Source organism: Fringilla coelebs (assembly GCF_963513975.1).
Source record: "Fringilla coelebs genome assembly, chromosome: 3".
Classification (NCBI taxonomy): Eukaryota; Metazoa; Chordata; class Aves; order Passeriformes; family Fringillidae; genus Fringilla; species Fringilla coelebs.
In genome coordinates, this window is record NC_140030.1 from 87,508,860 (window position 1) to 87,580,510 (window position 71,651).

Here is a 71,651-nt window from a genome sequence, read left to right on the forward strand (position 1 = left end):
TCTTTCACAGACAATAGGAACAGTGCCAGTGATAGACTGTGATTTCTTTAGACCAGTAACAAAGATCATCTCAGAATTTTTTTTTGTAGGAAATTACAGTTTACATAATAAGATTTTATTATAATTTATATGGTTAATTGCAGTTTTTTACTGGCAGGGCTGTTTCATGCCACAGAAATGCTATCTTTTGTGACAGCATTTCTCAATCAGACTTCTTGAAAGCTTGCACACAAAACACTTGTCATCATCTACAAGCAGAAAGATTGGCAGGAGGGTGTTCTGTGTGAGAGGTACTTAATTGAGGAGTTAGCACCTCACCCTGAACTGAAATAGCTTCAAGAGCATGCTGCAAATATTTTCCTATTGCCCAGACCTCTCAGTGGGCAGAGACTTGGCAGGAAGCTGAGGCCTGTATGAAGGGTAGGTTCTGTAGTCTGCTTAGTTAAGATCTAACCACCATATGTACCTAGTTTACTGGCAGCTGCTGATGGCCCTGCTGGGCCTCTGCTGGGTTTGCCAGATGATTTTTGCAAACAAACCAAGGATACCTTACCTGTAACCTGCAGACTGGTGCCTTTCTGGGTAGAAAAAAAGATTTCTCATAATAGAGGAGCTCTCCTTTCTGTTGAAGGGGCTGATGCTGTCAAATAACGAGCACACTCCCTGCACTTGAAAAAATGGTCCATGTACCCCAGACCCAAAACCAGCACTTGCCAGAGACCCTGCTGTATTCCTACTGTAACTGCAATGAATGGACTGTGATATTGGAGATTGCTTTATGACTGGGATAGCAAGGCTGATGATGTACTGGAAATAGATTACACTGGTAAAATAAGATCTCTTTGTCGTGGCTGACAGATACAGAAAAAAGTAAGGTTTTCATATGTTGACATTAGAAGATTGTAAAATTTATAAATTATTAAAATATGTATTAAAATAAGTGGATGCTGGTTTAACTCTGGCCTCATAGGCTTGACCAGAGAGGAGTAGCAAATGGTTTCAATTGTAGCTGAGCTGCAGAAAGTGAGCCATGTATTTCACTGGCTTATACAAATGGGACTGGGAGTCCCTAATGCCTTCTTTGAATGCATCCCAGAACTGCCACAGCAGTCACATAATCCAAACTGTAACAGCAGCTGAGTATTTTTTAAACAAAAATATTTTGAGAGATAATTCCACAAAAGATATAGCAATGGTAACTAGTACATAGGACATTATGAATAGGCCCAAATGCCTTTTTTGTCAGATTAGATATGGTGGTGTGCAATCATTTGTATTCCCAGCCCAGTACTCCTCATTAGTGCTACACTTCCTGGCCTTTCAAAGCATTAAACAAGTGCTTTTAGCACAACAGCTCACTTCATTACTTGGTGTTCAATGTGATGGCATGTGCCTGGAGCACAGCAGGACCATCTCCATGCTACTTCACAAATACAAACTGCCAAAGCTGATTTTGGCAGATTCCATGACCTTGGTTTGGTGAAGTCCCTTGCAGCTAGCTCCACCGAGGAGACAGAGGTGCTCCAGTGCTTCATTTTAGGCTAATTCACATGCAATGGGATATTCAGCCTTGAGATGGGCACTGCTGCTTATCTGCACAAAAGTGCATTTCGGAGCTGCTCTCAAAAGTTAAGAATGATACTGCTGTGAACGTTCATCTGGACATAATATTCTAAAATATTAAACTCAGATTGAAGATTTAACAAATCACTGTATGGATGCAGATGCACTGTATTGCTCAGTGCTGACAAACAGCAGGACAGTCACCAGCATCATCAAGGGCAAATGGCCTGAAGTTGTGCCAAGGGAGGTTCAGGCTGGATATTAAGAAAACTGTCTTCACTGAAAGCATTTTTAAGCATTGGAACAGCCTGTCCAGGGAAGTTGTGGAGTCACACTCTCTGGAAGTATTCAAAAAACAAGCAGACCTAGTGCTTTTTTATATGGTTTAGTGGTGATATTTGGTCAAAGTTTGGACTTGAAGACCTTGAGGATTTTTCCATCCCTAATTGTCCTATGATTATTTTGCATTCTTGCAAGAAGATTCCAAATGCAAGGAAGAAATTTGTCATGCTGATCAAGAATTAAGGGAAACAGACTCCAACAGTTTGACAGCACCAACAGCAAAAACAATTGCCAGACCCTAGAGCTACCATATGTGGTGTTTGTGTTATGTTTGGAGAAACTCTATCAGACAAACAGCTATTTCACAGCTTTGTTCTCACGTTCTGTTAGCACCTTGCAGTCTCCTAAAATTCTTGCTAGAGAATAAAAGTATTTAATTCATAGCTACCCAACAAAAAACAGATGAGGTATTCTCTAAATGTTCACAGCATAATGCCACTGTAACATTTTACTGTCAGAATCTAAAACCATCTACTCATTCCCACACAAGAAATCAAAAACAAACCAATTCATCCCACATACTAACAAAGCCTACAGAAGAAAAACCTAACTGCATATTCCCAAAGACACAGAGGCATTAACCAGATGTCATGGAGAACTGGATGACCAAACATCCTTGAGGACTCAGAACACTAAGCCCTGCTCTTGAGGATTCAGCCCCACTTCAAAGGGCTCTATGGGTTGTCTTCTAAAAGATGTCTTCATTAAAAAAGGTGTTTATGCCGTCCCCAGACGGCACCCTGCCTAGGAACAGCCAGAAAATACAGAATTGATGTAATCTACTTCTCCACTGTCTTCTATCCTATCTGGCAGAGAGGGTGCAAGCCTGACAGAATTAGGGTGCAAGCTAAAATTCCCAGCTGACATGGTTAGACAAACATGCCACAAGCTTCAGAAACAGCTGCCTGTTAAGCTGCCCTTTGGAATTCATGGCCCACCAGAAAAATAGCAAGGCAATTATGCGCCCATACCTAAAAGTCACGAGCTGGAATTTGGTTAAGTGGACTACAATGAAATATGGATATGTGGTTGTGGAGAGCCATTCTCCTCCAGAACTGCCCCTTTCCTCCACAGAAATAATTCTAAATCCTGAAATTAAGACTCTCTAATATATAGAAATGTTATGGGGCCTTCTGCAGAATCCAAAGAGGACAACCATATATTTGTTTAGCCCTCAAAAAACATTTTTGATCCTTTTCCTTAACATAAAGCAATTTTCTAGAACAACTTGGAGAAGGGTTGAATGATACACTGTATCATGCAATGAACTACCATGCAATGTATATAATTACTGCAAGTTCAGCCTTTTTGATGTATCAAAAAAGTTCAGTCAAGAGTTAACAGGTTCTTCCAGCAAGGACAATTTATTTACCACTAGCTAGAAATTGCAGCTCAGAAGCAGTTTCCCGCTTTTTGAAGGGAATACAGAACCAACAAGGTTATACAAAAAATCAGCTTCTATTGTATCACTATATACCCGAATTTTTATTAAAATTTTTCTGGAAAGAAACCTGCAGCAACAGAAAATCAGATGGTGACAGTATATAAAAAAATACCACTTGTTCTGATATGCCACATTTTGTACCTTACACTGTGCAGTACCTTATTACACAGCTTGATGCAAGCAATGAAATAAATTTAATGGGAATTAAGTCCCTAACTACCCTTAGATATTTTCACCTCTAAACCAAATGAGGAGCAATACTTGGGAGAAAGAGATACTACACTGCATCAAGAAGTGTGTAAAAATCTGACTGTTAATTTGAATTTAAATCAAAATTTTATCCTCTGTAGATTTGGGGTTTTTTTTTCATATCAGATTATTGATTTATTCAGTATTCCTAGTTTTACCAGTTTTATGAATATAGCATTTTTCAAATGCAAATGTACTTTCAGATATAGCTGTTCTTCAAAGCACTATAATCCTATTGACCCATCTTCTTGACAAACACCCTACAACAAGCTGGATATGCCTTTATCTTTGGCAGAACTGGGATAATATACCATAGCCCATACGTGTTCAAGTAAGAACAAATTGAACAGATAGTTTTATGTATGAAATGTTCAATAAACGTCAAAATTCCTATCTAACTTTAATCAATGCTGAAAGCTGACCAATTATACAGAGAAAATGTTTACACAAACAAAAGAGCCGCATAGCCCAAAGTATTAAGTACTGGTAGAAACTTACACAAGTATTAAGTACTGGTATGAAACTTACACACACACATAATGTTATGGAAAATTGTTTGAATGGACCTTGAGGGGAAAAAAAACCCCATATGAGAATGCTGCTGTACTTGTTTCTCAAACTAATTAATTCCTTCACTAAAACACTTCTCCTCCTGTCATAGTGTGCCCTGGTTGTACAAGTACCAAAAGATTGCACATGGAAAGGGCATACAGAGACCAGGCACCTCCCAGCAATCTACATATGCCACTTTTCAGCTCTTTTCGGTGAATTCCAACCCCAACCTGACGCCAACTTCCTCATCAGCCTTGGACAAATCAGCTGAGTGGCTCTTATTTATCCACCTGGTGTGGGATTGTAAGGGAAAATGAATGCTTACTGAGTGCTCAGTGACAAAAGTGTGCACTTGTGTTCCACATACTTTTACTGGTCCTTGTCCTACCATTCTCTCCCTCAGTCCAAATGGTGACATTTTCATTATGAATATAAAGGCAGGAATGAAGCCAGAGCATATGGCACTTCATGGAACATTGTTTATAAAATTGCATTTCACAGCTAGCATGTGACAAGCACACTTGTCAAAACCTGACTAACCTATATATTCCCTCCTAATGAATCTTCATGACCTTGCCATACACAGTTTTATACTGGAAAGGATTTGAAACTTATAAATATTCGCTTAAGTTAGCCTAAACTTTAAAAATAATGTCCCTGGCCCCCAGCTGTTTCTGTAAAAAACTAAACCAAAACACAACACAATCTTCAGAAATATTTCCTAGAATAAAAAAGCATGGAGATTGCAAGCTGGTTTATAACCTTAATATACCATGACCATTTGTTTTTAATTCAGCTAAGATAAATAATTTTAAAAGTTTTCTCTTTTATAATGAATGTGACATTCTTTAAATTTTTTTTTTCTTTTTAATTCATGCGTCATGATACCTGGTCATCTATTTTAGCCTCAGTGCAACTAGCAGTACTGCACTTAAAGTTCACCAGCAATAAATGCTTGTCTGTTACCCTGCAAATCTGTATCAAAAAAAAAAGGGGGGGAGGGTTGTTAATATTAGCAGCAACTTGAGGAACCAATTGCATTTGCTGCTCTCTACAAAGTTTTCCTAGAAGATTCAAAGATTCACTCACACAATTCTTTGTTTGTAATGTTTTAGTATTTGCCACAGAAATGAATTTGAATACTTTGACTTCTAGAACCTGTATTCTGCTGCCCTCACTAGGAGACACTTTTTTCTTTAGCTACTGCCAGGAGTTTCTCTGCCCAGTGCCTCCACAACAGCACCGCAGGATGCCACATGACTGTGTACATGATACCCTCTTCTTCTTCTCCAGGACAGCCCTACCAAATTTATGTAAATCCATACTGATCTACTTACCTGGCCACTATTTCTAAGCTAGGCTGGGAAATGTGCCAGTTTGGTGAGTCTCTGAATTTATATTTCACATATTCTGATGATAAGGCAGCAATTACTGTTGCTAATACCTCACTATTCAAACAAAGATCTATTTTAAAGTAGAGCAACTCAGTCACAGCTTCAGGCTCACTTCAAACTCAGGCTGACACCACTGCATAAACAAAATATGCCTAATCTTTCAAAGATTTCTTTGGAACTCTAATAACAAACAAACCAAACCAATCTGAAAATCAGTAGAATAACTTTCCCTTATATCAGTTTTTTCTTTACTTCCCATCCTTTAGGAACCAATGCTTTTGAAAGCCATAAAATGAAGGCTATTCATCACTGAAATGTCATGTCATCACTTTTTCAAAAGCCTCCCACAGAAAGACAGACAATGTAAGATGTCAGAGTAAAGTCTTTGCTTAATCCAGTTAGCATTTAAATATTTTTATCAATAAAATATGACAATTAGACTGGGATAGAAGCCAACTCCCTGAGAGCCACACCTTTTGATACACATAGTCTTATTTGCACTGCTGTGCTACTGAACAGAAGTAAACATATCAGAACAGTAAATATCCATGACACAATGTGGGAGCTTTATCAACTTAAAATCTTTACCTTCTATGGCAACAAAAGGAGCAACCAAAAATCAACAGCAAGTAATGATTTCCTGGAGACTGGGCTGGTTATGATATATTTAAGATGCATATGACCCATTAGCCAGTAGAAAATGGCAAATGGGAGTTCTGTGTGTTTGCATGTGACCTGAAACAGTTAACAATACTGATATTGAATCATCAGCATTGTGATGACACAGAAAACAAACCCTCCTCAAGATTTGTTTTCCCAATGGCACTTGGCAGATGAGCACACAGCAAGTGCATTTGCTGGAAGTGCTGATGCCTAATGAGTCACTAACATTGCAAAGTTCAGTTTGCATCTTTTAGTGCAAAGAGGGAGACAGAAAGGGAGGAGTAGTTTTGAGAAGTTTTCTAGTAGAAAGCCAGTCTGAAAATGGCTGCCTAATTATTAGATAGTTATTTGGTCATTGAGTCACCAGTGCCTGAAAAATCTACTTGCTGTTTATCACAAATGGCATCAAGGCAAAAAAATCAAATGTCAGTAGTGCTTTCCTGAACCATGTAACAAAGTAACCTTTTACTAGCAATACCCACATGGAGAATACTTCACCCATCTCTTTCTTCAGTTGCTTGGCAAGATTTCAGATTCTTCCAGGTTCCTTGAACACAGCTTTTTCTGTTGCCCTTAAGTGCAAGAAGTAAGCACTCCCTGTCAACAGAGCACTTGCATTTTCTGCATTAGCCAGACACGATGAACACACATTTTACAAAGTCAACTATGGCCCCTCCCATAAAAGTTGATAAAAAAACAGTTCCTGATGAATTTCAGATGACAACTTTGTCCATAAAAGCACACATCTGAGAGGAAGACAAGCAGTACAAAACCAACTGGTCTTCATATGAGGCAGAGATATAAACCCCACAAGAAGAAAAAGAAACACTTGGATCTGTTATTTGTAAGGGCTGCCTGCCATCAGGCTTTCTCATACTGTCCAACCAGTTCTGCTGACTGGGAGAACAAAAATACTTCAGCTTAGCAAGAAACCTCAACTGTGATGCAGCAAGGTTTTCATTCTCTCATGATATTCAGGGAGAGTTTTCCTGTCACCAATACTCCCTTTTGCACCTGGCCACATTTATTTTCTAAACCAGTGGTCTAATGAGAAACTCATAAGCAAAGGAGGTATGGTTATGATCCCATGCTGAACCAGTGCCCATTGAATAGTCTGTTCTATAAAGCAACTGGTAGGTCAGTGCCAAAAACCCCTCTTGGATTCTTCAACAGCCAAAGCAAATGACAGAAAAAGGCACATCCTTAGGCCATATATACTTACATGAAATCAGGAAGCCCAGTTCCAATACAAAAAAAGCAATGATTTGTCAAGGGGAATTCTAAAGACTTTGGTAGCTCCAGAATTTTATTAACAGCATAGAGGCCCTATCATAAACTACATTTTGTCATCATAGACATAAAGAGCTTGTCTCTTGGCTATCATCTTTCAATGAATAATGAATCTCTCACGCTGGAGAACCTTGTGTATTTAGGAAACTTACAGCTTTGTATTAGGAAAATAAAGCAACATACTTCATTGCACCACTTTGAACAGCTGTATTTCAACTTTTTGCGTATAACTTTAATGACCACTGATAATACAAAGGCACCAGCCATTCTTGCCCAGGACTGTGGAGAGACTGGCAGAGGGTCACAGCCAAAGCATCTCTGGGTGGAGCAGAACTGGAAGATTTGTACAATCTGAGGCACTGCAGAGAGATGGGCTGATGATAGGAGTGATGCCAGAACAAGCAGGTGCCTGTGCAACAGACTTATCATGTGAAACCTGCACATCCCTTATCTTGCCAAAAAAAAAAAAATTAAAAAAAAATTTGGTGCAAGTCTGGGTCATTTTCAAGAAAAACTGAATGCAAACTGGACAGAACAACATGGGAATGAATGGGAGAATACCCTGACACAACAAGGACCCTACAACAGCTCCTGTTCAATTTTCAGCTGATTGGCTTCTCCAGTCACATCATGTAGCTAATCTGCTCTCTTCATACTCTGCACCAAAATGTTGCTTACATTTAGCTCAGTAATAGTTCTGGCCAATGAACACACAAAGGAAGAGCAAGGACAATATATACTAAGAGTTCAGCAGTACCGAGGAAAATTCTAATCCTACTAAATTTGGCAGCACAAATCTCTTATGTAACCTGTGATTTAGAGGACAGGCTGATCATCTGGGAATATTACTGTGTTCTTCTCACTACACTAAACAAAATTGGCAATTTTTCATTACAAATTTTATTTTTCACTGCATTATGTCTCAGGAAAGACATCCCATGCTTACAAAACATCTTTAGCATCAACAATATGCTTTTATATATGACAATTCAATTATACAGAGGGTGCATATAAGTTTAATAGCTACCCTTAAGTGCTTCTCTGCCGAGGCTGCCTTGAACTGTGGTACATCTCTGAGGTTCACAAGATGGATGACTTGTGATCTACGTTTAAAGCAGGGAGACTACAAAATAATGCTTGGAAAATGAGCTTTTCTGAAAGTTGAGTATTATATCAGCAACATTTACAGATCTCTGGAACTGATACTCTCATGAAACTGAGGAGCTTTGAGAGCTACAAATGAAAGATCCTGAGTGTGTAAAAATCACCAGAAAAACAGAAGAGTTTGTATCCACCATTAAAAAAACCCCACCAAATCAAAACCTGTCCTTTTACAACAAAAACAGATTCTAGCATGCAAAAGCAGCTGTCCAGTAATAAGACAAATGTAAAAAATAGGACAAATGTAGAAAAGCTCAATTCACAAAGAAATTATGAACTAAGCATCACATTATTTAAATTCCTGTTGTTCTTCAATCTTCAATACATCCTTCAAAAGGAGGAATTAATTCAATGCCAATATTTATAGAGTGCAATAAACATTCAATTCATGCCAATTCATTCAAGAATATGATGTCATGTGTTTGAAATACAGATACTGGACAGTTTTAGGAAGAGAAGTTTTATTCACAGAATAGCAAAAATCAATCAATCCTAGCACATATCCATAAAGGGTGAAGAGTTCAGGGATTATTGGAGAACCTGCCACCTGAAATTGTCACACACACTGCTGAAGAGATTTGCTGTGAAACTTGAAGCCAATTACAGACATTTTCTTCTCATCCATATAAAGAATGTGTCACAGAGATATACACTAATATGGGAATTCCTTGAAGTGCTTGGAAACAAGTGGCCAACACCAAGTTATCACCAGCTAGCTAATCCATGTACCTCCAAGTAGTTGTTACAGTAGGAGAAGCTTTTGCAATAAAAAGCAGCAGCATTCCTCTCTTTGGGGAGCCCAGCTCATTCCACTATCCTGACAAAGCTTCTCAGCAAACATAAAATGCCAAAAATAATTACCTCTTTAGCAACTACAGGAAGCCAACACATTTGAATGAGAAACTTTGGTGATAAATGGTCATAAATTGATAGATAAGGATGACAGGAAATGTCAGACAATCCCCTTTAGAGGGCTACTTGCAGCACAACTACTGCATGGCAGGAAGGCAACAGCAAAGAGGATAACTATAAGCCCAGTGTTCTTCATTTTGCCCTACAGAAAGAACAATGATTTTTTTCAGTTTCCATTAGTCATGTAGTTTCCTCTGTAATAATATGAGAACAAAAGGAAACCCAGAACAGAATCTGTTCATAGGGAAATTCCCATTGATGGTTTTTCTGTTACAGTTGAAAGACAGTTGCAGAAGCATGAAATTGCCAAGAGGAGGCTGCAGAGGAGTAAACACTTAAATAGGTCTAGTAAAAACTTCAGCATGCATTAAGAATTAATAATTCTTTGCCCTAAATTAAGAATTAATTAAAAAATAACCATGAATAAAGAATAATTCTTTTTCTTAAAATACATGCAAAGGAGAAATTATTATGCTCCATAAGAGAAATTGCTTTAATATATAGAAACTAAGCAAAAGACAAAAGAATTGCAGAGCCACAGTCAGCCTCTCATGTTCAGAGACTGACTCCTTGTATCAAACCAGAGCTGAAAAGCAGGCAGCTTGCTTTGATCTTTTAAATTTAACATGTATATAAGCAATTACCTCGTAGAACTCAAACCCAGTATTTAAGACAGACTACCTTAGAATATTATGTGACTGAGATATTTAGAAATTGGTGCTCATTATTTTATTGCCTTGGGCCACCTGATACCATATGTAAAGTCTCCTTGGAGGCTAACAAGGGAATAGCTGATCAGTCCTAAAGCCTGTGCTGGTTTTGGATGGGATGGAGTTCGTTTTCTTCACTGTTAGTGGGTTACTGGGGCTGTGTTCTGGATTTGGGCTGAAGACAGAGTTGATAATACAGAGATGTTTTTGTTATTGCTGAGCAGGCTTACACAGAGCCAAGGCCTTTTCTGCCTTTTGCACTGCCACAATAGGAAGGAAGCTGGGGCTGTCTGGGAGGTTCGGAGGAGACACAGGCAGGACAGGAGACCCCAACTGACCAAAGGAATATTCCAGACCATTTGACACCATGCTCAGTGTATAAAGTGGGAGGAAGAGGAGAAAGGAGGGACATTCTGAATGATCTGTTTGTCTTCCCAAGAAACCATAATGGGTGATGGGGCCCTGCTCTCCTGAAGATGGCTGAAATAGTGAACTAATGGGAAATAGTGAACTAATTCTCTGTTTTGTTTTCCCTATTCAACTGTCTTTATCCCACGTTTTCAGGCTTTTACCCTTCTAATTCTCTCCCCAGTCCTGATGGTGGGGGAGTGAGGGAGAAGCAGTGGGGCTTGGTTGCTGACTGGGGCTAAACCACAACAATGCCAAAAAAGAACTGGCAGGGCAACACATCAGATTTCACTAGCTTAAAAATTTGTGATTTAACCAACCATACTGTAGGCAGAAACAAAATACAACAGGACAATTGCATTAAAATCTGAAGAGCAAGGTCATAATAGTTTGGGATGAGAATAATTATAAATACTTACAGGCATACAACTAAATGAAGATACTTTAATGAGTTGATAAAGGTTCGTATTTTATACATCGACAAAACATTACCATGAGACAAGCAGACGACTTGTGATAGGGAAAAAAAAAAGTATTCATCTCAAAGATCTCTGTTCTGATGGTAATCTAGTTTCAACCCATCCAGTTGGATCTTCTCCTTCCCTTTGAATTTTAACAGTTGCTGAAAGCCATTACCTTTAAATACCAGTCAATATTAGTGCTAAAACAACAATCAAATATTATGTACATTTTAGGCAAGCAGGCTGTCTTTACTTCTCATTCCAAGTACTATCTTCCAGAAAGTAATATTCACAAATCATTTTAGAGAAAAGTTACTGTACAAAGACACAGAAGGTAAAGTTCATAAAAAGACTAGTCAGCACAATTAGACAGACGTTTGCTTGTAGTTCTTCGTATCCAAGACCTTCTTGCCACACATTGAGCAGATGCCTATAAGCACACAAAGCGTGTAAATTATTTAAAAATTATTAAAATATTCTCAAAAAACAGTTACTATGTTTTTGTAAGCATCTTTCTCAAGAAATTGTTCAAATGAGTTCTTATTAGCAATCTATCTGTTCTCAATAGATACTACAAACTTGGAAGTAATATTGTAACTTCTAATACAAATTAATATGCACAGCGTGTGTGTAATCCTTTCACTGAAGAAAATAAGCTATATTTTGAGAGCATTATCATTCACAATAGTGCTGGAAGCCTCTGTAATTTGCAGGAATGCTTGAAGAGAGCCAGGAAAGGCTCACTTCTGAGAAAAAGGTAAAAATGGTGTATTGTTAATTGTTTTAAGTCCTGTACACAAACAAGGCTGAGATGGACAGACAGTAGCAGGACTAAGAAAATACAGTCACCAACAAACTGACAGCTAAATGGGGCACTCACAGGTGGGGTGCTTCAGAGAACTGAGAAAGTTTAGAACATGTTTTCATGGAATTAAGGTATTTATAGAGCAGGAGTGAAAAACAATGAACACCAAGAATACTTGAGAGTTGAAGTGATGAACACTGATGTCCCAAAGGACTTTGTCCTAAACTGTAAGAGTGTCAAGTCAAAAGACCTCACTGCCCAACTTGTGTACCAAAATGTACACAAGTTGGGCAGTGAGGTGGGTTGTTTCAATCTTTCCTTTCAAAGCAGAAAGGTGCTAAGTCTTTTATCTGGTAGGACCACACCTCAATTTACAGAAACATTCACCTGCAGACAAAAAATGGCTCCTACTGCTGCTTTCCCAAATTGTGTGCTTTGATATACTGACATCATGACTGGACACATATCCAGCAGTCCATTAGGGAAGAGAACATCAGGGAACATAACAAATTATTTACTCTGGAGACCAAAATACAGCCCACTAAATATTGACTTCAGGATGAAACTGATGATTAATTAACTTGAGATTGCCTCTCAATTTCAGAGAAATGCAAAACCTGAAGCACTGAGCTGTATGACTGCATTTGCTTCAAAAATTATGCCCTAATGACATCTTTGATGGTCAGAGCTAGAACCTTAGAAAGTTCTTAATTTTATGAAGAAAACAGGTTCAACCTGGGAAGATACACAAACAGACAAAGATCAAATCCTGAAACCCACCTAAACCAGATATAAATTTAAGAAAGAGTACAAGGTTCTACTGAATGGGGTTCAGGCAGCCCTCTGGGGAGGACCCATCAGGCAACATTCCTACAGCAGGCTGCTAAACCACTGACTCAGCGACACAGCACATATGTATTGAACAATTAATTTCATAAACAAAGCTTACTACTGCTTAGCTGTAGCTCTACACCTAAAAATCAGTTCACCTCATGTGCTGTAAGAACTCTTTGGCACTAAATCATGTAACTGACTTCATGATGCTTTTTTCCATCCAGGAATTTTAGATTTAGCTATTATAAAAATGGGAGAGAAGGGACCAGCAAAGGGACTGCAACAAGCAACTGAGTTTTAGAACACCTGGGGTTTTCTGGGATTTTGAGGAGAATCAAACTTGTCAGATGACAGTTCTCTATGCAATTGTCAAGATTAAGTTTCCAAATGTACCGATTCAGACACCAGAAGCATTCTAAAAGAAGCAGAATTACAGAATGGCAACGGCTTAAAAGAATCTCCTTCAGTCTCTAGTCTTGCCCACTCAAAACAACCAACTTGGATACGAAAGAACAGTCCTGGCTCAGGACTGTTCAAGCCATTCCCTGAATAAGTGCTTTAAAGATTCCACAGCCCCTGATGGTACCTGCTACGAGAATATTAGATCACTCCCAGACTGAAAAATTGCTTTCCTTGTATGTAATTAAAACTTTCTACATTCTAACCTATGTACATTATTTCTTATTCCATTACTGTGTACCTAAGAGTCTGACTCCATGTTCCCTGTGCCTGCCTAACAGTAGCTGAAGATAGCTATTAAATCTCACCTTAACTTTCTCTTCATAAATACAAATTTAAGTGCTGTACCTCCTCTCTTGTTCCAAGCCAAACTGTGGTATTTTGGCACCCAGTGAAACTCACCTTTTTTATAGGCACATCCTTGACAATAGTGGGACCCTGGCTGGTGGACAGAGCTCTTACAAATCCGACATATTGCAAATTTGTTCTTTCCGTAAGGATCAAACCTGGGAAAAAGAAAAAGTGCTTTATTTATACTCCTTGAAATGAAGTCTTTTTTCTGCCTCATCCTAAAAAGTCTAAGCCAGAGGGTGCAGTCAGAAACTCCAGCAGAAATTGTAATTTAGAAAAGGGACATACAAGAATTATTTCTAAGAGGCTACACAAAATATGCAGAAAAGCTGCCACTTTCCCCATTAAGAGACATTTCTTCCATCACAGACAACAACTTCATGAAAGTAGAACTTAAAATGTTTATTTCTCTTAAGATACTACATGACTTTGAGCTTAAACACCTTCCAGCAGCATCTTTGCCCCTTGCAAACAGAAAGTCCTGCAGACATGAAGCAAATGCTCAAGAGATTATCCTGGCAATATCAGCACAGAAAATAGGTATTCTTGGCTTCTTTCCTACAAAAGTATGAAACCCCAGCAATTCCAGTGAGAACTGCAGTAAAATACTCTATGACTGAGCAGAAAGCACCCATGAAATATGTATGGACATATTTTTACCAACAAATCAAATACCATAATCCCCGCAATTTTAATTTATGAAGTGTATTTTGGACAAGTTTGGAGTAGTTGCCCAGCTATGCAGAAAACAGGCCTCAGTTAGTCTGCTAACTGATGTTCTTAGCCAAAATCAGTGTGAAGTACCAACCTTGCCTTCTTTGAGGTCAATGCCTTGTTTTCATTTAATTTGCGACCACCGCTTTCTAAAAAAAAAAAAAAAATCAATAACCCCATTTCAGGCATACTTTAAAAGCCTTCATTTACAACTTTTACACATATGCAAATAAAGTCACAAAGAGAGATAAAATATTCAGCACAGCATTAGGAGACAGGGTAACAGAACACTTTATGCTGCATTTAAATACTCTATGTATTTAATACTCCTCCCATGCAAGAAGGAAAAAAAAACAGAAAATGAAACCAGACAAATTCAGTACCAAAGAGTTCTGGACAAATAAATTCCCAGAGCATTAAATCAGCATGGGAGGTGAAGTACATGACTTAATATTTAACTTGATTAGTAACATCAAGTTTTGGACTTAAGTTGGCAACATAGCTCAGGTACCTAGCTGGCTTTATAACACCTCAAAACCAAGCTGCTAAACTTTGCTGAGGTTACCTGTAGTGTTTCTTGCACCATCTTTCCATGTATCAGGAGTGATCACCGTTCCAAGCTTCTTCTCACCTACATAAGGAAGCAATACAAAAGAGAAAAGCTCAGAAGCAGAGTCAATTAGGTGGGAAAAACCCTCTGAATTAATCGAGTCCAACCTGTGATGGATCACCACCATGTAATTGGACCTTGGCACCGAGTGCCATGTCCAGCAGTTCCTGAAGCACCTTCAGGGACGGTGACTCCACCACCTTCCTGGGCAGCCCATTCCCATGTGTCATCTCCATGACAAGGAAGAAATTCTTCTGAGTGTCCAACCTAAACATCCCCAGGCCCAGTTTAAGATGTCCTCTTGTCCTGTGGCTTGCTGCCTGGCAGAAGAGGCCGATCCCCACCTGGCTACAACCTCCTTTCAGGGAATTGAAGAGGGCAATAAGGCCATCCCTGAGCCTCCTTCTCTCCAGACTAAACAACCCCAACACCCTCGGCCGCTGCCCATCAAACCTTGTGCTCCAGACCCTTCACCAGCACTGCTGCCCTTCTATGGACCCACTCCGCCACCTCCGTGTCCTTTTTGTAGTGAGGGGCCCAGAACTGAACACAGCACCCGAGATACGGCCTCACCAGTGCCGAGTACAGCGGGACAATCACTGCCCTGGTCCTGCTGCTCAGGCTATTGCTGATACAGGACAGAATCATTTCAACTATGCACATTAATACGCTCCACAGGCGGAGAACGACAGTTCACACAGGGGCCTGCCGGGAACCGTCACCCACGGCCTGCCCTAAGCAGCACAGATCCCGCGGCTGCTGCTCCGCTCAGGGCAGCCGTGGATTCCCGCGGGCAGGGCAGGGCAGGGCAAGGCCCAGCGGGTCGGGCAGGGCCCCCTGTACCCCAGTACTCACACTTGTCGCACACCATGGCGGCCCCTCCACAGCCGCCGCCGCTTCCGGCACCGCCCCGGAAGTGCCGCCGGCCGGGCCCCGCCGCCTTCCGCTGCCGGGCGGCGCCGCGCGCTCCGCGGTAAGAGGCGGGAGCGGCGCCCGCGGCCCGCGCGGGGTTTGGTTTTTGAACAAACGCTGTTTCCTGCCCCAAAATCCTCCCCTTCGCCCCCAGCCCGGGCCCAGAGCTCTGCCCTGCGCGTCGCGGCCGGGGAAGATGCTGCCGCGGCGCGTGGGTGACGGGGCGGGACTCGGTGTGTTGCAGGTGCCGCTGCCCGGACGCCATGAGGGAGGCGGAGGTCAGGAGGCTCCTGGCTGCCAACCTGCTCTGCGCTCTGGCCATCGTCCTCGCCGCCGTGGCCCCGGCTTTCTTCCTGGACGGATTCAGCGTCCTGGGAACGCACCTCACGTGGCTGTGTGTTTGTTCTGTTTGTGTTGCTACCCTTAATATAATCTTGCACTTAGTCCTTAAACCAAATCAGTCTCCTAAGAGACGTTCCTTTGCTCACAAGGTAAGATTTTTTGGTTTTAAATTCTTAAGTCGTTACCGGTCAATACAGAGGGGAAGCAAATTCTCTGAATAATCAAATGAGGAAGAAAAAAATTTTTGATGTTGAATTATTCCCATTTTCCATTAGTGAGTTGAGCGTAGCACCTTTTGAAACAAATTTTTCAGTATTTTCATGATGTTAAACTTTCTCTACCTGTAAATAACCTGTTCAGGTGAGTGAGCCTATGCTTTCCCGTTTCTTGTCAGTGCAATATTGTTTGTAGTCCCAAGAATTTGCGTGGTGGCAAAACCTGGCAAAATTAAATGGCACAGAACTCGTTTTGCAGTCCAGGCCTGGCTTATCTTCTTGATAAGTGGATATACCAGGAAAAAATGTCATCATACATTTCTCGTGTGTAGTTGTAAGTTTGTAATAACTTTAAAGGAAAAAAAAAGTCGGAATCTGACACATAAAAGAGATGCTGTGCTACATTTCAACGACTAAAAAAATCATATGGAAAAGTATTAAAATGTCTGCAGTTCCTTGTATGATGAAGTTATGAAATCTGCATACAGAAGAATCTAAAGTTGGGAGAAACTTTTTGTAGTTACAGTTTGCAACAGGGAGCATTAAAGGTATGAGTCCCAATGAAATACTTTGGAACAGAGTGATTTTGGAGCAGCACACGACTTGCCCAGCAGTGGGGGAATACCCCAGAGTTTTGAAGTTGGGTGCATAGTCTTGAACTCCTGACTTGCTGAGCCAGGCAAGATGTAGTGCTCTGAGGTGGTTTTTAAGCATTTAAGTAATCATCCCTGCTAGCATATCTTTGTGTGCAAAGCTCCTGTCCAGTTTTGCTGACTGAGGAGGATGTGAAATGCACAAAACCATGATGGGAAGCAAGTGTTTTAACCATCCGTGATTTGAAAATGAAGCACACTTCATGTTCTAGGTGAGATTTCATCCCAGGAAATAAGTATAGAAAGGAATAAATATAGAAAAATAAGGGTTCAAGGAAAGTTACGGATTTTGCATTGGTGACCTGATCAGAACAGACCTTACCAGAACTGTTTATCCAGTGTTTTTGCTTCTACATGATATAGTGAGTACCCAGAAACTGTTTTTAAGTTCATAGAAAATTATGTGTTTTGCAGACTTATAGAAAGTTATGGGTATTTCTCAAATATATTCAGAATTTAAGATGCCAAGTTCAAAATGTAGTTTTAGTTAATGTAATTTTGATTCTTTATGTAGCAGACTTTATATTGTATGTTTTCTTGCCTTTTTTTTTTTTTCACTTTTTGGGAGAGTTGCCTTTTAACGAATGGATATGACAGTCAGATGTAAAACAGAAGTGTAAAAATGTCCAATAAAATTACTTCTGGTTGTCTTTTAATTTCTGGTTATATTTTTTGTGTGTTTGCCCTGTTTAATGGGATGCACAAAAAAATTGTAGGTGGAGTATGACGTTTTTTAATTACTTATTTAAAGTATTAATATATGGAAAACTGCTTTGAAATATGCCATGCTATTATACTGTGCTGCAGCTGAAATTAAAGAAGTAATCAGAGTACAATGCTCTTAATAAGATATAGACTGTGTGTGTTACTTATGTTCTGTTCTGAAGCATTATTCTGATATTTCATTGCTCTTTTTTAGATATCCAGATTTCTAAAATGCTGTATATACTTTTTCATGTCTTGCATACTGTTTCATGCGATTATTGTTCTTTATGGAGCACCTCTCATAGAGTAAGTCAGAAGACCCTCTCTTTCTCTAAATATTCTAAGGGGCAGCTCTCCTTGCAGATGTTGGTATAAGTACTTGTGTATTTTCTGGTACACTGGAAGTTAAGGGATCAGCTCCTAGCTGGGGGAAGAAAGGTGGCTGTTTCAGCTTTCTCTTAGCTTTGGGTTGGTTTTCTTTGTTTGTTACTTTGCTTGTTCAGTTGGGGTTTTTTTGAAGCCAGCTCTTAAAAGAGACTTCTGTAAATAAAAATTGTAACACAGTTACAAACAACTCAATTTACTTTAATTTTTATGTTAAGCATATAGGCACAAACATTTTTTGGAGCTTCATTTAGTCCTTTTCCCTGTAATATTCTAAACCATACATCTTGCCTATCTTTCATCCTTTTGATATTAGTGTTTTAATTTTCATGAGAGTCTAAAGAAAAAAGTGTGAAGCAACCTGGGTTTTGGGAGATACACTACGTAGCTGATAATAATAGTTTCCTGTAGTTTGGTTTCATGGTTGCTGTCACAACAGGAAAAATAAATGGAATGATGAAGTAAGTATCTAAGCTTACTTCAATTTAGAACTAATGATCAATGTGAAGTACACCTGTGGTTTTTTTTAAATGTTACAGGTCTCAGGCATTTCAAAAAATTACTACATCTCACTCTCGAGATAACAGCAGAACTCTTTCCAGCTTCCTTTACTATTCTACAGAGTAAGAAGAAAATATTTTATATGAGGTTTAAGAAAGCACACATGCTTTTTCACAGGTTGAGTTAGAGGGGCTTTTTTCTTCCTAAATCTTGGAACTTCTAGAGCATTAACAACTACCTCACTTAATTTTGTAATATTCTTTTTCTTTTTGTAGGTTAGTGACTGAGACATTTTTGTTTGCAGTTCTTCTGTCTACATTTACTACTTTACAATGCTTGTGTTTGCTGGGACCAAACATACAGGCATGGATACGGGTATTTAGTAAAAATGGGTAAGTCCTAATCTAAAGTTTCTGATATTTCTCTGAATATAAATGGACAGAATTGGTGTAAAAAATATATAATGGAATTTTTGTAAAGAAAAGAAAACTTCCTGGATGATGGGTGGTTTTTGTATTTGCGACTACAGATATATGGAAGCGTTTCTGACAAAGAAAGATTTATTTGAAGACAGTGATTCAGAACAACAGTTTTTAATTTTTGGTGTTCAGATGCTAGATCGCATTCTATATGTGTTTGAAGGAAGTAAAATTTCCAGCACATATTCTACTGAAGTAAAAACATTGTGCAAGTCTATATGATGGTTGTCAATAAAGGGGAGACCTGACACTGAGCTGTGTGTGAAGGATCTTGCACATGATCCAGTAGTACCTTTGTAAATACAACTTTTAAAGTAGGAATAGGAAGTCAAAGCACGGTTTTAAACTTGAATATAATGTTGAAAATTACACGACTTACTGTGTTCTTAATTATATAATATTAACCCATACTCTTTTTTCAATTTCAAATAAAGCTGTTTTGAGTGTCAGAGTTTTCAAGCATTAATTTTTTCAGGAGTACCTTTAAAGTAAAGCAAGCCTTATAACCGCATTTTCACCTCCAGTGGCAGCCATGGCATCAGCATCTATCAAGAATAATGTATTTTTCAGAAGATTTCCATTTCTTCTGCCTTTTTTCATTCCATAAATAATGGCATGTTGAAAGACTGGCATAGTGAAACATAAAGAGGCTTCACATATGCTTGAGATGCAGTGAGATTTTAATATTCATTCCCTTTTAATAGTTCGTAATGCTGAAGTCTCATCTCAGAAGACAGCAAAAAGTTGTATTACACTGCTGACCTATGGAATTATTTTTGGTTTGCACTCCTATAGAGGAGGAGACTTTAATACTACTTTCAGGTATTAAATTTTGGTATATCTCAGTTCTCACTGAAAATTATCTTGAATCTTTATTCAAGTGATTTACACTGATTTACTTCAGTGGAAGTGTAAATATACTGTAATAAAAGCAAGGAGTCATTTAGTCAAAATAAATCATTGCTGATTCACTTGGTCATCTTTGGAGGTTTTGCATCTGGAAATAACAGCTGAATTGAAGTAATGGATGTTTGACAATATCAGTGCCAGGTAGATTTTGAATGCCTGTTGATGTCTTTCTTTCCTAGTCTAGATCTTAATGGAATTTCAGCACAATCATTGCATGGGAAGCAGTTGTCTTATTTTGACACTTTTGCTGTGAGGATTTGTCAGTACTTCTTACTAGTGAGCCATGTGACATTATGTGAGAAAAATGTTTATTATTAATGATGTTTATTTGTACTTTGAGTGAATATAGAGTACAAAGAAATATTGTGGCAGGTTTCTTTATGAATTGTAGCAAGCCGCTCATTTGAAAATAATCCTGTGTTTTTTCATTTGACCTCTTCCATTGACCCATTGGAACAGCTTAGGTTTGGGCATGAGATGAGTGTAGATGTGATACATTGGAAGGTTGTTTTTAACTTAACTGTATGGAATGAGGTGGGACTAGTTAAATGGAAGAAAAGGATGGTTAGGTGAAATCAACAAAGCTGCTTTCCTTGAAAGCACGGTTTAGGGAATTGAATTGCACTGGAGCAGTAGGCATGTAAGTCCGATTAGGTACATAGCTTAGTATGAAAAAAAAAGTTTGTTTTTAAGTACCTGAGTGCAATTTGGACTTAAGTAACCTTACGCCTATGTGCACATAGAATGTGTGAGGAAAGGTAAGTCTATGTGTTCTACATCACAAACCCTTCCATTCTTAGTTAGCTGTAAATAAGGCCCTTTTCACTAATTCTGCATTTGGGAAGGGGTTGGGCCCACATCAGCATCTCTGGGCTCCTTACTCTGACATCTAGAGTTGTGACTGATGGCACTGATCATATGCTGTCATGTGCTGCTGTGAGTGGTTAATGGGAAGTAAAAGCTACAGAAAGGGTTATCAGCATTCATGGCAGCATGTGGCTGTTATTTAGTGTTTCAGTAACTTAGCTGAAATAGCCTTCTGCATAAAAGTCTTTAAGAAACCAGTTTTCAATTGCCTTTTTTTTTCCTCTCTCCTTTTGGAGACTGTTTATTTCAAATCACTGATCTGAGAAAGTGTGTTGAAATTTCTGGTATAATAGCAATTATAAGGTATTATCAGGGTAGAAAAGAGATTTTATTTGGATATTGCCAAAAAAAATAGTAAAAACCCATGACATTAGGGCTCCTTCCTGTTTTCATTATGCCTATTTTATCACTTTGTTTGTGAACTGCATACTCTTACAGACTTCAAATGTCCCTTGTAATTGTAGGCATCATCACACACCAAGGGCTGCTTAGTGTTTAGTCCTGCTGCAGCCAAGAATTCCAAATTTTATCTATGAAGGAGCTGTCTCAGTAGGTTATTTTGTCAGCTAACCTCTTAATTCAAACATTATTTAAAGTGGAACTGAATGTATTGTGTTATTTAAAGGGGTTAAATAATTACTTTAGGCTTTTAAAGACCTTTCTGCTGCTACTGTTAATTTATTATCTTAAGCATTGCTACTTTTGTCTGCAGGATTATCTTAGTTTAAATGAAAGAAATGTGGAAAATGCAAAGTTTATAAACATTGATGCAGTTGTTAGTCTTATGCAAATGAGGAGTTTATGTGGTGGTTTAAAGAATGCCTTCAAAAATCCCAATAAGTGTGAGTCATGCCAAGAAGAAAAGTGAGTACTTAAGTAATAACTTACTTTAAAAAGTAAGTAATTGCTCCTTTAGGATGATGCTGGAGGACAGGTCAGGTTGTCGTTGGGTAGCCAGTCCCTGCTGCAGAGGGGTTCAATTAGCAGCTGAAGTAGTTGCCAAACTGCCAATGGCTGTTTTTCACTTGGGCACCGTGCCTTGCTAATTCTGTTGTTTTGCATTTGGACTCAGTCTGATCTCTCCATATGGTACAGCAGTCTCTGGTGAATCTGCCACACACTCAAGATGTCTTGTGAGGTATAACTGTACCTCAGTCAGTCCTTGGTGTGTTCTGTTGTCTCTTTCGCTGCTTTAAGGTTGTTGTGAATGTTCTCTTCCTCGTTCTGCCTGACAGCTCTCTGCTCAGTTATTCAGCTTCTGAAAATAATTCAAAAGAATTTCCTATGTGCAGACTCCTAAACACTTTTCCAGTTACATCAGGACTTTTCAATAAAAAGAATCTCAAACTGGTAGGATTGTGAACTAGAGTATTTTAAAGGGGTCGTGTTATTGTAGAAGAAACAGTTCAGCCCAAATGGCAACCTTGCACTGTCAGCACTTATAGTCTGCAAGACCTTTTTTTCTGCAACCATTGAAAAATGTTTGCTTTAAATTTGTGAGCTGTTTGGTCAACAGCAAGTGCAACAGTGTGTACTCAGAAGTAAAGAAATTTTATTCTCTTCAAAACCAAGTGTTTGTGTCATCCAACCTAAACAGCACATGCAAAGTTCAGAGTTTACTGTGCATCTAGTCTTTGAGCCATAAAAATGTTTGGTTTTTTTTTTTTTCCTTTTTTAGCTGAAGCTCGGTGTACATTTATAATCTGAGATGTAGCAAACTTTAAACTCAGATCTCCTACTGTACTGATTTGGAGCAGTGATTCTAGCTTGGTTCTCCTGTCTTGAAACTGTGCCCTACTGCCTTCTGAGCTTCTGTTGTTCATTTCTTGATTGGTACCAAGTACCCAAATGTTCATGGCCTGAGCAAAGCAGAGTGATCAGTTGGTACATTGATGGTACTAAGTGCTCATCTGTAAACAGAAATACAGCTTTTCAAACACTTTTGAAATCAGTAGTGGCAGAAGGGTATAAACTGAGGACTGAAGTAATTTAACATCTCTTAACAATGTGTGCCGTGACTGGTAGTGTAAGAGTTCTTCAGTGTGCAAAAAATTTATCCTGAAGCCAGTGTACTTGAACTTGGATGCACTGCTACCAAAGGGCTCCGATGTGCAGTTACATTTACTTGCAGTGTTTCTTTTCAGTTGATGGAAACTTGTTTTGAAGTATTCTCATAGTGGACTTCTATGTTAAATTTTGAATTGTTGTAGTCATCAAATATGTCTGCACCACAGAGTCCTTTGTGACTGTCCTTGTGCTTTTCTGTACAGTCCCACAGTACTCTTCCATGTCTGCCTCTCCCTGCAATGCACACAGTTAGCGAGATAGATTTATTTGCTCAGTCTAGCAGTGTTTCAAGGTAACATAAATTAGCTTTTGCAGTAAACATCTCAAGGAAAAAAAATTCTGAAGTGTGGTATAAAAAGATTGTAATTATAGCTAAATTATGCAACTTGGATTTTACTTCCAGTTTGTATGTTTTAGGAGAAACCTGCATGCTATTTATCAAATATATGAATTTTTATATCTGTTTGTAGCCTCAAAAATTTGGGGAGAAATCTGCTCTAACTCTCTGCCGTGGTAACTTCTGCTGTTGTTGAAAACTTATAACACTTTTTACAGAGCTATGTCCATATGGGAAAGCAGTCTACAGATTACTTCCGTGTGCAGTATACTTGGAGCTTGGTTTGGAGCATTTCCTATTCCTCTCGACTGGGATCGGCCTTGGCAGGTTAGTATCTACACCCTTACCATAAAGATACAAAATACTAATTTTCTGGAGATGCACGCTACACAAAAATTGCTCTGAAGCTGTTCAGGTATATTGTACTTGGTCATAAGTTGCTCCTACAGAGTTATGCCAAACTTTTAACAACTTATTGGAATCTGTGCTTAGGGTGTAAGGAAGTAAAATGCATTATTTTTACTTCCAGTTTAAATAGGGTTCTTTATTACATGCTTATGAGTGTCTGTTGCATGCAAATTTTATAATGGACTAGAGCTCTAATGATTTGGATAAGAATAAGCTAGACAAGCTGGAGGAGAAATGGGAAATGATGAAGATGGCTTCAAGTTTGTCTTCATTCTAGTAGCTTTTATTGTTCACAGGTAGGAAAGAAATGCCTTCCTGGTGTTTTAGCTCCCCCCTGTCTTCCATAACAGCACTTAACAGAAGGTATTTAAAATGGATTTAGATCGGTTTGTAGAACTGGTATAGCCAAAGCACTGTACTAAACACTTGTGATTTCAAAGGAAGGCAAACATTAGCTTTTTAGTTGAACAAGAAAAAATGTGAAGATGGCATTGCAAGTTCTATCTTTATGAATTCCAATGTTTATGCTAATTTCTTACTATGTTTTTTGGCATGGAGAAGTGATTCAATTAAACATAACTGAAGTCTGCAATTGCCATAAAATGATGGCACTAGTAACAGCTTCTTCCTACATGTGCTCAGTGTTTCATAACTTCGTCTGGTTACCAAACTCATACGCTCTTGGCTGAGTAGTGTCTACCAGGCCTGTTCTTTAGCAGATGGTTTCAGAGGTTTCTTCCAGAAATCAGTGTAACAGGCAGCACACTTTCCTATCACACTGTGATATTGTGGAGATGCTGTGGCTTACAGCTGCACTTAAAATTTGTCTTCTGTAAATAGCTCACAGCCTTTATGCCGTTAGTCTTTCATTGCAGTAGTGTAACTAGACATTAGAGTTTGTATTTCAAAAATAATGGAGAAGTAGGTTAATATTTTAAGCAAAATATTTTCTTCCCTGAAAACACTTGGTTTATTCTTGCAAGATATTTTGCCATCAATCTGACATAGGTATGTGTTGACACTAATTGTTGACAAACATGAATAACCCAAAAATCAAGGGATTCACTGAAATGCAATCTCCTATCTCCTTTCCAAGTCTTTCTTGCTTCCCTGTCCTGCTGAGAGGCAAGCACTTCTTCCTTCCTCAGATTTTGAAGTAGCATGTCTCATCTGGCAGGTTTTGTTCCCAAAATCTCAGACTTTGCTAGTGTGCTGTGTATAAAACCTTCACCTTTTATGCACCAATGATATGAGGAAAACTTAGGTCAGGGGGCTCTGATGAACAAAAGGAAGACACTAACAGCTGAAGACAGATGCTTTAGGCAGAGTTAGTTTTTAGCTTTTGGTCCATTGCCATACGTTCCAATAGTGGGAGACACAAGTTTGATAATGGTCTGAAAACTTTTGCTGTTTGAAAAGTCTTCCAAGTTAATAAAAGACAAACATGGCTGAAAATTTAGCTCTATAATCTACACTTAAACATCTAAAATGACACTATATGACTCCTCAGAACAGTAAAGCATCTGCAGAAACTTCAGATACCCAAACCTGTCGCTGGCTGTTTCTGGCTGTGAATGCTCCCCAGTGCTCCCTCTGTGTCTGCAATTTCCCTTTTCCTTCACCATCTCCACCCTCATTTCTGACATACTCCTGATACCAAAGTTAGCAGGGGAGAGTTTATGACTCAAGTTCTACATCAAAGATCTTTTGCCTAGATCCAGAGCATTTGCTGCTGTTCTTTCCCTTCCCCTCATTTTTCCCATCCTCACTTCTCCATCTTAGACATTATCATTTTAAATAGTGGGATGGGGAAAGAAATTTTTTGTTCCACTTTGAGTCCAACCTGCTTGATCTTTAATGATGTGGGCAGTTCAAGAGCAGCCATAGAGAGTTTGTTTATCAGTCCTGCAGGCTGCCACTCCAACAGTCTGAAAACTGCAGTTTTAAAGGCTAATTTTTTAAGATCTGCTGTATTAGGGGAGAGAAAAAAAGTTCTTGTTAAAATGTAATGTAGTTTTTACAAGTCCAGTTGTTTCAGCAGAGCAACACAGTGAAGCACCAAAATTGTAACAGGTCTTAAAGGCAGAAATCAACCTTTTTAAAATAGCTTGTCCCTTGACAAGCTATCCTGCTCACAACTCTCAGAAGTTTTCAATCACCTATTAATAATCTAATATTTTTGTGAAGGGGATCTCTTAAATATTGGTCACAAAACCATAGAAGTGGGGGCAGTGTCCTGGCCAGGAATTTTCAGTATTTGCCCAGGAAACACTGCTTCCCAGCTTTCCCAGCTCAGACAAGAGATACATTGAGATATAATGTAAATTAGGTTCTGGGGAAACACAACTTCATGCAACAGCTGATGACTTTTGTCTTCCTACTGAACAGTATGGATTCAGCAACCAGGTATTGCATGTAGTAGCTGCATGGCTGTCTCAGAAATCTTCAGAACCAAGAGACATTTCTGTTCTTCAGAAGTTCACTGGGCACTGGCACAAAGCCCCTTTTTTGCAAGAGTATTCCTTTTGCTACCTGATGTCAGATGATTACAGAAACTCATAGTGAATTCTTTCACTGTAACAATGAAAGAGAAGTGCTTTCTGTGTTGTCCTCAACCTCAGACAGGGAAAAGAAGAAGGATCCTCAGAAAAGTCTGCTGTTGTTGCAGATCTGTTTCGTTTGTGAAGATCTTTAGTGCTGATTGCCCCTGAGTGACCTAACCACTTACTGAACATAAAGATACCTGCGCATAATACAGCTGCAGGATTAATAATAATAATAATAATAATAATAATAATAATAATAATAATAATAATAATAATAATAATAATAATAATAATATTTTTAATCTCCCCCAAATACAAGGACTACTAGTGTTTTGCATAGAACTCCATAGAACTTCAGCTGGTATGTTTAAGGGAACACCAACAAATTAAGTCCCAAGCAAGGTCTGAAAGAAATCATGTAGATCTTAATGTGACTTAAAAGTAATCAGAAACCAAATTACTTCTAGACATCTGCATGAGTAAAGTATTAAGCTGTTGTGCTTCTGACATCAGCTGTTTCTCGTATTAGCCTAAAAACAGAGAGCTTGAGGATTACAGTTTTGGATTTACCCTTTTCCTATCCAAAAATGGACTCAAATGGAACAGCTTAGTCTTTGAACTCAGGACCAGCTTCTGAGATAAAAAGAGGTTTCATTAGTGATTGTTTTCCTTTTTGTATTTTAGCCTTTGTGCTGTAAACAATTTTTTTTTTTATCTGTAGTGGAAGTGGTTCTGCTTTAAAGAGAAAATTTGGTTTAACTCTTATTACTTTGGGAAGACTAAAGTAGTATTATTGTTTTAGAGAGCAGTGTTAAGGCCTTTGAGCGTGTTTATTGCAAAATCTGGTTCTGATGTTTCTATTGATTATAGTTAGTATTTGTGGTGTAACAGCGTGCAATGGAAACACAACTGCAGTGCTGTCTGTAACTTCAGACAATTCATTATTGGCAGATTGTCACAGAAAAGGTGAAATTGATACTACAAGAACTGGATGGCTCAGCAATAATTGAGAAATATCACGTGATAAAGCAAACCCATCGGGTTTTGCTGCTGCCCTTGGGCTCAGTTGGTAGCCCTGGAATATCAAAAGTTGTCAAAAACACAAAATATCCAGCTGGTACAGAAATGTGCTGTGAGTTTGGGATGAAAAATGCTATTGATTTAGCTTTTGTTAGAATAATATAATATGAAACAAGCTGCACAGAAAAAGCCACTGTGTCTTAAATTGGCATATTTTTCCACTTAATTGGGATTTAGCATTTAATTAAATCTGGTGTCTACACTTTAAACTGTAGATAGTCTAAGAGTGTCTGCAGTCAACTTTTCAATTGAAAAATCATTCACAAATGGGAGAATGTAAAGCTGCTTCTGTGAAGTCTGGTTTGTTGATAGAAAGGTCTTCAAATGGAAATGGTCTGTAGTCACTCACCTAAAACAAACAAGAGGTTGGAGGGAGTACTGAGAATGCTGGAATCCCAGCAGAGTATTAAATAAAGCTATCTGCACTGTTCTGTAAGATACTTGGCTGAATTGCCATGCTCATACCTACCACAGTTCTTCTGCTTTGTGTCCTTCAAAGAAAAAGCAACATTGGTTTCATTTTTTGCTACTGTTTCCCTGCCCTTGGCAGTCTGTTTTGAGTCTATCATATTTTCCTGCAAACTTAATAGAAGAACTGAAAAATTACCTGGTAGGAATTGCTTTACATTGTGGTTGAGATATATCAGTAGAAGTTGAGAAATCTTTTGTACTATTATCTGGATCTTACCTGGTCAGAAAATCAGATGTCAGCATCCTTTGTGTCTTTAACGAGAATTTGTTTTTACTTCAAAGTACTTCAGGTTTCGGTGGCGTAAACCTGATGATGAATTTCATAACAAGAATTCCAACTAATGTATTAATGAACTAAGCCCAAATGCTACTTCATCCTTATTTACAAATCAAAGGAAACATATTGCTTCTTTATACATACATCTTGTGACATGCAACAAAACTGAGATAAATACAGATGTCTCAGAAAATCTTCACTTTATTTTCCATGTTTATGTTTGAAAAATATTGCATACAGGGGATATTCAGATTAGTGTGCCTCTCTACCCTTAAAAATAATATTAATTGCATTTTTCTAAGCATACAACAACTTCTATGCTAAGTAAATATTTCTTAACAGGGACAGAATATTGTTTCAGAAATAAACTAACATTAATTTTTTTGAATTATGTTTGGGAATGGAGATGAAAAATATATAAGGTATTTCTGTTAGAAGTATAAAATATATTGCTGAAAGTCAGTTTGTGTCCTATGATTTGAGTTTCTTTTCATTATTCTGTTGCTTTTTTAAAAGCAACTTTTAAGCATGCCAAGTGTGTTACTCCTGTGCTAGCTTAAGAAAAATTTTGTAACTACACAAAACAGTTGGTTGGGGGGCCCAGTCTGTTGTTATTCCTGTTGTAGGTCTAGAATTCAGCCTATCTCAGACAAAGGTAAATTGCCTTACAGGAATGCAGGCTAGGTGCTACAGTAGTTACATTTCTTAGTAGTTACATTTCTGTATTAAAAACAAAACAACAAATTTTCCAGGACTGGTTCTGCCAGGCATGTTTCAGTTAGACTGGTAAACTAATTTTGCCAGTGTTTTGAGATTCTTATCTTATTTTTCAGCAATTTTTAAAACAGTTTGCAACACTTAATTGTGATGATTTAAATAAGGCTGTTCTGGACAATTTAGAGTTGTACATCCATCTCAGATGCCTCTAGGCTGCTGAAGCACAATGGGTATGTAAGGGTTACAGTTAGCTAGGACAGTTCTACAAAGAAATAGAAAATAACTTCCTTTCTTACTGTTGCTTAGTTTTTCCAGATTGCCTGTTTCAAGTTGATGGTGTGCTTTTAATAACTACTTGTGATCAGGATCCTGGCTTCTTGTGTCACTGAGAAAAGTGGAACCTTAAAACACACCACCACTGAAACAGAAAGGGATGATGTAGGAGTTACTAGGCACATCCTTTCTCTACTCAGGTTGAGGAAACTAGTTGCAGAACAATATGGTATAGTTAAAGACCACAACTTTATCAGCACACTTTATATATGGTGGAACTATTATTTCCGACACAGCATTTGCCACTGACAACAACTGGATTTAGCTCACTGGGGAATTGCTGGGTTTATTGCATGTTTTGATAATAGACTTTTAAATCATGTCTCTGTGTTTGTTTTGTGCATGCCCTCCCATACATCTGGGGTTTTTTGGTAGCATAATTTTGATCTGTAGTACCTGTTGCTAGTGGTAAAAAGTGACTTTGAAACAATATTCTGCTTACAGTGTTATCATTGGCTTGCTATATTCCTACTTCATAGTGGATACTGCAAGCATAAAAGGTAGTGTTGATATAGCTCACCTGAATTGACTGACTGCCATGTAATTTAGCCAATATGACTGTAAATATTAGCCTTAGATACCTCTCAGACATTTGTAGCCTGAAAAGTAATCCAGAGAATCTAGGGTACAGTTCTTGGTGCTTACTCAAGTAAGCTGAAATGGGACTATAAGCTTTCATTCTACTTTGGTTCTTCTTAACACAGCTCAGAGAGTTTCCTTCTTGTATTCCTTTTTGGATCTACTACCTACTGTGAACGTTTTGTTATAAGAGAAGTCGCTTAATACGAGAAGAAGGGATAATACACAGTCAGAGTTGTTTTAAACAGAGGTAGAAACTTGTTCCACTTCAGTGTGGTTATCATTGTTTATTTAATAATGTGTTTTCTCAATGTAAACCTTAATGGTGAGATCAAAGGCTGTTATGCTTGCTATAACTTTAGAACACAAATCCATGAAATTGACTTCTAGTTACAAATGCCAGCCTGAAAAAAGCCTCACACTTTCTTCTTGGTGTGTGCTTGTCAACACACACATTCTGTACAATGTGATAAGACACTTGTAGTTAACATGTGCATGCAACCAAAATAGATTAAAGGCATGTAGTGAAGTTTTTAAGACAGTACAGACTAAACAATCAGGAATTTAAGGCATGATAGAAACAGGGAGGGAAAATAATTGTGCTCATTTATTCAGTTTTAAAATGAAACAAAAATTATTACATAGCCTTCTAATTGACAGTCAGAAATTAGTCTTTTGAAACAGTAAGCATACAAAAAATCGTGTTTAGGAATATGAGAAAAACACTCTAAAGTTTACTGAAAAGTAAGTACAGTAGATTGCCCCACTGTATTTGCATTTGTATAATGAAAGTTCCAGCAGGCAGCTGCTTACTTCATAATATCTTTAAAAACTTTGTGTTGCTCCTCTGGTCTATAAGAATCTGGCCCTTATGTCCTTATCATTGTCTATGTAATTCCCTTTCATGGGATGCAAGACTCGTAATAGATGACAAAACTGTCATGCAGTCAGAATTCTGGTTTAGCTAGCTACATGCACAGTCCAGCAGAGCTAGGTACCTTGCTGGGATCCTGCAACATGCTCTGCTTTCCATGCAATATGCTAAGCATTCTCACATCATAGAATCTTAGGTGATGTAAAGAGCGCTGAGGAAAACTAGCTCATTTGTGTCCTGAAAGGTTGGCAATTCCTATTTTGAGTCATTATTCTTAAAATGAGTTCTAATACATACTAAAAACCTTGCAGTTCTGCAGTGTCTATTAAGCTAGCCTAAAGAAATTCCTGTGAAGTCCTAACACTGCTGCCAGATGAAAAGGCAAAGCGAAATTTTAAATGAATAGCAGAAGTCAGAATTACTTTGCATTAAACACTGCCTCATGCTCTGTCCATTAAAATGCATCTTTTGTTCTTGATAAGATTTGTTTTTGCCAAGCTGCTGTTCAGGTTCCTAGTAATCATCTACAGGTTGTTAAAATTGCCCTTTTCATCATGCATTTGATATGTAAACTGATTCTTCTTGTGTTAGGCTGTGAGAATGGTAGCTGATGCTTCCCAGCTGCTGAGACAAATAAGGCATTTCATGACAGTTTCATGGAAAATGTTCTGTTCAATCTCCTGCACTCCCCACACTTTTCTCTCCTCATCAGCCTTTTTTCCCCTCAACAAAAGTGCAGCTAGGCCATGTGGCCTAACATCTTATTCCCCTGCTGCTGACCCAGCCCAGACATGACATCAGTACTGGGGCAGGATATGTCAGCTTCCCCAAGGCAGAAGGGACCATGGTGTAAGAGGAACTGAGCTGAAAAGTTCTCAGGGAATGAGAGGGGTGTATTACAAGTTGCATATTTTAAGCAAGCAGAATGGAATCTCTTGAAACACGCAGACAGATATTTGCTGCTTAGATTTTTATCACTTACAGGCAGTTCATACCAAGTCAAGGACTTAAACCAAGCTTGAGATAATATGAAAGAGGGCGCAAAGGCAGGCCAATTGAGTAAGTCAAAGTCATTTAAAAAGGTCCAGAAGAAAGTGATTGGGTCTCAGAAAAATGAGGCCAGCAGCTAATACAAAATAAAGCAACCCACTTCCACAGAAAGAAGCAACCCATTTTCGTAGACAGTCAAAAGCATGTGAAAGTGGTGTTATTTTAGTGCAGCTGCTGTGCTTAAGAACCATATCTTAATCTGTCTTTGATAACTTGCTGCTTTAGATATACCCATGGGTGCCTCAGGCTGTATGTAGACTAAAAGCCATCAGTCAAGAATAAAAGGTGCAAAACTGGTATTATTACCTGTTTGTAAGGGAATTTTGCCCAGTCTTGAGGGTTAGAGAAAATGGCGGAAGGACAGCAACGCTCTTAAGTCCAGGCTTTTAACTGCTGTGCTTAGGGAGTTTTCAAAAGGCATATCAAACTGCCCTCAGAACTACTTTGGGCTTTCCAAGCAGCACAGAAAGAATAAGTGCCTGGCCTAGTACCCCTCTGTTCCATGCCACTAGAAGGGATGAGGTGGTGTCTCTGTCTTATTCCTAGATGGGGAGATGGCATGTTTTATGTTTTCTTCCCTTTGTTCCCTATCTTTTCCACCTGCTATTTGTGAGTGTTCAGAGGTCAGAGATTCAAGTGTTAAGAGAGAGAGCCTGAAACTTTTGTAAGGTAATAACACTGACTTTTAAAAACCAAAGCAAAAAATGAATGTTTTAGAAGACAGAAGCAAAATTAATATTAAAAGTTACACAGCTATTGAAAAAACATGTCCCAAGTTGCAGTTCAGTCAGGTGAAAGAGGCTACAACAACCATCAGATATCTTTTTAATCGTACCAATAATCACCCACTATACACAAAATAGCACAATATACAGGGTCATTGGGTCATCAGGGATATCCGCTCTCTAGTTAGGGGAATATGATCAATTCAAAGTCCATCATCTACCTATAGTTCTGGAAAGCAAATAGGCAACTACAAATTCACCTAATGTAGGTAAAAATTTAATGAAGGATTGATCATTGATCACTCAGCAAATCTGATGTAAAAGCACCACCGAGTTAAGAAGCCTTTGTCCATAGTTTTGTGGATATTGGAGTGGTATTTGACTTCACCAGTGGATAAAAAAGTATGACTTGTGTTCCATCTGAACATGACTGAGTGAGCAGAAGGTTTTTTATTGTTTTGTCCTTTTGACAAGTGTAATATGCAAAATGCTAGAAATAATTACATTTTGTTTAAAAGTTGAAAAGATCCACCTGAAGTGTAAGTTTAGCCAAGGCCACAAACTTATGTGAGTTTCAGATGCATGTAGTACTTACCATGCCAAAGCCTCTCAAGGCTTTTTATAGATGATCTACTATACACAGTAAATGAATGAAAACAAGCAAATCTTTGGCTTGAGAGGCAACTGCTGAAATACTCAGCAACAAAAGCAGCAGAGACAGAACGTATGAAAGTGAAAGAATGAAACAAGGTCAATAAAGAGTACCTAAGGCACCTTGTTTAATAATCATCTTTGCTACACTCCTTAAGACCTCCAAATAACATATAAAGCTGTAAATGCTAAGGAATGTGAAGATGAAACAACTGAGGAGATTGAAGATGAAAGAGCAGAGGACAAAATACATTGCTCTTATTCGTAGTTAAAATTCCCATGATCAAAGGACGTGAATAAATATATTCTTTTAAGTGATAATGAAGTAAAGAGAAGAATCAGAGCTAGGAAAATGAATGAAGGGAGGAACCAGTACCATTAAGAGTAAGTTCATTTGATATTCATGAATTGCAAGTCAAAGTGAAGTATAAAAGAAGGCTGGATATTGGGATATTTCCTCTATTGTCTAGTGCATTTCTCAGTCTCAAATACTATGGGAAGGGGGGAAATATCCCCCTTAATTTAAAAAACAAAAGAATAGGAGAGTCCAGCCAGTCCGTATTTGCTTTAGGAATATGTACTGTAGAGCAGGAACTGCAAACCTGTCCTTGGGAAAAAAAAATAAATTTAGAGAGGCCTGGGAATTCTTTTTATTCTAAAATAAATTAATTAATTACCGCCTTAGTTGAGACTTTGATCAAATGCAGTATGTAGTGGACTGGTACTATTAGCTACATCTGATGACAAACTGGTTAAGTCTTGGTTTGGCCATTCCTCTCTGCAAATCAATACCAACTAAAAAAAAAGAGTAGGAAAGAATTCTATTACTACTCTGGCTCAGTACAAGATGGTTTGTTAAAGTGAGTCAGATCTATTGAGTTGGCTTCCTTTTCTTATAGTTGAAAATAGAGCATATAATTAAAGCTCTGTTTGACATAACTGGCTTACTACAAGTTTGATGATCTGGGTACAAGATGTTCAGTCAGCTTCCAAATTTGTGTTCCCTCCCTACTGCTAGCCAGAGGGAAGTTTATCCTTTCACATACCTTTCAAGAAAAAAAGCCAACAAACCTCTATCTATCTCAGTCTCTGGCCTTATTTGAATACTAATTCCTCTATACACACCTGAAAGTTTCAAAACACCATGAGAGATTGAAAGGAGAAGTTGCTGAGAAATCTGTAGGTGTCCAAATGTGTACAGCAGAGTAGGAAGTCAGGTCAGCTGAATGCTTCCGGGGATATAAGATACTTCTAAGGGGTGTTTTTTTCCACATAGTTTTTGGACTATCAAACTAAATTCTGCAATAGCCAGAAGCCTGCTTACATTTTAATGCATATTAATTAAAAACTGTACAACAGCATTTAGTGTTCATGAAGATGATTGTTACGCTTTTGGCATTTTTAGGAAAGCACATCAAGCTTTAAAGTAGAATAAGACTACTGTCTTTCAGTATCTAGACTTTGTGCTCATGAAGTACAAAAACCACAGATATTTTCCTCATTGTCTGCTTTTGCCTTGCGTTCTCCCCTCAGGTATGGCCCATTTCCTGTTCCCTCGGAGCTACCTTTGGCTATATGGCTGGTCTGATTATTGCACCTCTGTGGATACACTGGAACCGGAAGCAGCTTACATACAAAAGCAGATAACTGGAGCAAAAAGAGACAAGGTATTTCTTTGTGCAGATTCCATACAGACTGTGCAAAAGTTGGGGTTTTTTAATATATATATATATATATATATATAGTCAAAGCAGAAGACTGTCCAAATTCAGTTAGAGTATTTCAGGCCAAGCATCTCCACTCAGTAAAATCACATAGATGCCATTTCAGCATGGTGCAGTTTTTGCTTCCTCTAGACTGTGTAACCCTGAGAGATTGTACCTTCCAGTCTGAATAAAATATTTGTAACAGATGTGGTGGCTTCTTATTACAAGTTCATTGAGTTTGATTTTATTCCTCTGGATTTCACTGGTTGTAGAAGGCAGAAACGTAGGTTTAACTTTCAAACCTGGAACAAATTCACTATGTACTTAATGCATTGTATTTAAAATCAGTAGAATTTCACAGTAAGCCTGGCCATTGTCAAATGTCTCTCACGTGATCAAACAGCAGTTTATGCATCTTGAGCCTATTCTCTTCTTCACTGTGTGTTTCTTTGGAGTTAGAATGGCTATAATAGCTTCATCAAAAACAGTCTTCAGTCCTTTCTGTGTTAAAGCTGAACACTCCACGTAACAGTAGGCTCCTATCTGTCAAGAAAATAAGTTAATTCAGTAGCAGTATGTCTCAGCTGTTCAGTTTCATTTGGGCATTTCTGCTTCCCCCCCATAGCAACATTACAATATTTGGCTGCAATCTAAAAAAAGTTATCTGAATGTGCACCCCCTGTAGGAGAAAATTATATTTGTCTTCTGTCCAAAGATCTGGAAGGTATTTAAGTTGTTTGGTTTCTTTAGATTGGCAGTGGAGACCTAAGATATGGTTGATAATTAAAGAGCAAAAAATAATTACTCTTTTTTGTTTCAAAAATAAAGGCTCTGTAAGTGTCCTGATAAGCATTATCCACACAGTAGTTACAGTGGTAATATCACATTCTCAAATAATGTCTAAAAGATGCAGCCAACATGTTGCTTGAGCAGGAGAGGCCTCAGCTTCCAGCCTCAGCCAGTCTGTGGATTTTAATTATCTTTGAGTAATATTTATATAGCTTTTACAAGTGTCTACACTGAAAATTAGAACTATTGCTGACAAGAAAGCGTAATTACATGGGTCTACTTATTAATGTAAGTAAGTGTTGTTAACTGGTAAGCAAGATTTCATATGTGGACTGCTAAAAAATATGCAAATAGTGGTAAAGGAAGACAAATTCAAGTAGAAATAGGGGTGTTTTGTTGTTGTTCTGTGTTATTTGGTTTCATTTAGAAGTATCCAGTTTACCTCTTTTGCTAACTTCTGTCCTTGCTCCACAGATACGGGCTTCTCTTTCATATCATTCAGTCTTGACAGAGTTTTTGGGTCATCACGGAGATCAATCTAGCAAGAAAGATTGAAGTCATGCTGGAATACTTTCTCTAAACAAAAGTCAGCAGGCAATATGATAATCATTTTTAAAAGGAGAATCATTCAATGGAATATTATCTCTATAAAAACGGAGTCATGTCATGATTCAGATCATGGACCTTTCCTGATTCAAGAGCCCTCAATTTAAGTTGTGAACCTTTAATCTAGAAGGAAGCAACAGTTATTCTGTAATTCAGCACTTCAATTAGATGTGATCATCTTAGAATACCAAATGCAGTGGCAGAAAGATTAACCCATAGGTAACACCAGCATGTGGGTCACTTCATAAATGAAGCCCAGTCCACTGCCCACAAGAAGCAAGAGGAAATTGTCTCATGTCTCCCCTTTTCCTTTGCTTCAGCAAATATTGCATGTGACTAATAGTTGTAAACCCAAGTAATTCCAGTAACATGGGCATGAGCAGACAATTTTATTCAATAAGTCCTGTGACTTTTTAGAAAGTCACGTGGGAGACATGCAGCCCATCTTGCCATCATGTTTACAATGGACGTTTTGGTTTTTTAACCAAATGGAGATAGCTCACTGGAGAGCAACACCTATCTGTGTTTTTCTGCCCCCTGTAAGAGTTGTTCCTCCAAAGGCAGAACAAGGTGCTGCTCAGGTCCTGTTGGGCCTCAACTTCCAGCCCAGAGAAAAGGCGCCATACAATGACCCTAATTGTTTAAATAAAAGTAGAACAGAACCAAATATACCTGTGTTCCTACTAGTAAAAAGGGAACATTAGGTGCATATTCCTTCAACTCCGGTACCCACTCTTCCTTCACGTTTTGAAATGAAGCAGGGTTTACCACTGAGAAGCAGATAAGGAAGACATCGGTCATAGGGTAAGATAAAGGTCTCAGACGATCATAGTCTTCCTAAGGAAGAAAAATTCTGTTATCTGCAATATTAAATTGTTGCTTGTATTTTAACAGTTATATTCAAAAACTGTATCTGTATTTCATGAAAGTTGTTGAGGCAAACTTTCTGAATGTTTAAAACTATTCCAAGTTAGTTGGTGTCACTGTTAGAGCAAAATTTACATAAGATAACTATATGTGAATATAAATATTTTGAAAAATGTGTTAATACTGATAGAAACTTACTTCTCTATGAGAATATACAGAAGATTACCATTCAAAAAGTTTTCACTTCAGGAAAAAAACCAAAAGGCTTATTGTTCAAACATACTTGCAGATCCAAGACTAGTATTTGTAAAGAAATTAGCAGGTGTGGCTACTGTAGAATCATCCAGGTTATACAAAGCTAGACTAGATTAAGGCTGTTTGATGCACTTGAATGTTCTATTTTGGTTCATACACAGAGGTGATATTTAAAGCCCTCCATAGAATTTTGTTTCTTAGAAACCTTACAGTTCTGTTCCTAGTGTTCAGGGTAGTAGGAAGGATCAGAAGACCTCTTTTGTCTAGACTGTGCTTTCTACAAGCAAGCCCAGCAAAGGATCAGATGGAACAGAAATTCAGAATCAAGAACACTATGGAATATTAATGCTTTTGTTTATTTGTTTGTTGGGAGTGTGGGAGAGGAGTTAGTGTGAAAAAATTATTTAGGATATTTAGAGCCCCAGCATTTAAAGTCAGAAGTCCTAATGCCAGGGTACACAATACTGTGGCAGGACAAGTACCTAGGAGCATTGCGCCTCTTGTAAATCAGTTCTCTCTGGGGAGAGGGAGAAAATGGACTTTTGCCCCATGTTTTAGCTAACAGCCAGAGGGAGCATGCCCCAGCTTCTCTCTGCAAGGCTTCCTTTGGTCTATGGTAATGCCTTACCATTCCTACTATAGAATGTTGATGGTTTTTGCAACATAGATAACTAAAACTGAGGCCCGGCATTGCAGAGACACTAACAAGTGCTGGATTTATACCTTCCACAGTAAACACCAGTTTATTAGGGCTGCTGCAGCAGTTTCCCTCTTTCCCATGTAAACTCCCCATCTTAATTAAATCTCACAAATATTGCAATGATTCACTCATTAAACATAGAGACAGAAATGTAATTCAAGTCCATGTTTGAAATGAGACAGAAAATTAAATTGTTGTTTCCTTGGGAACAGCCACATTACCAGATTATTTACCTATAGTCACACCCTCAGAAACATCCTTCATTGATTTGTTAGATTTTAAACATGGTCACTAGAATTTCAGAAAAACTGTAAGAACATCCTCAGAACGGTTTCATTTGGTTCATTTTTCCATTTGGAAGTCAACAGCTATGGGAAGAGAGCTGTTATTCTCATGAACTGGAGGAAAGACAAGCACAGGCAGAAATTCTGCAGTAGCAAGGAGGTTTCCTTGTCATACTCTTGTGCCATTTTGAGTATCCACTCTAGTTTTGTAAACAGGCTTGTCAATTAGCTGGAACATGCTTAATTGTTGACCCGGCTTCCCAATTTCCCAACCACAGTAACTGACACCACTTTGAAGCTACGACATTTGACAGGCCTTTTCCCTGCCAGTGTCAGACTCTTGCCTTGATTCAGAAGAAAGAAACAGTAACCATGTCTCTTCCAAATCTGTAGACATTCATCATAGAAAGCAGAAATAACTTCAAAACACCAACACAGGAAGTTGAAACTCTTAACATTCAGTTAGGTTTTTTAGGCATGTATTTTACATTTCACTTCTACTACTGAATATAGCTAGATCCTGTTCAGGGTTGCACTCTGTTTTCTGGAGTGGAGATTAAAATCCTAAAAGAAGCTTCTCAACTACCAATTACTCTGTTCCCTGGAGTACAAAATCTGCGTGAAAGAACACACAGCAGACCCATCAGTTGCTCTGAAATTCAGCTCTAAATCATATGTGGGGTATTAGTGAATAAGTTGTATTTTTTAAAAATCTAGTTAAAAGCTGTAATTTGTTCCTACCACCAAAGAGCTGCCATCCCTATACTCTGCATTTTCTAAAAATCTCCTGTCTGGATTAGGATAACTAGAATACTGCCTACACTAAATGCAGGAATGGAGAAAGCATTTCATTGTCACCAGAAATTAGTGTTAGTCCATTAACCTTAAAATAGCTCTTTAGTTAATCCATTTCAAATTACAGACAGACCTTTTATTCATAGTAAATATTAATAATTTTCTTAAAGCCAGTCTCAGGTCTGAACTCCTTTCCTGCTCCTGCATTTGTTTGTGTGCCTTTTGATTTATACCCTGTTCTACTTGCACTGGGCCAGCTGTGGGCAAGTGTAATTAAGAGGTAAACAGAAGGCAAGTACAATGTGATTGGATACATCATGTACCACAGCCAAAGATGTGTGTGCTATTTGCTGCAGTGGCTTCACTGCATTTAAACTTCCTTAAATTATCCGAGAATTTGGCTATACCCACCAGCCCTGCTGCTTGAAACCTGACAGTGCTCTCAAGCTCTCCTTTAAACCTTGTCTGTGCTCTGAACATCAGGTGTGCATTGATACTAATAGTGGCAGTCAAAGCCTCCCACCACATGATTGGACTGGTCCTGAGTCTTCCTGGGAGAAACTCTGCTTAAATTTTGCCAGCATCTAGTAGGCCATCTGGACTTAAAGACTTCTTCTGCCTCCCAACAGCCCCTCAGAAACAGCAATAAAACCTGTAAACTTTCTCTGATGTATTGGGCCAGCATAACTGCTGCAATTGGTAGAAGAATCTGAAATACCAAATTAATTTAGACTGAATGTTAGAGAAGCCTGGAATAATCTTCTTGCTTCAACTATAATGTATTTCCTGAATCTCGTATAAGGGAAATAAATGTGGTTTATTCTAAAATTAAATGCAACAGCAAAATTGATTATACTAGCCAGTCAACATAAATTCCAATTTGAGTGCATGTACATACCACACTATACAGCTATTAGACTAATTTGACAATCTGATTGGGGGAGGCACTGCATGTATATTTAGACTTTGAAAATATTTAAGGATATTGGCAGGAATATTTTAAGAATGTGAATAAGATGGGCAAGAAAGCCCCTAAGGATTGAAATAGTCAGTAGAAGTCTCATAAACTCAAGGCTATAATAGTGAAACAGCATACTCTAGAGTTTAAAAAAAATTGTTTGCTGAAGCAGGTGAATACAGAAAATATGAGGGCTGTAGTAACTTCAAACAAAACTGGACACAAGAATGTTGGCTTAATTAATGTTCTGTGGAGCTGTGATCCCTCTAAAAGACATGACACTGCAGCAGGTCTGTTCATAATTTCCCTAGTATCCCTGTGGAAACCCAGGACAGCTGCCAGTACACAACAGACATGAAGATGAGATGAAGGAGCTAAGGACTTGGCTTCTCAACTACAAACAGGGGGGTTTGTTTATAAAGTGGAGAATGGAAATTCAGGCTTTAAAATTACCATGTCTTCTTATGGTAGGCTGAAGGTATGTCTAGCATTGCCTTTATCTTGGTTCCTTAAAATCTATCCTTTAGGTCTCCTTTTCCATGTTACAGTACCTAATAATCTGCCTGAGATTTTCTGCTGCCTTGTATTTGAATACATACTTTGGATGGTGAAGAGGATTTGCTCTAACGTGTCCAAAATCTGGCTATTTCCAACCTGCCCAGAAACAGAGGTATTGAGAAACTTTTTGTATGCAGACTGAAGACTGCATACAGTATTATTGCAGCATTATAATATTCCTCATTTCATGGGTTTGCTCAGACCAAAAGCAGAACAAAGTGTCCTGTTTGTCCCGTTTCAAGTCATGCACTTGATTCTGAACTGATACTTTTGCCCAGTTCTATGGATATCAGCTGAGACACAGCTAAAGAAAAGGAAACTGTATTCCAAATTCTGCCACTGACACAGTATGTAGTCCTGAGCAAATCATTATCCTCTCTCTGTTTGCATCCTCCCATCTGTAGGGGTTTGATAGCTTAATAATGCATTAGTCTTTGCAAAGCACTCCAAAAGCCTTTGATGTACACAGCTTATGTGAAGTGGGATATTTAAAAAAAATAATAATAAACTCAGACAAGTTTGTGGAGTATAATAATTTCTGGACAGCCTTCTTGACCCACAGAAAGCACTACTCCTTATATTTATTAGAACACTGATGTGCGAGGTGCAGCCATACAGGGGTTCTGGACGTAGAGACCTTGTAGCTCCCCCAGTTTATGGTATCACGCTCCTCCCAGCTCAAGTTGAAGTGATGGACAGAGACAGAGTCTGTCTGCAGAGACACCCCTCTGTTAGCAGTGTGAGACCACAGGCCTCCTGCTCACCTGCAATGGTATTAGGGTCTCTGGCTGCTCCAGAGATGAAAGGCAATTCATCTTTTGCAGCCAATACCTTCCCACACCTTGACCAAGACCTTTGAGGAAGTCCAGGCCTCTCAGATCTGCCATTGCAAGTCGTGAAGACAATGCTAACCTAGATCTGTCTGGTTAATTTTTATTTCTTTGCTAGTGTTTTTAAGAACATAGGAGAAAACCAAATTACAGTATATCATTAACACTGATGCAAGGGCCTAAGATGTGTCATGTTTTAATCCACACTCAGTGTCTTGTTCTGACAGAACCAAAGTAATGAATTATTTTATGCCTTTTGCAGTTTAGGAATGAAATTTTAACAGTGCTTCAGTTGTTATACTTACATATCCTTGATAAACCTATTTCTATTCCAAGAGGTATAAAGTGGATGGGTGGAAACAAAATAAAGCTTGCACCACTGGAAGAAAAACCAGAGCTCAAAACCTCTGCATTTGTGATCTCTGTGTTAGCAACCATCTGTTGCTTTCACAGCTTACAACAGCAATCGTAAGGAGAGGTTCTCACTCCCAACCATCTGTTTTTAGAGGGGAAGCCAAAAATAGACATCAGGCAGAGTTGCTAGAGGAATCCAACCTTCATGCAGCAAAGGGTAATCACTACTGCTCAGAGAGTGCAGTGAGGCAGAGTTTTGCAGAGTAAAATCCCTGGTAAAAGTCTGTTTTAACCAATTCACAGTAACAAGAATCAGAAGTCCTCTCTCATTATGAATTGCCATATTTCAGTTTTTGAAATGCATTTCAAACCTGTCCTTCAAGACTGCATTTTTCAGTTTTCCTCCCTGAAAATAAGTGTCTGTTTCAGAAGGCCCCCTGTAATATTTTGGAAAACATAACAAGTGAACCATAATGACTGATGAACTTAGTAACAACTCACAGCTACCTCTGGGTTTGCTCAGACCAAAAGCAGAACAAAGTGTCCTGTTTGTCCCGTTTCAAGTCATGCACTTGATTTTGAACTGATACTTTTGCCATCTCCCCCAGTTTATTTGGAATTAAAGGCTGATCTGCAGCTTTGTCATAAGCACCAGGCCAAGCCTCTATCTAAAGGTTTTGAAAGCAACTGCTTACTGCAGAAGTACACCAGGAAACAGACTTCACTGCGCTGAATCACCCTGTGGTTTCTGATTCTACAAGACACTTGGTGGGGGAGGAGAGAGAGGGAAGTGGCCTATACTGCCCCATGCCAAGCATAAATTGCTTCCCTGGCTAAAAAACACTTCAAAATTTTCAGTCTGGGCTGTGTAACACTGTAACCCTTTGCAAGGAAGGAGGGTGGAGTGTCCCCCAGGATGCTGGTTTCCTGGCACTGCCGCTCACAAGGCACCACTAATGCAGGACCATTTGGCATAAAGCTGCAGTTTGGACTGGCAGTGCATTGTCATCAAATGTCTGCTTAGCCAATTCCACGACCCAAGCTCTGCTATGCTGATGACTGCATTTGATTTTTCAGTTGCCTACATCTGTAGCCCCTAGCTTTTGAACATGCAAAGCAAGAAAGATGCAGTGATTATTCCCTGGCTGCAGGGGAAAAGTGCACTACAGACCCTCTGTCTCTTCACAGGCTTCTGAGGATACAGCTTGCATTGCTAAAGAAAGAAGAATTGTCCTGTTGTGGTTTGTTAGCACAGGTTTCCCAGAGAGTGCAAAAAGCTGTTGGTTTGGGCCCAGCATCTATTTTTAATTTATAGAAAAGGCTGCAAGTATGCAGAGTAAGTGCTCTTCCATTGTATTCTAAAAATGAAGTAAACTGATCTAAATCCATTTTTGAATTCCTGTGAGGAGGACTGTTCAAAGGACATATGAATTATACATTGAAAAAGCCCAGGGTTTGTGAATTACCTTTTTTTTTAAATAACAAAACTTTCCTCCTGGCATATTTGAGAACTGGGCAGCTGCTTACATCTCTGAAAAGCTTTTCTGGATAGACAGAAATAACTAGCTGGAAGAAGGAGCCTAGTTAAGATGGATTTTAGATCATTAGAGACGGGAAGGACAGCATGTTTCTTTAATTATATACAAAATGGCCTTTAAGTGATCAGATTTGATCCTAGCCTTAATATGGGATTCAGTACTGTCCAAATGCTACATCTTGCCATGTGGCGATGCTAAACTACTCTCCTAGATGGTCTCAACAGCACATTCCCTTCTCTCCATCACCATGAGAAGTTGGTTTTCTAAAAGTGCATGTCCCTGAATTTTCTCTATAGGGCTTTATTATTTTGGCATCTGTATCAACAGAACATGTATTCAGCTGACTGCAGGCACAGTTTCACTTGAATGCCTTCACTTAAACCTGTTGTCTACCCACTATGGAGCTCCTAAGAAATGGCAGAGTAGCTGGCATAGACAAACCCTTTCAATTCTTGCCCATAAGAAATCTCAGTCCTGCTCTGCATTTCTTTCCCACTGTCAGTGACTTTATGAACAGCATTTTTTCCTCACCAGATTTCCATTTTCCCCAGGAAAGGAATTCACCACAGTTGTGTCTGCAGCCATGAACAATCAGGGTTTTCCATTCTTTCAGATACAGCAAATAAAGTTAAAAAATAAAATGTACCCTGACACAGGAGATCTGGACAGATCCTCTGCAGAACCTGCTCTTTGGAAAGATAGGTTCTCTGACTTTATTTTCACAGAACATGACCTGTTGTCACAGGCAAAACAGCCTACAGAGTAGAGTTGGTTTAATACAGTTATCCATATATTAGATATGTCTTTTAATTTGCTACCTGTATCAAGACTGATCAGACAAACAAGACTGATCAGTTAGGTGTTCCATTCCCTTTCACCTTTTACAAATAAACGCCAAAAGCACATCTTCAGTCCAGTGTTGAGGAACACATAGAAGATTACAGCTTTGCTGCCTCCTCAAGATTAGCTCCCATCACACAACTTCTCAGGAGTGTGCCAGGGCCATCATGTGCACCTTGAATGAACACATCACAGTGAAAGAGTTTGTGGAATGAAAGGAGTTCCTAAGAGTCTTCTGCACATTGTTTTATATCAAGTTCCATTTGCTTGGGCTAACAGCTCCCATTGAAGATGAGAACATCAGCAGATGTTAAGGCAATTGAAAGAAAAACCATAGGCAGTTTTTTTTAGGTGAGGAGTTTTTAAGCCATCTCACTGCCTGTGGCTGGCCTATCTGTTGGTCATAACTAAAGACACATCCCAGGTCACACCTGGCATCCATCCCTTCTTGACTCCAACACTGAATCCCAACTGGAAATTGGACCAACAAGGAAATAGCACTAAGTCCTAATCCTAATGATGATCTTAAAGTTCATGACTGCATCTAATTTAGAGCACAAGCTGCCTGAGGTACTCTGAATCTGTGTTTTATTCATGTGGAGCAATATTCTCACCTAGGATGCTGACAGATGTTGCTTTGCTCTGGAGAATAATGCTGCCACCTGCATTTTTATGTGCACACCAGCGAGTGCCTGGCATAGCAAAGAATTATTGCACACGTGCCACAGCACAGATGCAGCATGGAGCAGGATTAAAACAGATGGGGACACTAACTGTAAAGTGTCAAATGACACAACCCCTTCAGAACTGCTGAAAGTGTCACATAGCACTCAGACATTTTTCTTAACACAACTCACCCAATCACCAATTCAAACAAACAGACTGCTTATAAAACCACAGAACAGAGCAGTAAAAAGACACCATTCTTCTCCTCTATGTCCTTATTTTGCATTATTCCTCATTAGGGGAGGAGCAATTTTGTTAGAAATGCAAGTGCTAAATTTTGAATCAGTGTGCTTTATGTTGTTTCTTAATTACCAGGTTCCTGGAGTCTCTATAAAGAAAAAGCACATCCTTTTCCCCTTTAAATTAAAGATTAATTTCTAGTACCCCACATATACAGAGAAAGGTTGATACATGAAGATAGATGAAGGCCAAAGATTTAAAGAAAACCCACATGCAGCGAAAGGCAAAACCATTTTAATTTCCTAGATTTTTTGGGTAGTGGTGTATGTGGGTAGGAAGAGCTGGCTCGTCATTTTGAATGCCCAGGACTAACAAAACCTTGCTGAAGCAGGTTTTACATCCACTTTGTCCATGTGTTCTTAATAAAGGAACTGGAACAAAGTTTACTGAAATCAGCAGTAGGGTGCCAGCTAACACAGAGCTTTGGATTAGACCCTAACACACCCTTTTACATTGCAGGTCCGTGCTATGGAGACAGTACTCCATCTAATTTTGTTTACTTTCTTTTAAGATGTAGGCTGAACCAGGAGTTAGGCTGTAAATGAAAACTGCATTTTTTATACTTCTCCTATTTACCAAAATATGTAGAGTTCTTTGTAAAGAAAACAGATTTCAATGGAGAAGTCTGAGTATGGACCTGCCAAAAATTCCCAGGGTATCATATGTTCCCTATGAGAAAAACTCCTCAAGTCATGCTACCTTATCCAGTTGTCCCATTCCATCACTCCTGCCTCCTGCAGCACAGCTGTAGATTATATGATACTCAGCTGAGTGCAGGTGCACGCACCATCTTAAAATGAACTCGGGAAGTAAGAGGATACACAATAACATTGTGCTGGAAGAGCAGTAACTATTTGTATTTGGCGTTGCCTTTTTAGCTGGTCATGTTTAGATAGCATTGTAAGATGCCACTGTGCCTCAAAGAAATTAAAAAATAGTAAAATTCAGGCAGCTCTCTGTCACAAACTAAAGGATATCTACTGACTCTTAACCCGGGAAAAAAGGGCTTTTAACTTGGCCATGTAATCAGTGTTTAGCAAGGGTCCATCCTAGGTCAGTAGTCTTCACAAAAATGTGCTTCTAACATATCCAAAGTTGAAGTTTCAGAGAACCTGTCAAACTTGGTTTGCTTTGTGTTCTTTATTTTGGTCTGCCATTAACTTGCTGTTGAAGTGGCAAAGATATCCTGGATCTACATTTTCAAATGCATCCCTTAGATTTGGTTTTAACATAACTCAGTGTCACTATTCAGAAGTACTGCGGGGCTTTTGGCACTCTGAAAATGAAATGTAACTGTCTGGAGTTTCCAACATCTATCTAGTGGATGCTTCTGGGAACTCAGAACACCATCTCCCATTCTGCAACTCCCCATCTGGTGATAACAGTGCTTACCTATCCTTCTAGGAAAGCTGCCGTGCTTTCAAAGCATGAGTCACACCTCACGAAGAGGCGTTTAGATGCAGGCTTTGCACTGAGAGTATTATTGTTGCCAGGCCATTTTTAATAACCAATCTGAAGGTATAAGTCCTTTTCTTTTTAAAGAGAAAGCCTGTCTTTGCTTAAACCCTTATCTAGAGAGCTATAAACACAAAGATTGTTAGCTCAGGCACTTCACCTCCTCTTACACTGAAAAATTTAAATTCCAAAGGGAGAATCTAGGCATGTTTTTATTTTATCTCTATACATCCAGTTGTTAAATCTACGTGGCTGGCAACATCCTGAGGCACAGAGCAGCTTCAGTGGAGGCTGAGCTATTCATAGGCCAGCACGCTGGGCTGGGAGTGAGCTCATGAGCTCACAGCCTCCCCAGTGCCAGCTGCCAGCTCGGCTGGGACATGTAAAGGGAGCAAGGCAAAAAGCATGTGGGAGGAGGGAGGCTCAGGGGGGGCAGAAAGGGGACGGGATGTTAGTTGCTAACGTTTCATGTTTAGATCTGCCAAATTCATGTTGGAGGTCTCAGTGTTTACACCTCTGCAGTAAAGGGTGGCAGGCTTTGCATTGTGTGAGACTGCTGCACTCCAGGCTGACATTTGCAGCTACGGCTGCCTGGTAGGGGCACTCAGAAGGAGCAGAGTGCTCTGAGGAGGGACATTTCTATTTCGCAACAGAGCAGCAGCTGCCTCTCTTCTCAGTAAGATACTGGAGTGGTACCTAGGGCTAGACCAGGGCTACTTACCAAAGCCAAGACAAAGAGCCAGCAAGGAGTATTAAGATTACTGCTAGCAACCACCACAGGTTTGAGAACTATCCATTTTAATAACTACCTCACACACAGACACCTTCACATTTATAACCATTTGTTTTTACACCTCTCCTTAATGCAGACACTCATCTCCCTAATAACTGAGTTAGCTTTGTACACTTCAGCAGCCTGACCAACTGAAATATAAAATTGCTTTAGCATCACGGCTTCTGTTACAACCAAAAAATCAGTTTATCTGAATTAAGATGGCTGTGGCTGCAACCACTGTGACCATCTGAGCTGACATGTGCAAAGAAGTGGCTTGTTCTGTGCTTGTGAATACCATGTTTTCTGGTACTGTTCTGGGGACAGGTGAGAAGGCACCAAGAGCTTCATTTTATCAGACCCTGTATTAGGGTGTTTAAGATAGAGATATAAAAGCAGAGACCCAAGGAACACAGTTCACCTCAGCTTTGTCTGACCAGGCCCCTTTAGTATCAACAGTAAGTGATGCTGAGGGATATAAATGTTATTATGAGGCACTGCACTGTAGTGCCTCATAATTCACCATACCCTGCTCTGCCCAGATGCTGGCTTGGTGCCAAATCTGTACCTAACAGTCATGCCATGCCTCAGCATCTCTCTTCCCAGAGCAACACAAGCAGTACAGGCTCCGCTACTGCAGCCTCCCCCATCCTTCCTCTAGATCCCAACCATCCTTTACAGCAAAGACACAGGAGCAGAGCAAGGCTTCCCCCTGTATGTGGTCGGCACACGCTGGAAGAAGGGGACACTCTGAATTAAAATCCTACAGCAAAGGAACCAGCAGAAGGATAAAGTCCAACTGTCATTTTAAACAACAGCCTTGAATATAGAGCAAAATCGCCAAAAGGCAACTCCTGTGTGTCCTACCACTTATTCTGACCACCTGGGACATGGCAAAGGGACATATGGCACCTCTTTGTTAGTGCTTAGGACATTCCTCCAAAAATGTTAACATCTTGAGAGCTGACAGTATTACTTCTGATATCTTGGAAGAGCAAAATGATAATCACTTCCCAGCAGTTCAAAATCTCTCCAACATGGTGATCTTAACAGACCCCTGATGAAGCCGTGGTTCTCTTCCCAAACCGATTTTGCTATGCACCCCTGTTCCATGAAGAGCAGTATTGACATGCTGTCTCCCAGAAGAGGCTGCTGCAAAGCCAGAGGCCTCCAAACATCAGCATCACAAGCACCTCATGTTTAAACTTCAGTGCTTTGATGTGTCTTCAGTACAGCTAGGTCCCACAGTTCTCATCTGGGGAAACCAAGACCTGCTCTAAACCCACCCAGTGCATGCTAAAAGGAGCTGCTAGCTCCACCTCTGGGAGGAATTGCTGGAGGAATGGCACTGAATTCCCATCCACCTCCCTGATATGGGAGGCTGCCTCCACAGCTGCAAACCCAAATGGGCTCTCTGAGCCTCCACGGCCCAGCAGCTGTACTGGCTATTTTCTGCTGAACCAGGGCCTCAGTATTTTCAGACAGAGAAAAGCCTTCTTGAACTCACAAACACTCAAAGGCCTGTGTGTAAACTGAACTTTGTGAACCACTAGTGGCATTTTTCCTTGCTATACATATTACCAGGGAAAAAATGGAATTTTAATAGGTTTGTTTTCAACCTACTTTAAACTCATGAAGATATGAGGCCTTATGTCATCCTTATAGTTACTACATGTGATCCTGTGTGTGTTGTGAGGAAGCGAGCTAGAAAGGAGTACTGGATGAACTCAAAAGCTTGCAACTCCTCTGCCAAAGCAAAGTCTGTCACAAGTTGCTAAATACATAACCACGCAAGTTAAAGAGACCCACACACTGATTAGCCAGTATTTCAGGGTGATGAGCCTGCTGTGCACCAGCTATGAATCAAAATCTTGTCTTTAATCTTTCTTTTGCTAACAGCTTTCTGCATGGATTTGGAGTAAGTTCACTATCTGAACTTTCATTAACCCCTTTCACTCCTCCTCCCCCTGAATTGAGATCTGTGGATTGGACTGATTTACTTTGTCCAGGGCTAGAAGTTAAGTTTTATAAAACTTAACTATACTATCAGGCCAATATTTTACAGTAATATTATTTGGGGGTGACAGAATTAGAGACAAAAGCACAGATGTATGCTGGCATAGAAATCCCAGCTTTGGGCAGAAATGTATTCAATCCATATAGAAGTCTGTGGACTGAAAGCAGCAGGCATGTACCAGGTACAGCATGCTGATTCCCCAACACAGAGAAGACACCATCAACTCATGTCTTTTCTGCTTTTTACTATATATATTTAAGTTTTAATGTAAGCTTTCTATTATTGTGTAGCTTTGGGAAGACAGGCTTGTCAGCTGCTCTGACAAAGCAGCTTCTAACTGAATGAAGTTGCTGGACTGGCATCTTGATACAGACTCCCTTCTTTAGTTGTACTGGATGTTGGGATGGGGCTCCTGTGGGCAGTCTCTGACATCCACCAGTTCCCCAAACGTGCTGAAGTGGGATGGGGATAGTGGTAAAGGTTTTATTAGTACCACGGGTCTGACTAAAAGAGGAGTTTTGCCAAGACCAGATATATCTGTAAAGGTAGCCTCATTAAAACACCCTATGTGAACTGAGGGTCCTTTGAATCAGGCCAACAAGATCTATTTCTAGGTGCCTCAAAAACTGCCCTGGAATTCAAAATGAAGATTTCAGCTTTTCAAAAATTGGGGAAAAAAGCTTACCTCAACTTTCTCTATATACAGTTTCACACTGAAAAGTTTTTCTTAGTGTAACAGGAACACCTTAATTTGCTGTTTGTTGTAAACTGGTGAGTTTACCCTACTGACTTTTGAGGAGGCCAGAGGTCACCTGTGTTTGCAGTCAGCACATTCAGGCAGAATGGGGTACTACAAAACCACCTTAGTTGAGGTTGCACAGAGCTAACACAAACACACATTAATAGCAACAAGCCCAGAGCCAGCACCCCCAAACTAACCATGCATATGTACAGACGTGCTAGGCTCACTTTCACACTTTCCAATGCTCACTATAAAAAAGAAAAAAAATAGTTGCACACTAACTAGATGCTTTGTCTGAGCACTAGATCCTCACTTTGCAACCTACTTAAGCAACATTTTAAAGCCGTATTCTGAACTAATTACTATTCATAAACAGGACTATGATAGTAATAAGAAATGCACTTAGCTGGCATAAATTTAACTAGCTTGTGTTTATATCAGGGACATGACAGGCATGAAGTCAGTCTTTGTGGGAAGAGTCTCATCCTTCAGGGTATCAGCTTTCTGGAAATGGCGCTGTTTCCTACAATTCTCATGGAATTAATTTTTTTACTGATTTCAGGCCTAACAAAGATATAAAAGTGGTTAAATGTTGATTCCCTACCTCAAGGCTATATACAGATCTAAAAAGGTACAGTAATTCAGGCAGCAGTTGTTCAATTAAGTATAGGAACAACATGGTTAAAAATTACGGCTTCAGTCTACGCGACTTCAGTGAGATTGTCTTACGAGTTGCTCTTTACAACAAGGAAGCATGTCTGAGGTCATGTGAGACCAAAGCACATGCTCATACTGCAAGAAGAAGTTTAATATAGGGAATACACAACTTTACAGACACCCATGCTGCGTTTCTGTATATGCCCTGCACCTCCTGGGGTCAGGCTCTTCACAAACAGTTTCAAATAAGTGATCCCCAGAAACTACTCTAACCCTGGAGACCGTACTTGGCTCGTGGTTGGTGCCATGCAAGTTAAGCTCAGGAAGAGATTATTTGAATTATGAAGCCCTTTAGAAACTGCTAGACCAGTGACCCTCCAAACATCCACTATTTTATCCATCATTAAAGTTACTTAAGAGCCATGCTGACATCACAGCATCTTTCACAATTGGCTGTAATGATTTTAACCAAATTAATCACTTGAGTTGTCTGGGACAGCAAAAGAAACCCACGTTATCTCAAAGGCAGTGGCTGAGGATTACATGTTGTTATTTTCCACCTTTAGTTCGAACAACTCTTTGTAGCTATTTGAGTGCTGTAAACCACTACCAAAGCAAGCTGCGGCAGCCTAGCTCTCCATCCGACCCGAGGCGGCTGAGGCAGTGTGTGCCCTCTGTACTGAACGGGGCACATTTCCCACCCCGAAAGCCGGCGGGAGGGTCGGCCCCCCGAGGAAGGGGTCTGCCAGTGGCGATGCCCGGCCCGGAGCACTGCCCCGCAGGCGCCGGGCATCCCCCCACCCCAGCGCCAGGCGATGCCGTGGCGCCTCGGCCCCAGTACCGCTAAAAATAAAGCCCGTCTCCGCCTGCCCGCCCTCGGGAATCGAGGTTGGATCGATGGCTTTCTTTTAAAGCTGGATTTTATCAATCGCCCCCCGCCAACCCTCCTCTGAACCGCCCGGCCCGGACCACAGCCCTGCGAATAACTTCAGCGCCGGGATCGCCGGCGGCCGGGGGGACGGGGCCGGGATCCGCGGGCAGCGCTCGGCACTCACCTGGCCGGCGGTGTCGTACAGCCCCAGCAGGTACTGCTTGCCCCCGACGGTAACGCTGACTGCGAGGGGGGAGAAACACAGCGGGTGAGGGGGGGCAAGCCCGGCCGACCCCCCTGCCGGACCCCCGGCAGGGCAAGGCCAGGGGATGGAGGGAGGAGGGAGGGGAGAGAGCGGCTGCCGCCCCCGGCGGTAGCGGGACCCCCGCCGGCTCACCTGCGTAGTGGTCGAAGACGGTGGGCACGTACTCCTCGGGGAAGGCGTCGTTGGCGTAGCTCATCAGCAGGCACGTCTTGCCCACGGCGCCGTCCCCCACCACCACGCACTTCAGCATGACCGCCGCGCTGCCATGGGCCATGGCCGGAGCCCGCCCTCATGGCCCCGCGGGCGCGCCCCGCCGAGCCGGGCCCCTCGGCATCGCCGCCGCCGCCGCCGCTCAGCGGGCGCCCCCGCCGGCCCCCGCCGGGCGCGGCCCCCCCGCCATCCGCCGCCGCGCTGGGCCCGGCGGGAGCCGCCTTCCCCCGGTCGCGCCGCGCGGCGCAGGGAGCGCCCGCCCGGGCGCGGGGCCGGCAGGCGGGAGGGGCGCCCCGCACGGGGGCGGGCGGGCGGCGGGGCTGCAGGGCCGGGGCCGCTGTGCGAGAGCGGCCCTCGCCCCGGCCCCGCTGCCCGCACACGCATGCACGGCAGCGGCCGGCGCTTCCCCGCCCCGCAAGTTACTTGGGCGCTGCGGGCACCCCCTGCCCCGCGCAAGCAGCGGGGCCGCGCTCGTTCTGTGGTGATCCCCCACCATTGCCCTGTACGTACAAAGGAAACTCCGGTAGCATCCTCTGGTATTAGCCCCTAACTGTGCCGGTAAGCGTGAAAATAATCAACGTGATGCGAAAGGATTTTGTTCTGCACTGAGTTTGTTGTCTTTAGATGTAAATTCAGTAGTGGGAACAGATTTAAGAACACCAACGTGTGTCATTTGAACAGGCTTGAGTACCCGTTTGCAAGGCTAAAGGACCAGAGGACAAGACCTTTTCTGAGATGCTGCATGAAAAAAAGAGTGAAATCATGCTCCCACTAGTGTCAGTGGCTAAAGTCCCACTCAGTGGCACTAGGCTGTCACCTTAGCAAGCTGTTTCCAGCTGCACATTTTCAAATGGTGTGAAATACGTCTACAGTCAGACAGAAACAATTGCCTTTTTCAGTTTACAATTTTTCCAGGTTTATGCTAGAAGCCCTATCCAATTACAACAAAAACGTCACACAACAGTGCAAGCCACGAGGAGACCTCTGTGTTGTGTAGGTTGTGTCTCTATTTGATCTGACATGCTTCAGGGAAAAAATAATGCAAATCCCACATTGCACAAAGCTTATCTGAATATTCAATGAAACACATTTCCAAACCAGGACAAAATACAAAAGTTATCACTTTGCAAGTTTTTCAGCTTAGTCAATCAAGCTTTCATGCCTTCAGACCACAGAGGGTGTGAGTGGGACATCCAAGACTGCTTGCTCTGGTGCAATCTCATCACAATTCATCCAGAGAGCATCAAATGAAGAGACAGAAGCTGCCCCAGGAGGTATTTCCTCAGCCCTTGGAAAATGCCAGCTATAAAGAAAGCTGGATTTACCGAGAAGTCAGTCAACTGGCAGCCAGCACAGGACTCAGCACACAGGTCTCCCAGACAACAACTTTTCCTAGTGAGCAGAAATGTCCTGCAGGAGCTGCTGCTTCAGGATGGATTATGGCACCACATCCAGGGAAACTGCTTTAGAGGTTTCCAGGTATCCATGAGGGACTTGAAATCATGCAGATACTCAGTGGCCCAGGTGACATCCACTTCCCCTTTGCTTGCCAATTAATACATTTAGGAGTACCCAACACTTACATTCTTGAGCAAGAGCAGCCCAGGCTGCAGTCTGCACAATCAATGGGAAGTATACTTCCTCCACTCTGCTGCTTGCTTAATTGCTAGTGTTGCTTCCCAAATCCTGTAATTATCATTTTGAACTTGCACAATCTCAGCCAAATGATTCTCATCCAGTCCTCCATCTTGCTCAGACAATGCATAGCCAATTAGTCTGCGCTAAATATTTAGAGAAGACGAAGATACAGAACTGGCAAACTGAAACACTCACCTTGGCTCTCTCCTCACTAGTGTGGCTGGTTGTACAGTCAGGGAACCACATAGCTGAAGGACTGGGACCTTGAAAAACCTAACAAGAGTTCTAACAAGAGTGATATGGCTCTATAGAATCACCCATAGAGCTGTAGGACTGTTGCTTTCATCCACAGCATAATTACTTGGTTTGTTTTTCACTCTTTGCAGATGTTATTTTCCAGCCAGCACCCACAGCAGTGGGATAAAGAGGGTGCAGCTCTAAGGAGAACACGCATTTCAAAAGTCCCTGGGAATTTGTTTATTGTCTTAAACTTCTCTGGCTTTCAGCAGCTTCTCAAGAATGTGTTTGAATCTGCTCAGTGTCAACCAACTGCCTCAGTGGAGGTTTTCAATTCAGCTGTATACCTTATGCAACAGATACCTTATCACATCCTTCTTTCACATAGATTAACAATCTGTTCTGGGTAATATGCTTTCATTTTTCAGCACTAAAAATACACTGTTAAAAAATTGCCTGTAACAAATATTATTGTAAATATCTTTATTAAAGACACTCAATCTAGTTCTATTTTCCCCTAATTTCTTTCATAAGGTAAAATAAACCAGTATGAAACGTTGAAAAGAAATTCTTGTCATCTTAGTGACACTTAAAATGTATTTTTATTCCTCATTGTTTGCTATAAAGTTGTTAGGAAATGAGAGAACAGTTCCATTTAATTTTTCACAAAAGGGACACGTTCTGACTAGTTCTAGGCAATGTACTGAATGGTTACTTTAGTATCACATATGAGTACTAAACAGCCCATTTTTTCATGTAAGGAATTAAAATTTTGCTTTGTAGGATTTCTGTAAGACTTCTATATGCATATGAGGCTGAGCACTCATTGGGAGGAAGAAATTTAACTAGATTACCCTTAGAAAGAACTCCTGTTCCAAATAATTCAGGTCAGTAATGGGGGAGAGTGTGTAGAGGAGAAGGTCTAATAAATGATGGGAAGCCTATAAGGACACAAGTCTAGGGAAACTCCATAATGATTGCGCAGCTGAACATTTCTTGGAAGAAATTTCTGGGGTACACAGACTTTTCAAGAGAGAACATGGCACAGGACAATGAAGCAGGATCAAAAAATCCTTCATCTGTGCTACCAGCATCAGGGATCATAGAAGAGAAAGGAATGGAGCCAAGCCTTAGTACAAGCAAAAGACCTGTTTGGTCTATGGAACCAGGGAATAAGTGGTGTTAATCATGTAATCAACACATTTTGAAAATATGGATGTGTCTATGTCCATGATTAACACGTCTATGAATTTAATCTAGAAATTTACACAGAAATTGTTCATCAACTGTGCTGCCACTCTGTGCACTCTGTGTTGTGAGTGCACTCCAGCAAGTGTCTGTCCTGATTCCCCTGTTCGGCTGCCACGCCTCGCTTTGTCACGGGGGTGTTGTGCATCACTAGCATGGGGCCATGCATCTCACCACAGAGGTGGTCATCTTTCCATGCTGGGTGAAATGACTTCATGGAAACAGCCATATTTGAGGAAAGACCCCTAAAAATGCCAAGTCCCAATCAAAGCTCAAAGCAATGTATGAAAACCACCCAAATTACTCCCACAAAGTCCATCAGTGGATTAATTCCTTTCTAGGCATCCCTGCCTGTGGAAGATTGGAGCCATGGTTCTCTAGTTCTCTAAAAAACCTTCTAGACCTACAAGGAACCTTAAGTCTTTAGGAAAGTCAGTGGGAAGGGCGATGCCATCTGAACGCCCCGTTTGCACCCTATTGTCTTTCAGACCAATCAATCTCTCATCCTCAAGCAGAGATGTCCCTAAGCAGAAGGTTACACCAGAGTGAATATAACACAAGCCTGTTTTTTAGTCAGAAAAATTTACTGTTTTCATAAGTGGTGAGAACACCACTTTTACAGTTTATGGATCATTACAGTTTTGCTTTTCCGCCCAAGATTAGGTAATGCAGAGAATGTGTCTGTATCTCATCTAATACAGAGGAAACAAATCACATATTTCTAATGTGCCAAAAAAGGATAGGCAATTTGATAGTTGCAGATCCAATTCCTTCTGAATGTCAGTTTCCACTCTAATTTCCTCTCAATTTAAAGGGTCACAGCTGCTAGTTTGCCTTCCTCATGTTTTCCAAGAACATGGTGATATCTCCAAGCAAGGACAAGTGCTATGTGAAATCAGAATGACAGGATGACACGTTTTAGGTCATCTGCTAGAGCACACCGGGTCTTTACTGTACCTGTTGTGGCCCCCTTCTCCAAATGGGGGTGAAGGTTGCAAACAGGGGAGAAACATCGCCTGTTCTCTTCAGGGAGCAACCTAGAGTGCTTCCCTACCTGGAAAGCTCAAGCACAGGTCTGGTCTCATTCTGCTATTCTGTTGCAGCTTGTGATTCTTTATTAACATTTCCTTTCTTTTTTTGCATGGATGTAACTGAGATGGGAGTTCTCACAAAAGCAACATAGTTGCAAAATAGCAAACATGAAATAGTAGCACCAAGACCAAAACCAGAATGCATTGCTGGGAATGAGATACAATGTTTCAAAAATAGATTTGCACTTCCCACTGCAAAGTGTCACAACCACTACTCTGTGCTTTTTTCCTTAATATCTCTAGTACAGGAGGCTTTAAAAGTGGTCAAAGAAAATACATCAGTGGAAATATCTTCTCTGAAAAATCAGATCCTTTGAGAAGAATACCTTTTGAAGTCATGTCAATTCCATGAAAATGTTTTAAGAAAGCCATACAAATGTTCTGACAGCTTCAAAGCATTCAATTTTTATTTTTTCAGTGTAAAACATTTTATTTCTAAATCACTATGTTTCAATTTAAGTTAGCATAGTGTTAGCATACGGTGTAACATAAATGAAAAGGTGCCATCATTAAACATTTCCATGAGCTTCATTTTTCTTGCAGAAGTTTTGGGGTTTTTTTTAAGGACTGCAAAATTTTCAGATTGCATTGCTAAATAGAACAAAGACAAATCTCAAAAATATTCATAAAAGTGATCTTTAATCCTCTGAACACCTTATGTCCTCCTCATACTACTGGTACTGTTAAAAGAGATATTAAGAAAAAGAAAAAAGAAACAGCCAACCAAAAAATACCCACAAAAGTGTCTGGTTCAGATAGCTTCTGGGAGGGTACTAAACTTCAAATATGAGAAGTCCACAGATCCAGGCTCATGCCTTAAGTTAATCTTGTGTTTTATTCAGGCCGACATAAAATTCAGTTTTTTACACAAGGATTTAAAGCACCAGAGAGGATAAATCTGTTGGAAACTTGGTGAAATTAGGGCACCTGCCTCCCACAGGTCTCTTGACAAATCTTGCATTTCAAGATAGAGTATTAAAATAAAAACCAAATTATGCCAGAGCTCTCTTGGTGCTATTTCATATTCAGTGAAGGAACCTGAGTGGAATTAAATTTCTACTCAGACACTTAGCGCTGGGCTAAGTGACAAGAAGCAGCAATTCTTTTCCTCAGGCCAACCTGATAACAATGCCTTGTAGTTCACCAGACATTTTGTTGGAAATAAAATCTGCATCATGATGGGACTTTTTGTACAAGTCACCACCATTCCCAGGCACAGAAGAGAGCACTAAGCACTTAACCTCTTCAGCTGATGCCACCTCTATGGCTCCATAGCATCAGAGCATCCCTTTCACAGGTGCTATGAAGTAGCCACCTCTGATTCATCCCTGACTCATCCCAGCACTCAAGACTTGGTTCACTGCCAGACACCAGAAGAGGTATTGTTACATGAATGGGACAGGATTTGAGAAAGGAATATTGACTCCTTCCTGTGTCTTGAAACAAAACTAATCCCCAGAATATCTGGATCTGGAAAGTTAAAATTGATTTCTACATGGCATTGGTGAGTTCCCTGGGAGAATCATGCTGTTGCTCCACTCAAAACTAGCCCAAAGGATGCTCTAGGGATGTCACAGTCCTGGCAACTGAGCCTTAAAATTTGATAATATACTCTGACTTTGTTTAATTTACTAGGATAAATGTCATCATTGCAAGGCATTGCAAGGCCTATGTGTTCCAAATTTCATTTTTATTGAACCTCACTAATCCAAAGCAAGTTATTTCCCTAGATTCTTACCAGTAATTATTATTTATTAATTCTGGTAAATCTGGTAATATTCCCCTTTGTGCAAAAAACAACTAACCAAGCAACATATCTTCCAGTTCTAGATATATATGCATGAAAAACTATCTTTTAAATTCCACTTGTTATAAATGAATCTGACTCTAAAACTGACATCTGGATTTTCCCCAACTTTTGATAAAGTCTGGATTCAGGTCTGAATTTTCATGAAGTTTGGACTTCTTCCAACAGGTTGTCTGACTTGGATTCTAGATCTGCTTGACAGACAGAAGCAAGTCCCTAAATGAGTTAATCTTCTGTACCAGTAAGATTCAATTGTAAAGCCAAATGGTGATACAAACATCTTTGGTATGGTAGTAGGACCCAGATGCACCTTGCACTGGTAGGGAAAGATAGGTCCTTCTTTGGCTGTCCTCCTTAACAACTTGTCATGTAATCTGGCATGTAGAGAAAGCTGGAGGGCATTAAAAACAGACCTGAGAACAGAAATCCAGGCTTGGGGAATCAAGCATATGCAGGGGAGCTTGGGCTGTCAGCAGCTCACTGTGAAGCATTAGAAACACCTTAGGTGCTAATAGCTTCTAGAAAGCTAATGGTTTAATAGGGCCGGAAGAAAACAACATACTGGACATTTTCTCAGGCAGAGTTTTGTACATCCTGATGGGAAATGGAGGGGAGGGAGAAGAGACCCATCATTTTCTTCTTAGGTATGTATTGGAATAAAAGAAGAACCATAATTTCTGAGGATTCTCTCATTATGGTGTTGATAAATTCACATGCCAAAGATTCAGTGAGTGGTGACAACCTCCTTCCATATAAAGATAGAGAGAACAGGGCTTCAGAGTCACATCTTTATTTGATTTCATTAGTGCTGTTGCTGCAATACTAACAACAAGCGCCTAAAGAACTTCTAAGAACTAAAAAAAAAAAAAAAAAAAACAAACAAAAAAAACCCAAGTCCTTATTAAAAAAATTACTTTGCTGGAAAACTTTGCTGACATATGGTTAAAGCTTCCCAGTTGCTTCCATGAAGTCAATATCAGCATAAACTGGAACTTCTGAGAAACCAGAAAATACAGTGGATAATAAAGCAATATTCAATTCAACCTTCATGTACCTGTAATGGAAATAATTCACCTTTTCAGTGAGTGATTTTCAGAGAACATAGTATATAACTACTATAGCTCGGGCACCTCTTGTCTTTGGAAAAGTGGACTGTATTCAAAGTGACACTTCTTTTACCTGCATGCTCTGACCCAATTTCTTAGATAAAAAATTCCATGACAATTAAATTTTATCTTTTCCTCTGACTCACCATTTAGTCACACATGTATTATTAAGCCCACAGAATATTTTTCCTACTTTACTTTGCACTTTTGATCCTACCCACAGGAGTGATGAACACTGTGGGGCTGAGGCCCCATCTGAAGGCATGGACTCCCATTTCCCCTACTATCATAATTTACTAAGTTTTCTACCATTTCACTCAGCATTAATCAGCTCAGCAAATACTGCCAGTTCCCTGTTCCCACTGCCAGCTCCCAGGAGGGAAAAATAAAGGTTGCTTGAATGTTGACCTAAACTCTGTATTTCCTGGCTTCAAAAAGTCTGAATTTTGCTGAAGCTGATATTTTATAAGAGCTTCAACTACTGCCAGGAAATCCTAACTCGGCATTAATTAAGGGGTTTTGTCAGTCAGTAAAAAGCAAAGATGCTTTAAAGATCTGATATTCACTATTTCCTTGATTCTTTAAATATATTTAGAGAGCATCTTTGCAATGTTTCAGTCTGTGATTCAGGATAAGAAAAATATTCTGAAGAGTCCTAAAGTTTCTAGTAAGGACTAGATGCATTGGCAGACTGGGTTGGGTTTTTTCTGTGTGGGGGATGGTAGTTTGGTTTGAACACTTTTCTGCTGACTCTTTTATACCAGGTGAATGGTGTTCACCACCATTCTGCTATTTTATTTACTGATCTCGTGGGATCTGTTTTTAATGAGAGTCAGAAGCACTGAGCTAAGAATGAGCTGCCTCTTTTTGCAGGTATATACAGAGAAACCAGCTTTTACAAATTTTGTATAACTGTTTGAAGCATAAAACACTGCGCCAGTTTTCAACTGAGCTCAGCTTCTATTTCTTCAGGAAAAAAAAAAAGAAAAAGGATATTTATCACAAAATACTTGGTGGATCTCTCTGGCACACTTTACAGCTGTGTTTTGAGAAGTATATTAGTGAGCTCTTTGTGAGGTACATGAACACCCTTTAAAAGAGATCCAAGCTGTGTATAGATAGAGTGAAGCTTAAGTCTTGACCTAGGACTCCAGATAATCTAATCCTTTAGTTCAAGTTCTGTCAAAACTCAGTCACAAACTCATTACTGAATTTTTCAGTTCTAGAGCTCTGTGAAATGCTGTGGCAAAAAGAGTCATGCAGACAGAAGAGTAGAGAGGAAGGACCAGCGGTGTCAGTGGAAACAGGGGATGCACACCTCTGACCCTTCTGTCCTCTGATGTAAACTTGTACACCTCAGCTGTCTCTCAAGGGTAACTGAAACCTTCTTGACCTTTCATTTCCACAACCTGAAAACTCTTCTTCCAGGATGGCTGGAAAATACTGTGGTGGAAAGGGCAAAGAAAAAATCTTTTAAAGTCAATTCAAGCATTTGAAATTTTCGAAGAATAACATGAAGAAATGTTTTCCGTGGGAAAACTGGCATTATCAGGCCAACTTAAGAATGGTGAAATACCTCAGGAGATGTTCATGAATATTCAGGAATGTGCAGGAGCGCACCTGCCACCAAAGTCACTGCTCCTTCCAGGCATGAAACCATCATCAAAAAGTGGTGGTTTATGCTGGGCAATATCAAGAGCTCAAGGAGATAAAACCTGATGTCGACTTCAGCTTATAGTAATAGATTTTGAAAAGAATTCAGCAGTGGCATGAGTCAGCCCAGTTGCATCAGCTCCTGTGATATCTGAATTTGGTCAGTGGATGAATCCAAACAAAGCAAATCTTTTTTTAGAAATAAATTTTACATAGCCTTTGTGAAGTTGAGCAGTGCAGGAGAGGAAAAAAAGGTATTCAAGCACAGACAACTACAACACTCTCCCTGAGGAAGATTTCTGTGGCAACCAGTGATTAAGTGTGATTGAAGCCATGCAAAATATTTTCAGAGAGCTGTTTCTTCCCAGGTCAAGACAGGCTTCCTTTTGAATTCACAAATTCCTGAAGGAAACTGGCCACCTCCTCACATGTTACAATGTGTGCCCCCTTCCTTTCCCAGAAATAAGTAATATGATCATCTGTTCACTAGAATGGCTGCCAAAATCCTGGGAGTAATGGTTGTAAATATTTTTAATTTCAAGCTGGTTGAGTTGTTCTAGAATTGTCTGTTGGCACCAGACAAATCCCAGTTCCCTTACTCACCATCCAGCTTCATGTTATCCTAAAAGCCAGTAGAAAATTCTCCTTCCTTTCAGACATGGAACTGCACTCTTTGAGTTATCCTCCGGCTGGAAAAGATAAAGATGCTGCCACTTCTCAGTGTGGGTCTCTAGAATCTGTCTTACTGACCACAAGAAATCAGAGAGACAGACATAGGGACATGAGCATTTGCAGAAACAACTGCACGTTATAAAGTCATCAGAGGAAAGTTGTACAGGCCACCTTCCTCCTTAGATAGTAACACTGCTGTGTTTATGAACACCCTTCATTTTGAACAACCTGTACTCTGAAATCAGAGATAACATCAACACCTCAGGTCTTTTCCTGGCAGTAGAGCTGGATGTAGCTTAGTTATGCGGCAGTCAGCTTTGTGTGTTTGCATGCAAAGATGCTGCCATCTCCATTAATTACACAAAGACTTCTCTCTCCACAAGTCCTGTTCCTGAGGTCATGCCTTTCTCACTCGGTAATCTGCAGTAACCAAAACACCTTCCATCCCCTTTGCATCACCTCCACAAACACTCACCCCCCAGAGGGTGACCAGCTTCGGGGCTTGATACACCCATCCTTTCCAAAGAGCACGGAGACGGGCTAAGTGCTAAAAGCAGAAGCAGCTAGGGAGTGCTTATGCTAATGGCAGCTTTTATGCAAGTGCCCTGCCACCTGTCTGACTGACTGCCTGACTGCAGGATGCCAGCCTTTGCTCTGCTAGGGTATGCCTAGGAACATTTTAATGGGAACTGGCCTGTTTTTTAAAAATCAATAATTAGAGGGGGGAATTTCGTTTAAAAAAATGGAGCCATGTTACAGAGTAGCCATGCAACTGAACAAAAGCGTTTCCAAACATGATTCAGTCTGTATCTATTTTTCCTACACATGCACAGCAAGCGCTTCTTTTGCAAGAATCATATTCTTCTGTTTTTATTGGAAGGGGTTTTTTCCTCAAAATCCATGCTCTGAAGTAATAATTTCCAAACTTAGTTTGGTTTCATTAAAATTTTTGCCCTCTTAATTTTGAAAAGGAGGTGGAAAGCTGAACTGTAAAGTTACAACTAGAGAATTTTTCAGCAGGTCCAGGGAGGGAAGTTTGGGGCTGATGCTCAGTTTCTGATTGTTGGAGTCAGCAGTGCTATTAGTCTCAAGACCAGGCAGCTTAAAAACATTGGCTTAATGCTCATACAAGGATTTGAGCAAGATGTTTTCTCTTATTCTTCCTTCCCCACCCCTATGCTAGTACCAAATTACATACATTGCTTCAGATTTTCAACATTTCCCAATCTGGATTAATTTACATTTGGAGAGAGGGTGTGAATTAAACTGTTATAAAAGGCTTAGATGCACTGCCAACTTGTTACTATGCTCTTTCAAGCATCAAATGCTTTTTCTATTAAGGAAGCTCTCAGAGAATTTCTTGCATCTGGAAATCTCTACCATTGCAGAGCTTATTTATCAAATGCAAAATATGACGTATACAAACAAAGACACTCATAGTAACACATCTCCTGCTGCATTTAGAGGCTCTGTCATACTACGGCCTACAGTAAGATATTGCTGTCTTCAAGGAGATTTCAGTCTGAGAAAAGCCTAACTCCTGCAGTGATGCCAAATGCAAGAGTGAGAAGCTACCAGCAGACAAGCAGAGGGCAGAGGGCAGAGTGCACACTGAGCTGCTACAGCTGACGGTCAGAACTCACAGCCTTTGGTTTGTGCTGCACCTAGCAGTCCAAAGTGAGAAGCTGGGCCTGACAGCACTTCTTAACTCATTAAATACCTAGGAGTGAAAGTGAAGCCTGTCCTTATCTTCTACTGGTCTCTTCCCTTGAATTTTCTCAAATGTCAATGTCAGACATACAATTCCATTTCCTGTTAAGGGGTGTGATAAAAGTCTTGTTCCTACTTGGTTGCAAACATCACGCTCATAGCACAGCTATTAATTATAACACTAAAGCATGGGATGAGGCCAATTCAAATTTGGATGTCTAAAGGATGGTCTCACTCCTGCTGTTATTGATACTTGTGTCAGAGCTGGGTTAGTCACTAAGGATTCTGCTAGCAAATTGCATTCAAGGTCTGTCCATGTAACTTCTGCGTTGCCAGCATTAGCCTCTGCCAATTTTTGTAAGCTCTGTAAAAATTATTCATGGATCACAAATTTCCCAGAGATTGTGATTTTCAATTTGAAGCATTATTGGCCAACACATCCTCAGGATGCTTTAGAATCCATGTAAATTAATCTTTAGAATTCATCTACTTGTGATCTTAAGGCTGCCTTAGCCTCACGCTCACTGTCACCTAGGTAAGCATCTTCTTCAATTGAGGGAATATAAGCAGGAGCATAGAGCTGAGTGTCTGGTTTCTTTCTGCAGCAGCAGAAGGGACTCCAAGGTTTGAGGGGAATTGTTAGTGAGCTTTTTTTCTCCTTTGTTCACATTTTCCAATGGACAGCTACAATGGACATTCCCCCTTCACCAGATTTCTTCTGGGGTATGTGATGGCTTTTGTAGGGTAGCTACAGAGTACAGCTCTTCTCCCACATCACCTCTAGCTGTCAGAGACAGCCCAAATGCTGCCAGCAAGGATCATAGTCCTTCTTCCCACCACTTCAATAGCTTGCTTACTTTTCTCTCTGATTCTCTACTGAGCATGGAGAGAATAATGAATCAGCTTATAACTCATCAAATGTGACCAGTGGTTTTATGGTGCTTAACAGATGAGATAAATGTGAACTGAGAAGTAAGGAAATTACCAGGCAGCAGGTTTTAAACAATCAGAAAACAATTGCTTTAACATGGTGCTTAATGCTGCTGTGACTCATAACCACCAGTTGTAGCCACAAAAATGGGTAAGCGTGCTTTAAAAAGATTGGAAAGATTTGTGAAAGATGATTCCACCCTTGGCTATTAAATATGATGATCCAAATGCCACATCTGAGTCAGGAAACTGTTCAACTTTGCCAAAAAGAGCTACAATGTTCTGGGAGAAAAAACACTCTTCTGAGATAAATGTTCCCTAAGCATTGACCTTGGCCTCTGTTGATGTTAAGTTGCTGAGATGCCTTCTGCTTATTTAAGTGCCAGCTGAATTCTGATTTGGCATAATGTTCTTATATTTTTCCTAAAAAATCTACATTTGGCTAACATAGGGAGTAATCTGTGTCATACAGGGGCTAATCTATAGGGCCTTGTACAGTTCTGACGAATTTACTACTTGCAACAAATACTGCTGGATATTGCTGGATCCTATGCAATTAAATGCATCAAATTAAATTAAATGGAATTAAATCCTGTGGTTCTAAAAATTCAGGGGTTACCCAGTACACAATCTGTATTTATTCTTCTCTGCCATGGCTCACCAAATAAAAATGGAAACTTGTAAACAATGGGAATGTGTCCACGCTGTGCTGGCAATGCTTCTGAGTCTGCAATACAGAAGGCAGGCTGCAGAGAAAGAGAGAGAGAGAGAAAACAGCGGTGTGCTGCTGCACCTCCTGACGTAACCACAATGGGTCTGGCTACCCCTGTAGTCATAATACAGTCACTGAAAAAAAAACCAAATCCCGAAATACTTTATCCAGTGGTTGCATAACCTGCACAGCCACACTGCAGCTGGGGTGAGAATCTTGCAGATAGTTTGGAAAAAGGTCTCAAGCCCCATTTTTTCCAGGCAGGGGACTGCATTCACTCCTGCTCAGCCTAACAGGCTCAGAGCTCTCCTGAAACACAGTGGTTAAATTTGCCACTCCAAACAGTCCCACCCAAGAGACTGCCCTGAAGCTTTTTGCAGGGAAAGGATTTAATTAGAATGTGATTTTTGTGGTACAATGCAATATTCAGTACAACAGGACCACCAAAATGTATGCTTTGTGATTTGTGGTGCAAGTTTGCCTAGGCAACTTTTAAGATGATCCCTAGGTAGAGAAAGGACAAAGGCACCAGACAGGAGGAGAGGCTCTGCTGAGCAGGTCTGAATGTCATAAATGCACAGTTATGGCTTAGTATTTGTATCACAGTTGACAGATGCTGCAGCAGTCACATGACTAGAGCATGACCTCATATTTCGGCTCTCTCCCCTCCTCCCCCAGTGATGAGGGCAGTGCTGGCACTTAAATAAGCAGAAGGCATTTTCAGAAGGCTAGTTTGTAAGTTACTTAAAGGAGAAGCCCGAATTTTGGCACAGAGATGTACTTTGTACAGACTATTAACAGCTGCTCAACAGTGGCAGAGAAGCAAAACACTTTAGCTCTGCTTGGGAAGTGCACTACGGTTGTTGTTAGGGTAAAAACATTGAATCCCAAATCACGTGGGCTTAGATCATCCCTTCCCAAGGAAAAATCTGCAGGAGGCACAGCAGAGGGAAGAAATGCCTTCATGAATCCTCACAGGTTTACCCTGCAGACAGTGGAGCTGCTGCAAGCTCTGATGTCCTCTAGGGATATGTGAGAGATGCTGCAGCCACAAGAAGGCCATCTCTGCCCTGATGCTGTCCCAGAAGCCACTCTGGATGCTCTGGCAGCATGATTTCACAGGAGGATTGAACATCCAGGAAGAATATATAACTTTATGAAGATTTTCCAGGGATACTGAGTGAACTCCTAAGTCCATCCACCCCTTCTGGCATAGATTCTGAATTACGCAATTCCCAGAAGGGTCCTGGGAGGAAAACACAGTATGATACTCTCTCAACAGCTGAACACCACTTCAGCAGGAAGGGGAAGCCCACCTTTTCCAAATTTCCGAAGGTGCAACTGGCTCCATGGGATAATTTTCTATCACAGCCCTGTTACACAGGAACCAGACTGGCTGAGAAGTAAAAGTCCTGAATTAAAATCCCAGAGTTGGCAGTGATCCCCATTACAAGTTACGCCAATATGAAGTGTTCTAAAAGTGCAAAGATTTTTGTATATTTTAGTTTTCTCACTACTGCGGTTCCATTTTGCAGCTATTCATGGACTACAGACCTGAAATTTTCCATACAGCTTCACAGTTTTCCAAAAGATAAAAAGTAAGAATTCTCTGTAAAACTACTTGCCTCTAAGCTTTCTTTTCTTCAGCCTGGTGCTGGATTGAAATGTGGTACGATCGATCGTTCTCACCTGTAAGAGCAGAGGTGATTCTTTGGAGCCATAATAGCCCACTTAGCCTTGTTAATGTTGACAGCACACCAGAACTGGCTGGGATCTCTTTGCTTTTGATACACAGGGGGTTTCAGTCACGTTTGGCTTTCAGCTCCATGAAGGCCTTCGCTTGAAAAGCACTGGCTGCATAGAGCAGTGGTTATTTGGAGTATCCCAGCTGAAGCACGAGCATTCCCAGAGGGACCAGCAGCTCAGCACCCTGCTTTGTCCCTGACCCCTTACAAGACTTTGCTGAAGATCTTCGTGTAATTACTTCGTTCCCTAAACAAAGGAAAACTAAAACCTGACAATCTGGGGACAAAAAGAATCGTGTATGTCTGCCACATGCCACATGTGTGCCAAGTATTACTACTTGACCATAAGCAAGGGTCTTGTAGCCCTTTGGAGTGTGCTTGGGTGGTGGGGCCTTGATCCCCAGCAAGAGCAGTGTGTGTCCGCTGTAGCGCTTGAGGCCGAGGGCAGGGCTGTCACACCCGAGGCCCCGCGTTTTCCCCTCCGTAGCGCTTGAGGCCGAGGGCAGGGTTGTCACACCAAGGCCCCGCGTTTTCCCCTCCGTAGCGCTTGAGGCCGAGGGCAGGGCTGTCACACCCGAGGCCCCGCGTTTTCCCTCAGCAGAACGAGCAGTGCCCGGCAGCGCACCGCCTCCGGCCCCGCTGCCGCCGCCCGCGCCCGCCATGTTGGGAGCCGCGCGCGGCGCCATCTTGCGGCCCCTGAGGGAGCCGGGGGGGCGGCAGCGGCGGCGGCGGCGGCCCGGGAGCGGCGCCGGCTGAGGAGTGCGTTGTATTTATTTCTCGTCGTGGGGAGAAACAGCGTTTCAAAGTGTTCTAGGGCCGCCTGATTCTCGGCACAGCGAGCAGCAGCAGTTTCAGTAGCCCGGCTGTGATGCCTCCCTGTGCTGGGTGGAGATGGGGATTTTCGGGTGTCTCAGTGAGCCCCAGCTCGTTCCCAGCGTATGGGAAGGCACCTTCCCGGTGGAGTCTGATCAGCGGCAGAGAACTGCTGCTCACACTGCAACACACCGGTAGCCAAACGTGAAAAATCACGGTGATAAGTATGCACCATTCCTGTTCACGGTGAACCTGCACTCAACTTCTAAATGAGAGCTGAAAACAGAGCTCTCAGCTTGTCACCGAGATTTAAAAACCTTAGGGGCCTTTCTTTCACCTAGCCTGGCCCATGATAATGGTAAAACGTCTAATGGTAAAACGTTGAATTGGAAGTGAGTATTTGGGGGGAATAACCTGTTGGCCAGCTCCATCATTCCTCAAACGTCGGCGGCAGTCGGGAGTGTCGCCCTGGTGCTGGGGGAGCAAATTGACTGAGCCCGGGTTGGAACAGGCTTCCCCCTCTGGCATGCACAGAGCACCTCAGGTAAGGCTGGACAGAAAGCTCACGCAGCTGTTGAGGCGTTACATGGCCTTTGGAGCTGGATTTGAACTGAATGAGATTGCCTGGAGTAGGATAGAGAGCAGAGTGGGATCAGTCATGGTTTTAGGTATTGACCTGTTTGTCACATCAAACATCATCCTTTGGGGAGTCTCACTTTATCTGCCTTCTTGCTAAAGCTTTCCAAAAAGAGTTATTCAAGCCTTTTTACCATCTGCTGTCCTATGTCATTAAATAAAACATTTTCAGAGACAGTGTATATTCATTATGTTACAAACATTGATCAAAACGTCTAGGTTTCTACAGGTTTATGCCATACATTTAAGTGCCAGTAAGCACTTGAACATGTAGCTCCTAGTATTTATCTCTTTTTTCTCTCGTAATTTTCTTAGCGCTGGTAAATTAAGAAGTTATCCAGTTATTGTTGCTATTTAGTAAAATGGGGGTAGCGTGAAAGCAACAAGCAATCTATCACAAATTCTAAGGCATTCACTTGACATTTTAACTACTTAAAAGTAGTTAAAAATCACTTCTAGGAGGTAAAGCAGTACAAGGTCTGTGTGTAAGCCCCACCTAAGCCATGAACATTCAGGAGTGAAGAGAGCTTATTTTCACAGGGTTCTAATAAGCCTAGATGGCTTGACTATAGGCTATCCATGGTTTGTATCACTTGTAGTCTAGAAAAGGAATTTAATCTATTGGTGAGGGACCTCAGGATATGCCCCCTTATAAATGCTGTGTGTCACTGTAACCGAAATTTTATTCTAGGGGTAAATTAAATTACGGTATCATTGACAATTTGTCTAGGGATTTACAATTTTCTCTTTTGACTTGAACTGGGATGTAAATTCAGCTTCAGACTCTGCTTTTCTGCTCACAATCTGCCTAATCAAAGAAGGAGATTCTCCTGAACATTTCAATGCCCAAGTTGCTGGTGGGAGTCCCTGATAGATTTCTCTTTTAAATTTAGCATAGCCCAGAATAGTAACTCTTGCATAACATATACAGAGCAAATATGGGACTTGCTATAATTTCAGTGAGAGACTGCAGATTTCCTGCTGAATAACTAAGGCAGACAGCGTTAGAGTCATGCCTCAAATACAAATCCTGAGCAAATAAGCTTATTCTTACAAAGCAAGGGATAATATTTCTTGTATATATCAGAATAGAGCTGACAACCAAATGGACTGTGACAGGTCCCAGCTCCTCTCATGTGTCTGTGCATGGCATTGTGGCCTCTGATTACCTCAAATCTTGCAGATGCATTGGACTCCCTGTTCCTGGGGCTAAAGAGAGACTGCAGGGCAAGAATTTGCACTCCATTGTCCACAGGACACTGGAGCTACTTAGGAAGGGGAGCTCTTAAACAAATGAGATCTCTGCTTATTCACAGCTAGCTGGCTATCTGTGGGGCATGTACTCCTCCATGCAGCCCATGTCTCAGATGAGAGGTTTCTAAAGAGCAAAGGCCAGGAACTAGACCTTTCTGGTATTGTATGTTTGGTAGGCCCTCTAGCAAAGAAATAAAATAGACCTTCAATCAATTTTCACCTCCTCCTGCCTTTTGTTTTCCACAGCTTAACACCTTCCCTAACAGTGAACCAAAGAACAATTGCAGAAGTGGCACATTATGTATATGTGTCACACACATAATTGATCCCTGCTGTGTTCCAGGGGTGAGTCTGTGAAATACTGCATGCTCTGAGTGCTCTCTCCCTTTTCAGGCTGGCAGCCTCTAAGGACTGTAGCTTACTGAGCTGGGTAGGAGTCAGCTGTTCCAGTAGCAGGACATCCAGGTGCTGCAGCATCCCAGAGTTGATCCAGCACTGTTATACAGGACGATGCAGCAAGAACCTTCACTGTACCTGGTAAGATGGTAGTAGTCATGTGAACTCTTGGACAAGATTTCATTTCACTGGGATCTACAGACACAGAGTCCTAGAATTGCTAGCAGCTTGCATATAAAATACAGGCTGGACAGAATTTGTCCCTGTGCCATTTGACAAGATTATTTACACAGAGGAATTTGTTTAGCAAAGAAATCTGATGGACACACACACATGTCAAATAAGCAATTACCCCCATACTCATAGACTTATGGAGATCAATCATACTGACCTATAGTCCTTGCCATTTCCTGGATTGATTTATAAATAAAAAACCAAACAGGAAAGGCATTAAGTCATTATTAGATTTGCCTTGTTTTTGCCTCGGGAATTTTTGATCTGATAAGAAATATCCCCCCTGCTGATTTGGTAAGGTACCCTTTTCTTGTCAGTATAAGTGGTGGTGCAGACAAGGCAGTGGAGTCTGAAAACCAGTTCATTAGACAGAGGAAATGGATCAGTTTCATTAGAGGGATGATATTGCACGTGTTTAACTTTGTGTTCCCTTTAAACCTTCCTGATCCTGATCCTGGTGCAGAGTATGTAGGTACACACACTGCTGCACTCGTTGAACTAAAGAAATGTGACGCAATATTTTTTAGCTAAATCATTACAGCTCTTCTGTGAATATTTAATTGTGGCATTTATCCATCCCTCAGACGGACAGCAATGCACTGATCTTGCATTCTGTTGTCAGGAGCTAGTCTGTGACTATTTTCTATGCTGATAGAAAAGGCTGGGGATTTTAACATGTGTGGTGTTTTCCTTCCTGCTTGCTTCCCCATGGGCTCTAGGTGCTCTGGACCCATGCTAGTAGAAGGCAGCAGTGACTGGAAGGGTAGCTTGAATGCCCCACATTGTCATTCATAGCCACGAATATACTTTTTCTGCTCCCACAGAGTCACAGAACTCAGAGCATCTAGATTCTGTGCTTTTATTCAGTGTCATGATTGCTGGTCAAAGTACAATTTCCATAAGGAGTTAAAAAAAAAAAAATCAGAGGAGCTTGCCTTTGTGTATGTAAAGATTAGCAATAAACCCCATGGGAAGGTGGGAAGGAAGACTCAAAAAAGCTAGAAGTGAGTGATCTAGTGTGTTATGAATATCTGAAACTCTTGCTACAATTTGTGCATGTATCTGCATGTTTTTAACAGTGAAGGATAGTTGGGTTTACTGAATTCCCTGTTGTTCATAGTTTCTGTGACAAGAAAGGATATCTTCCTAGAAGCTTGACTACTTTTCGGAGGAGAGCTCTGGACTTTAAATAGGAATTCCTGGGTGACTTTGGTCAGTTGTCTGAAAGAAATCAGACTAGAGCATCATAATTGATATATATGAATTGAAATTCTTTGAAACTGAGATTTTGTTTCAATAGCACAGGGGAACAATGCTATTGACCTTAAAGGGAGTTTAATCTCATGTGTCCATGGAAGACTGCTATACATCTGCTGGCAGGCAGGCTCCAGCAGGAACTCCATCATGCCAGAATCTGTCAGCCTGGGTCTTATTTTGGAAAACTGTCGAAAGCCGATGGTTTAGGCTATAAATCAGCAATAAACTGTACAATCCCAACGTAGTGGTTTAATTTTAAAAAAAGAGAACTTGATTAAAGGAGTTAGATTAGAAGCAGGATTTAAAAGTAGTCATGTAGAAGACATTTAAATAATACAAATACCTTTTATGAGGCACAGTACAGAATTCAATAAATATTTAAATAAAACACTTATGTTGAGGGTTTTGCCAGAAAACCCTTGGGGAATTGTTGGTTTAATCAGGTTCTTACTGGTGCTATAAATCTGCCTTTA

The 71,651-nt window shown here is 40.5% G+C and overlaps 3 protein-coding genes across 4 annotated transcripts; 1 reads left to right on the forward strand and 2 right to left on the reverse strand.

Moving 5' to 3' along the window:
• Window positions 1-11,112: 11,112 nt before the first annotated feature.
• On the reverse strand, window positions 11,113-15,851 carry CRIPT (CXXC repeat containing interactor of PDZ3 domain). The gene is made up of 5 exons (XM_084203421.1): window positions 15,778-15,851; window positions 14,878-14,943; window positions 14,407-14,461; window positions 13,650-13,753; window positions 11,113-11,579 (listed from the first exon to the last, which is right to left on the reverse strand). Exons 1-5 carry the CDS (start codon window positions 15,791-15,793, stop codon window positions 11,515-11,517), a joined length of 306 nt encoding a protein of 101 aa, XP_084059547.1. The 5' UTR covers window positions 15,794-15,851; the 3' UTR covers window positions 11,113-11,514.
• A 15-nt stretch (window positions 15,852-15,866) lies between these two features.
• Window positions 15,867-36,767, forward strand: PIGF (phosphatidylinositol glycan anchor biosynthesis class F). Its single transcript, XM_084203417.1, has 7 exons — window positions 15,867-15,895; window positions 16,079-16,325; window positions 17,964-18,055; window positions 18,910-19,026; window positions 23,512-23,620; window positions 34,538-34,671; window positions 35,974-36,767. The coding sequence occupies exons 2-6, from the start codon at window positions 16,098-16,100 to the stop codon at window positions 34,649-34,651; spliced, it is 660 nt and encodes a 219-aa protein (XP_084059543.1). The 5' UTR covers window positions 15,867-15,895; window positions 16,079-16,097; the 3' UTR covers window positions 34,652-34,671; window positions 35,974-36,767.
• RHOQ (ras homolog family member Q) lies at window positions 32,783-52,213 on the reverse strand. Of its 2 annotated transcripts, none has more exons than XM_084203419.1 (5): window positions 51,962-52,213; window positions 51,749-51,807; window positions 36,778-36,942; window positions 35,942-36,037; window positions 32,783-35,249 (listed from the first exon to the last, which is right to left on the reverse strand). In XM_084203419.1, the coding sequence occupies exons 1-5, from the start codon at window positions 52,101-52,103 to the stop codon at window positions 35,217-35,219; spliced, it is 495 nt and encodes a 164-aa protein (XP_084059545.1). In that variant the 5' UTR covers window positions 52,104-52,213; the 3' UTR covers window positions 32,783-35,216. The 2 variants fall into 2 exon arrangements, with proteins under 2 accessions (XP_084059545.1, XP_084059544.1); XM_084203418.1 differs by having other exon boundaries at window positions 32,783-35,253.
• Window positions 52,214-71,651: the final 19,438 nt, after the last annotated feature.

What these genes read in the sequence shown, in the direction of transcription:
- CRIPT (XM_084203421.1), bottom strand. An exon ending in TTGACCTCAAAGAAGGCAAG is followed by an intron (nt 13,754 to 14,406) that starts GTTGGTACTTCA and finishes TCTTTTTCCCAG; the next exon opens with GTTTGATCCTTACGGAAAGA. An exon ending in AGGATGTGCCTATAAAAAAG is followed by an intron (nt 11,580 to 13,649) that starts GTGAGTTTCACT and finishes GTGTGCTTATAG; the next exon opens with GCATCTGCTCAATGTGTGGC.
- PIGF (XM_084203417.1), top strand. Translation starts at nt 16,098, where the DNA reads ATGAGGGAGGCGGAGGTCAGGAGGCTCCTGGCTGCCAACCTGCTCTGC. An exon ending in TATGGAGCACCTCTCATAGA is followed by an intron (nt 18,056 to 18,909) that starts GTAAGTCAGAAG and finishes TTCTTTTTGTAG; the next exon opens with GTTAGTGACTGAGACATTTT. An exon ending in CGGGTATTTAGTAAAAATGG is followed by an intron (nt 19,027 to 23,511) that starts GTAAGTCCTAAT and finishes CACTTTTTACAG; the next exon opens with AGCTATGTCCATATGGGAAA.
- RHOQ (XM_084203418.1), bottom strand. Translation starts at nt 52,103, where the DNA reads ATGGCCCATGGCAGCGCGGCGGTCATGCTGAAGTGCGTGGTGGTGGGG. An exon ending in TGTACGACACCGCCGGCCAG is followed by an intron (nt 36,943 to 51,748) that starts GTGAGTGCCGAG and finishes TTTCTTCCTTAG; the next exon opens with GAAGACTATGATCGTCTGAG. An exon ending in TTTTACTAGTAGGAACACAG is followed by an intron (nt 36,038 to 36,777) that starts GTATATTTGGTT and finishes CTTTCTTGCTAG; the next exon opens with ATTGATCTCCGTGATGACCC.